This window comes from Cyprinodon tularosa, unplaced genomic scaffold (genome assembly GCF_016077235.1).
Source record: "Cyprinodon tularosa strain WSP-4 unplaced genomic scaffold, ASM1607723v1 ctg250, whole genome shotgun sequence".
Classification (NCBI taxonomy): domain Eukaryota; kingdom Metazoa; phylum Chordata; class Actinopteri; order Cyprinodontiformes; family Cyprinodontidae; genus Cyprinodon; species Cyprinodon tularosa.
In genome coordinates this window covers 1470763-1542851 of record NW_024038929.1, presented here as the reverse complement: position 1 = coordinate 1542851, position 72089 = coordinate 1470763, and the positions used below count along the sequence as shown (strand labels likewise).

Here is a 72089-nt window from a genome sequence, read left to right as displayed (position 1 = left end):
AATCATTATAAGCAATGCAGACACTCACATCAGCAAAGATACAGGTCCAGGGAGGCTGTGCGACACTGCAGAATATTTGCAGCAGTAAATCTGTGTCAAGTACCAAGGAATACAAAAGCCAGACAGAAGGGAAAGAGTTCTGTTGAATTTCAGAATAAAATGAACCTGACAACTTGTACAGACTTGACCAGTGTCAACAAAATGACAAAACAGAAACAATAGGAAACCGAGGGAATATTTGAGGATCTAAAAGGATGTTTATGCACACAGATAACACGTTTTTACTCTCAAAGTTGAACACACATCTGGCTCTCCTCTGTTGCTGCCAACTAATTTAGTTAGAGAGAAACCAAAAACATAAACCATAGAATGAAGGAAAGATATCCTGAAAATACAAAAAAGTAAAAAAAAAACAAAAAAGGGTTCTGGGGCAACCTTAGAGATAAGATCCAGATATCTGGATATCTTGAAGCAGACCTGCCGTTGCCGCTCTGCATTGAAAAGATCTAAAGGTTTGATTTTCTGCTAAAGATCTTTTCTTATCTCAGCCCCTGGAGTTTTTCCAGAGATCAACTAGGACCATGTATGCTAAATAAGAGCAAAGGGTAGGAAAATCTGCAAGATTTACATCCTTACATTCAACCCCTTTAAGTCAGACATACACTGTATGATTATTTTTGTGCCATTTTCAGGCCGATTCTCCTGTCGTGAGACAATGTTTCGATCAGGCCGACTTTCAGCCTGATAGTGCGATGTGCGTCGTGTGATGTACAGGGGGCAACAAGGGGCAATCCGTCTCTCACGACCACCTCTAGATCAGGAATCATGAGGTCGCGAGAAAATCGAACCTGTTTGAAATTCAGTCGATCATTGTAAGGAGGCTGTGGGCAAATCGCTCAGAGCGCAAACAAGGACTCTTCTTCTTCCTCTCAGATGAAAACACAGAAGCATGGTTGGGGTGCAAGTGAAATGGAGTCATTTCTGTAAAATTGACAGGCCGTTGTAACCACGTTTGCTCAGCCATGTCTTTGTCCAAATACGTTGTTGCCTTTTCTCAAAACTGCACCAATTGGCAATGCAGCGCGTTTCACTCTAGTGAGCTTCATATTTAACAGAGGGCATTGGTACGTCTGTCTTTTTCCTCTTCTATTCCTTTGGCTTCCAGATAGACGAGTCCGAGTAACGAATCTCACTGCTGAGCTGAGTCTAACGTGGTTTTTAGATGTGCAGTGTGAGCAGGTAGATCGCATCAGAGCGTTGAGCTGCACAGTGTGAGAACTGTGAACTTACACTGAGAAAACCCTGTGGTTTTGTCATACAGTGTGAGAGGTAGCTGTGTCCAACGAAACAAATTGCACAGTGTATGCCCAGCTTTAGAGGTGAGGGTGATCAGCCTACAGCACCACAATGTGACCAGAGAAGAATGGTCCATCTCCTCACAAGATCCTCCAGGTTTGCCTGCTTTGAATTTATGAACAAATGCCCAAACTTTTTTGGACAATAAGTAAGGCTTCTCCAATCGAAGCATTCACAAATGTAAAAAAAGAGAGTTTACAATTAAAATGGAGACTCAAGCTGGTTCTGTGAACACACTGAGGATTCTGCCTCTTTGGAAATGCTCTCTAAAGTTTAGGTTTAATGTTGGAGTGTCAGGGTTTGGTTGTAGTTTTAGGACCCAAATGCAGAGGCTGACAAGCAGAGGTTCTTGCAGTTTTTAATATATCAACACAGGTAACAGAGGCAGGAATCCAAAATCCGACTTAAAATATAAAACTTAACCAGAACCATGGAGACATCAGGGGAAAAAAGTATGTGGAGTCAAGGAAATGCAAGGAGAGACGAAGTAAGACGAGGAACCAGCACTGAGGAACTGCACAAGGAGAGTATTTATGGTAGACTGAACAAAGAGAGGACTAACGAGCAGATTGGGAGCAGGTCTGAAGAGAGCAGTCTAGGAAGGAGCTAGGGAAAAGGACACCAACACAAGAAGGCAACAAATGAAAACCTAAGAACTCAAACATATTCAGAAAAAATACAACAAAATAGGATTTAAATTAATAAAACTAGAAAACATGGAGCAAAGTAAAACATAACAGAACCAAGACCGTGACACTGAGGGTGATTGATGGATGAAGGGTGGGGGTGAATGTGGAAATTATATTTGAGCTGAAACCTTAGGAGTTGCTCAGATGACAAGCAAAGGAAGAGGTCCCCTCCCATGACATCAGTCTGTTCAGTGAATTTTTGGTGAATCAGACACGTCTTTTTATTTCCCACATGGACCATTAAAATAAAGCTTTTTATTTATTAATATTTTTTCTTAAAAATAAGCAAAGCAACAGAAACTTCTTCTAAATAATCAGCTGCGGACCAATTAAAGCACTTTCAACCCAGCTGACACACGCAACATGGAGCAGTTTCTTCCTCTGTTATGTCTTCTCCTTCTTGCAGAATGAGACTAAATGATAACAGAGTTTTTTTCCTGCACAGTTCTCATCGTCTTTTTCTCTGTTTCATGTAAGTGATGAAAAGTTCTAGAAATATCTGCATCTATAAAAGAATACAGGACGCAGCATAAAAATACAGCTTCTATTCCAGGGCTTTATATTAACTTTAAGGAAGCAAGCCAGCAGTAAAAACCAACATTTGATGGTCTTTTTTTAACAGCTACGCTTCAGCGTAGCTATTTCTTTGAAGATAGAGGCTTCATTTACTAAAGTAAAGAAAAAAATAGGCTTAGAATACAAATGCATAGCAGTACCCTGCAAAAGTAAGTAATATTTCCTTAAAGACAAGACCATTTAAAATTGATCTGAACGGATAAGCGAAATAACCTACTAATGGAATAAGATCTCTGCACCTAAAATAAGAAAGAAACAAACATCTACATTATCTTATTTTTCAAGTGCAGTATGTATAAATATCTTCTTTTAGGGAAAAACAATCAATTAAATACAGTAGATGCGTTTTTATCTGTTTTTTTTTTTAAATGTTTTTGTGTGTTTGAAGTATCGCATTAGAAAAGCTTGATGGAAAGGATAAAATTGAATCATCTAACAAAAATGTATAGAATTTTTTTTTAACTCGCTTCAGGTGGTTTTTCATAGAACAGTAAAACGCAATAAAAACTAAATGCACTAAAGAGGAGATGGAAACACATTTAATTTATATTAAATTATGGCAAATATTTATTTCATATGATCTATCAGGGGTTTCTCCTGCCTTTATCCTGATTCCATCATAAAATGCAAGCAACCAACCTGATTTAGAAACATATCTAAGTTGCTTTTTTCAGCCTTTAAAGTTTCCTCAAAATTTGCATGGGACTTGGATAGAAACATTAGATAGAAAAGCTATTTTCCCATAATTTTACTTAAATACAATGATTCTGGCTGTTATTCAGCCTTACAATGTCATCTCCTGATCTTCTCCCTGCTACAGCAATTTGGATCATTGTTGCCACCTGCCTTTCCCTGCCTGCACCTTAATCACGCCCCATGCACTCCACCTGTGCATGAACTGCTCTCTTACAGTGCCAGATTATCGAAAGCCTTAGTGTCAATTTGGAACATTGTTTCAGTCACCATTCATCCTGTCTTCACCTTAATCATGCCTTTGAAGAATTTAAAACAATCTTGCTTTCAAGGTTTTATAACTGACCTCTTAACCTTGGTTCTATATGTTCTCTGAATTTTGGATATTTTTTGGATGTTTATTGATTCATGTTTTATCGTCATGTTGTTCATATGTAATTTTTTTTACTTTGTAACACTAGATTTGCTAGTAAAAGTATATTGCTTATTTCATTCTTTGCAGTGCAACTGCTTAACACCTCAGTTGTATTGAGTCGTACGCAATGAGAGCAGAGCAGTGTGTTGGTTTCACTGCTGACCGCTTTATGGCCCCTCCCACATGGTTTCCATAGCGATACTATGTAAATCCCCCACCCTCACTGCGGACATTGTGTTCAGCCATTAAATATATTGTTCTTATCATTATTGTCATTCTGATTGTGCCTCATTTGAGTCTAACATCACACATTTGTTTCAGGTCTGTGTTGGAGTGGAGCTCAGATGCTACAGCGACAGAAAGGTTTGTTAGCCTGTCAATCATGTCAAAAATACTGCACAGGCATTGTTGATGTTTTTGCTGATGGCCTCGGAGGAAAGATTCTCTTGCATTTTCAATCGTAAGTTGAACCTGTATGGTCTGTATAAGCACCACTTGCATTTTAATTTAATTCAGGTTGTATTTTTTTAGCGCCAATTCACAACACATGTCATCTCAAGGCACTTTACAGTTCAACAGATCATTCAGTCAAATTGATTCAAAGTTTTCTATTTAAGGAAAACCAGTTGATTGCATCGACTCATTGACTTGTGTCATGATTTTATGCAAAGATCTGACCCACATGAAGAAAACCAAACAGAGAGACCAGGGAAAGGTTTAACATGTTTATTTAGAACTGAGGACTAGAGGTGGATTCAGTTTTGCTCTAAACACTGGCAAACCAGGACTGAAAAGTGAAGGGGAAGTTCCTGTGGTTAGTTCAGGCTCAGAGGGAAATTTGAGCTTCAATTTGCAAAAGGGAATTGAGGCAACAGGACTCACGTTTCCAGAAAAGGTATTCTCTGGATCCAGTAGGTGTGGGTTGATGCAGTAATTGACTTGCTCGTTGGAGGGCGTACAGGGTTTACCCAGGTTGAGGTGTTTCCTTGAGGAACGGAGGAGCTGACTGCCACTTAGATTTCCTATGGAACTTGAATGGTTTCTTGTGGAGATGAATCCCCTGCTTAGTGTGAAGCTCAAACAATCCTTTGGGGAAAAGTAGATCCAAACCTCCAGTTTGAATCCCCAGCTCAATTTGAAGCTCAGACGATCGTTCCAGGGGGAGAAGGTCCAAAACACCCACTTTGCAGGATGACTGCAAAGGTTAAGACTCAGGTTGACAAAAACGCAGTCTTACTCAGCAAAACTCAGCTTGGCTAGAGTACCCAAAACTGGCCAACACTCTGGCGTTGAGGTAGTGGCAGTCAGCAGCTTAAGAGTCCTCAGGTAATGAGACAACCATCCGCAGGTGTGTGAGAGGGCCAACGAGAACCAGGCGCCACCTGGTGGTGGAGGGAAAACACACAAAAACACAACCCACACAAACTGGATTCCTAACAACTTGAAGGCAATCCCCTTTTTTTGATACTCCTTTTTCACTTCTCCACGGCGACCATGTTTCTGTCAGAAAGAACCCTTACTATAATTTTAGCACTTAAATCAATTATTTTATTTCAGAATGAAAATAACCTACTAGATAATCGAATAAATATGGTTCACTGTTTCAGTTGCACATTCTTAAAGATATTTTTTTTCTTATAATGCCTCTTGAAATTATGTCTTCAAAAATACCAGAAAATAAATAAATAAATGTCGGCAGTTGTCACCCACCTTTGGTTTATACTACAAACTACCAACCAAACTCAACCAGCTTCCTTACATGAATCAGCTCAACAGTCTTTTTATGAACGGCAACTAGGCTCCTTCCAACATCAGCGATTTATCCCAGTGGCTCATGTGTTTTACCATTGCTGTCTGGGTAACTAGCCTTAATGAACCAGACAGAAACTGTCTGTAAAAATGTCACAAGCAGACTAATTAGTCCAAAACCCATTAGAGGACATTTCAAACCAGCGAAGATGAAGAAAGAAAAGTCACAGAATGTGTTTCAGCATCTATGGCTGGAACATACGGTTGTAATAAAGTCTGATGCTATAAGAGGCGGAAAGCTGGGTGTCAACATTACTTTTTTTCTGAGGTTTTCGTTTCCCCTGGAGGAGATGATCGGCCTCTGCTGCTCACCATAAGCTTCAACTGAACAAAGAGGATTCCGATGTGGATCAGGGTTCAGCCTGGAAGCAGAGCCTCCCATCTGTAACTTCAGAAATTATGGATACGCTTCAGAAATGTCCTGCTTTAAGGGAGAATGGAAACATTCAGCTTCAGACGAGGAAATCAGCGCTTCAAAGACTCTGCCCTCCCCAACCCCCAACTTAATAAGGAATCACTCATTTTAGCTCATGTCTGTAAGTGATTTCTGCAGTTAGTTGGATGAACAAGTATGTCTTTAATCAGACCATAGTGACATTTTGCCAGAACTCAAAACACACAAAAATTAAATTAAGATCAAACAAATTTGTTAATATCTGGTCCTTCAATTCAGGAACACACTCAAAAAAATTTGCACAGTACCTGAATTTAAAGGCAGATAAATTTTGCTAATGGTTGCTGCTTGTGAGAGCAAATATGTTGGACTCTCATCTAGGTCTCAAACATCTATTCCCAGACCTGTATTGGCAAAAGAAGACACCCAAAAACATGCAGATAAATTTGCAGATTATCTGCTAAACTGTTAAATAAAATGTTATACCATGTAAAAAAAAAAAATAACCCAAAGGGCAGCATATAAAATGAATTGCCTAAAATAAAACTCTGCAGCACTCCACAAATAAGTTAATTTGTACATGAACATGTGGCATATAGTCTTCAAAAAAAAGGGCAACTTGTGCTGAAACAGTCTTTAAATTGGTCTGTTGGTTTATTTTATGTCTAATGGGGGCGACTGCCTTCACATTTTTGTGAAAGTGGACAAACGGCACATGGGTCGGTGGGATTAAGTCGGAAAACGGAATTACCTTAAGGTTAAGATTAGGATTCATTCGGTGATACCAACCTACTGAGCCTACTGCAGGTAGGTGGTACAATCTGAAGCCATTCTATGGGACAGAAAACCGCTAACAACGTCCATATAATGATGTGATAACATCCAAACCCGCTTATAGAAATGCGAATAGCCCGTTTCTGGACTAATGGCAGGTTAAACTGAGTGCAGATCTGGTAGACAGCATCCCCAGTTCTCACCACCAAGGCTAAGTACTTCTAAAGCCGGGCATACAGTGAATGATTTTTCTCAATCGTTGCACACAGCTACAGCTCACACTGTACAACAAATCCACAGGGTTTCAGTGTGAGTTCAAAGCTCAGTATGTATGATCTCACACTGTGCGACACGACGATCTGATGTGATCTACCTGCTCACTCTGAACGTCTATAAACCATGTCTGACTCAGCTCCACAGTGAGATGGCGCTACTCGGACTTGTCTATCCGGAAGCACAACGAGTAGAAGAGGAATATGAAGCTCACTAGAGTGAAACATGCTGTCTTGGCAGTTTGTGCAATTTAAAGGCGACAACGTGTTTGGAAAAAGACATGGCTGAGCAACTGTGGCTACTATGGTCTGTCAATTTAACAGAAAGAACTCCATTTCACTCGCGCTCCCTCCATGCTTCTGTGTTTTCGTCTGACGAGAAGAAGAAGAATCCTTGTTTGCCCTCTTAGCGATTTGCCCACGACCACCTTACGACGGCGGACTGAATTTCAAACATGTTTGATTTTAGGGTGGTGGTCGTTAGAGGCTGATCGACCCTCGTTACCCACTGTTCACGACGCACAATCAGGCTGAAAGTCGGCCAAATCAAAAAATTCTTGCACGACCTGAGAATCAGCCCGAAAAGGGCAAAAAAATCCTAGAGTGCATTGCCCAGCTTTATTCTGTTAGTTATTCAAATAAAGGTTGGTTCCTTTGTATTAAGCTTGTTTTACTTGTGTTAGATTTTTAAATATGAGGATTTTATTTTTCCTGGATCACTGTTGGTCTTTTACCTTGATTAGTCTTCTTGTATCTTAGTCTTCTTCGTATTTTAGTTCACCTCCCTTGGTGTTAACTAGTACTCTCACCTTAGCTTGCATACTTTCCTTCTGCCACAGCTGTTCCACATTTCCTATTATCAGCTCATATAATTGTTGAGCAATTATATATCATCTAAGCATTTAAGCTTCTGATTATTTAATGTATCATTGCTGGATTCTGCTACTCTTGTGATTTCCAGACTGTATAATTTCTCTTCAAGGCAACTCAGGTCAAGAGTTGATCTTTAAGAAACGCATAAACTTTAAATGTGGTGATTAAAATTCCAGCACTGCTTTCTTTTTGAAATTTTATTTCCTCAAGCAAAATAAATCAAACAAATGTATTTTTATATTTAAACTTTTTTTTTTCCTACAGTTCCTTCCATATTTGTTTCCTCCTTTTTCAAAAAAGAAAAACTTGGAATTTTTAATTGCTTTCCTACTGTTCTGTTTATCCAGGTTTCATCCAATATTGTTGTTCTTTGCGTATTTAAATGTTAGGAACAACAACATAATTTCAAAAAGGCTCCAAACCCTCCTCAGGACTCCTCATGACTTCTCTGTTCTAAAGTCTTTGCCTCATAGAGACTGGCTATATTTACCGCCCCTCCGATCCCCTTTTAAACCATCAAACTAATCCCAAAGGAGCCTATTTTGACTTCTCTCAGTCTTTAAAACTTCAAGCCTTGTCAGGTGAAAACTGTAATTACACTTGGACATCAGCAAAGCTTTTTTTAAAACCTAAAATCAGTGAATGGTGAACTATCAGAGGGTTAGGGTTGCTTTAAACTACATGCAAGAACATAAACTGAGATAAAAATATGTTAACATTTTATCCAAGAACATCTCTACAGCAAAGGTTTAGATGAGGGCATATCTCTTTCTCCATATCTAGGAAGACCAAGCAGCTTATTCATAGATCCTTTAAATAATGATTTGTTGAAGTAGTTGTGTGTGCGTCTGTATACTGTATATATACATATATATATGGAATGAGCTGTAGGAAAAATTATTTATATATAAAAATAAACGTGTTACATTTGTTTTGCTTGAGCAAATAAAATTTGATAAGAAAGCAGAGCTCGGAGCTCTTCTGCTTGGCTCTGTGTTTCCTGGAAGGGTCACCTGTGGAGCTGGTTGACAGTTACTTTTGTATATCCGATTCTTTCTGTATGTCTGCTTCTGTCTCCGTGAACCCCAGTTGCCCTTGGCTGGAGGTTTCTTCTTGTTAAAGGAGTTTTTTTTGTCTCCTCTGTTGCTGCAAGTACGCCTGGTGTGACGGAAATCTGTCAAGTCAATAAGTCAATACAATCAGTTGGTTTTCCTTAGATAGAAAATTTGTCTGGCTGTTTGATCTGGTTGAAATTTCTCTATAAAGTGCTTTGAGATGGTTTGTGTTCTGAATTAGTGCTATGTAAATGTAAATTTATTATTTTTTAATGTGATCTATGCAACTAATCTGTTGAGAATCTACAAAAATATTGTCTTATTGGGTTTGGATTTGTGACCCAGCCGTCCTGTTGAACTCGTATTCAACAAGAGAAAAAAGGGGGAAACTGTCGGGAAGTGCTCTGTCTTTATTATGTGGTGAACGGAGGGTTGGACCAGCCATCGGTACCTCTGGGACTTTGAATAACCAGCCACTCCAGAAACCTCTGGCAACACATGAAAGGAACTCAAAAAGTGGAAGTCCTGCAGAACTTCTCACACGATTGTCACGTGACCTGCAGATGTTTGGTGCTTTTAGCATTTACTGTAGGCACACATCATGTTTCAGGAAAACAAAAGTCCGCACAAGCTTTTGATTTTCCTCCCTCTGTTTTCAGGAACTCAAAATGTGCATCTCATTTCGGAGTTTTCAGTAAGTTGAACCAACAGACTCTCCAGTTCATAACATTTCTGCTTTAATCCAAACAAACCAAAGGATCACCGGGCAGACACACCTCTCCCTGCAGGAAGGAGCGAACCCGAAGCGTGAGACGGAGAAGAGTTTCAAAGATGTGGTTTGGCTCGCTTTTACGGCCTCCTCTGATTGTGGACTTCCTCCCGCTGGGTGGGGTCCTATCAAATCAAGGTTTAGCTGAGAGAGACGCAGCTTTAGAGAAACCTATGAGATTGTAATGTCAGCTTTTAAACCATGCAAATTTAATAAAAGCAAACTAAAGTTGAGAATGACTGTATTGCATTGCATTCATCTTGAAAAAAGTACTTTTTGTCATAAGGTTTTAAGTTTCGGATATATAAATGTTTACACTTTGTATTAAAAGCCTATGAGTAAGAATCACTGAGATTAGAAAAATTAGGTCAACTAAATAAGTTTCTTCTCAGTCCACAAAAATAAGCCCTTCATTCAAATTCTTAATTTCTTAGCCTTTTACCGAAACCAAACTATAAAATTGAGACCAAAAGAAGCCTAATCATAAACTATTTTGTTTATAATTCCAACAAAAATCTGAAAAGTGCAGCATGTATTAAGGCAAGCTAGATTTCATGCTCCTTCTCTTTATGAAGCAGTAGCCTATTCCCTTCTCGTCCGTGCGCTCTTGTCAACTTTTGTCACTTTGAGGGTGAACCCTAACCTGACTCCGCCAGATGGATTTGCTCCGCAAACCTTCCGTAGAAGTAATTTTGGGAAGGGGCAAAAATACTGGTTAGCTGATTGGCCTATGTTGGTGATAGACGGGCCAAATAAACCAATCAGATCAACGAAGCATATGACGTACTAACAGAACGACGACGAAAACACAACCACAAGCCAGGCTACTGTTGCCGAAACCAGTCGGGAGAAGAGCAAAAACATCTTTTCCTCAGAGAAAAGCCTCCAGAGCAGTGTTTTGCTCTTCTTTCAGTGAAGAAATACTCTGTAATTCCAATAAAAGTTGCTCGATAGCCACGCTAACGCTAGTTTCATCGGCTGAAGCAGCCATGTTCTTTAGACGGAACTGTCGCGCTTCTCGTTGCGTCACACCTCAACCCGCCTCAAAGCCAACGCTGATTGGACGTTCGTTTGGTGAACGGCTCCAAATTTTCTTTAACGGAGAGTCTCCAGACTGATCTGCGAGTGAAACCTTGAAAGCTCGCGAGATCAGGATGGTCTCACGAGGCTAGGTGAACCCAGCCTGAGACATTAAACTGTCTGTGATTGGCTACTTTTCAAGAAATCCTGCCGCTTAAGACAGTGCTTTTTATTGTGGGTTGTGCCTAGGGTCATTCAATATTTTACTACAATGGGCAAAGTTTCAAAGAACAACTGCAACACACAGTGTTGACAATTTGGCACTTTTGTCGCTAAATTGACCTACATGTGCAGGTCATGTGCATGTGCAGAAAAATATATCTATTGGTACGAGCACGTAGGACGGCCTTACGAAAACATATCACCAGAATGACAATTAGAAGGACCACTTATTTAGATTATCTATCCAGAAATAAAAAATCGTCCGCTATACCAATAAGGGTGATATGTAGAGCTCCCCCTACAGGTTCGGTGGGGACATTTCAGTAGATATCAGAGACTTATAGCTGGCGTGCATTTCCAGTAAAAACAAAAACAAAAAAACCTAGTGGGAGTGGCTTATAGTGAGGTGCAGTCTATAGTCTGGAAAACATGGTAATTTAAAATCAATTCATAGTACTGATGAAGCAAACAGAGCTCTGGTATCCGAAAAATACAGGGATTCTTAGATATCCAATTTCTGGTAATGGAATCGGATCGGAAGAGAAAAACTGTGGATCGTTGCATCGCCTAGTGTCTGATCCATAAGAGCTTTGCTGATAAGAGATCACATATCGATGTCTGTTGCACTGATTTGTTCTCAAAGTTGCTTTGATTATTATCCATTTTTTATCAGGCAATTAGATTTCCAATTCATTTTTAGATGGTTTCTCTTGTCGTCAGAACTGCTTTACCAAAAAAAAAAACCTAATAAGTAAAACGAAAATGAACCAGATGTAACTTTTTTTGTCTGGATTAGTTGTTCAACAAAAGTTCTAATGTCCCTTCCTTTGTGCCAGTCGGTCAAAGAGCTGTCAGAAACAGCTCCGTTTGAGCCTCCTAATCTCTAAACATCGCAGCTGTTACGCTGGAAGCACATGGACGTGGCGAGAGCTCAGCTCATTATGTTTAATTGTGGAGAATTTCAGCAATGTGCAGTCGGCTGGACTCTGCGGTGTATGCGGTGCAAAGAGAAACGTCATGAAGCCTTTTAACTTAATTCATTTCCCTCATCTATGGACTCTTTCTTCAATATATGTCTTTTCTTGCACAAACACAGCAGCCTCATTTCATGCATAGGCTCATGTTTTAGAAACACTCTCTTCTGACTCTGCACCCATCTTTGTTCAGTCAGCGTTTTTTGGGGACGCTGACTTTATAGAGCAGAGGTCAAAGGCTAACTCTGGAGAGCTTTAAAGGAGCTTAATGTCCCTTGGTCTAAAGGAAGAGTGGAGAGAGACAGAACCCGAGCTGCTTGAGGGCCAGCGTGAAGTTTCCAGTTGGTCAGGAAATGTAAAGCCGCCTCCTGCTGGTTTTCATGCCTACCTCTAAAGGAAAGTTTCATGGAGATGCTGATCTCATTTTCCAGCAGGACTTGGTACCAGTCCGCACTGCCACTAGTGCAGGTATCTGTTCATTCAGTCAGATTGATTCAACGTTTTCTATCTAAGGAAAAGCAGTTGATTGCATCGACTCATTGACTCAAATACAATCCCTCACACTAAGCATGCTTGTAGCGACAGTGGAGAGGAAAAACTCCCTTCTAACAGGAAGAAACCTCCAGCAGAACCAGGCTCAGTGTGAGCGGCCATCTGCTGAGGCCCACTGGGGTTCAAGGAGACAAAAGCAGACATAGAAAAGGCAACTGTAAAAGGCGGCCCCGTCCAGGAAACACACAGCCAGGCAGACGAGCTCCGAGCCAGCTCCCATGTCAGTGGATGAAGAGAGCACATCCAGTTAGTGTCATGATGGATCTCTGTGCTTAAACCTGCACGCAGAACACCAAACGAAGCAGGGTAAAAGTTAAACAGTTTATTAATGAATGGCACACACTGAGTAAACAAAGCACTGGTTCTGGTACTGGTCCGGGACTTGGTTTCACAGAGAATTCTGGAGAGGTTCAGACTGATCAGTGGGGAGAAGGAACCGGTTGGGTCCAGAGACTGTGGTTCCAGCAGAGAATTCAGCAGCAGCAGGGTTTAGCTTCAGGCTAACGAGGTTCAGACCTTGAGTTGTTCTTCTAGTCCTCCCTTGAGAACTTGTTGTAGAATTCAGACTGAGAATTTTCAGGTTTGGCTTTGCTGGGCAGGCAGGCAGGTTCCCAAGCATGAGCTCCTCCAGAGCTACAGACTTCAGTCGGGTTTTCCTGTGAGCAGAGAAGACAGAGACTGGTTAGGATCAGAGTTACTCTACAGAGCAGACAGAGATTCTAAGAGCAGGTTGTGGCTCAGGTTCTGCTAACCAAAACTGGTCAACACTCCGGTGCTGAAGACAGGTCTGGCTGCTGCTTATGTAGGAGGTCTCCTGATGGGCTGATGATCCTCAGGTGTGCAGTAGGCTCCAGCTAAGGAGACCCACAGCGCTCTCTGCTGGAGACAGGTGGCAGATCTCCAGATCCCAACAGTACCCCAGATCCCAACAGACAAAAAACATAAAAACAGGAAGGGATCCTTGGCGCCCTCTGGAGGGCAAGCCTCTGGATCTCAACAGTTAGTCACAGTCAGAAAAACAGGACTACACTGAAAAACAGGCTGATCTCCAACATCTATAAACAAAGGTGTTGATGGCAGCAGCACAGCTGATATTTCTCTCCAGGATGGAGTCACAGCCAAACAGGAACAGACCAGATGAAGCTACTATGAGAAAAAGCAGAGAGAGCAGAACGTTAGAGATTGAAGTAACAGATTCTGCAGAGTGGGAGAATAGAGATAGAATGAAGCAGAATGATGAAATAGGGGTCCCTATGTCCTCCAGCAGTCTAAGCCTATAGCAGCATAACTATAGAGATAGATCAGGATAACCTGAGCCACTCTAACTAGAAGCTTTATCAAAAAGGAAAGTTTTAAGCCTAGCCTTAAAAGTGGACAGGGTGTCTGCCTCACGGACTAAAACTGGAAGTTGGTTCCACAGGAGAGGAGCCTGAGAACTAAAAGATCTGCCTCCCATTCTACTTTTAGAAATTCTAGGAACCACTAGTAAACCTGCAGATTGAGAGCAAAGTGCTCTGTTAGGAACATAGTGCTCGTTCAGGAGCGCTGTAATGCAAAGGATGTGTTTCTATTAAACTAAGAGTGAATACAAACATCCAGTGGATGCAAAACACATTTGTGTGGAGTTAAAGAATATTACTTCTCTGTCAATTCATTTTGAGGAACGGTGGATGAGTCATTTCCAATCAAACTGTCCATCCTTTGTTCTCCTCCTGTAGCTCCAGAGCTGGTCTCAGCCAGCTATCTCCTCTGCCTGTCTCTGGTGCTCCCTGCTCGGCCTCTCGCTCTGACCTCCTGCTTGCCTCCCTATAGCGCCTCCTCGCCTTACCTCTGTTGTCAGGATAATCCGTTACCACAGACAGGACAGACAGAATTACTGCAGAGAGAGACCATAACCCAGCCGTAACTCCTGGACTCCCCAAACCACGTTAGATACTCAGCTGCTAAAATCCAGGTCTGCAATCTTGATTTAAACAGATAGGCAAGCGGATAAAGCTCCTCCTATTTGATGATTTGGTCATCGATACATGTATATATATATATATCTCACTCTTATATATATATATATATATATATATATATATATATATATATATATATATAAATCTCTGGAACCAAAAACATCTCAATGACCAGAAATAAACGCATGCATTATACATCTTCAGTGTGAGAAATCATTCTAAATGTGCTTTACTTTATAAATTGATTTGATTAAACTAACTGTTCCATAATGAATGATTTCTTTTATTGCCATTGGATATCTGCTGGTGTGGGGACTTCACCCCTGCAGGCTACCTCCTGTTTATTGATAAACCAACCCGGCAGCATGGCCCTGGGTGGAATGACAACCATGTGAGGCACAGAAAGTGACGCACGCAGACCCTGCAGGAGCCCGCGTAATGAGGCTAAAGACGCTGACACGGAGCAGCTGTCAAACTTCATATCAAGTCTCCATTTTTCCAGCTTCAGTCTGGCTTCCTCTGAACCCGAGACGCAGGGGAGCAAACGCCCTCAAAGCATCGCGTGTCCCATAAATGTGTTAGCGATCCGAGCGCCCGAGGGGTGGTGAGCTCCCAGAAGTCACAACGTGTGTTGCAGGGTCTCCTCTGACGCAAGGAAAGCTTTTAGTTGTAGTGTCTGGTGTCACTTCGATGCATAGCAACGCAAATGCTGCCTATAAATACGCTTCCCGATCCAGGCTATTTTAAACCCAATAGGGTCAAACAGAAGAGGCCAACTTCCTTTCAGTATTGGAGACAAAATAAAGTTACTGGGTTTACATGGAATGATGGACTTTCCAGTTAGTTACAATCAGTTAATGGTTTACAAAATTTTACTTACATGCTTATTTAATGTAGTTTTCCCAAAAAAACAACTATTTACTGGACTTTATTTCCAAGATTAAAGATGTTTCGCTTCCCATCCAGGAAGCTTTTTCAATTCAAAAATGTAATTAAAAAAAATATATTTGTATTTGTAAATATTTGTAAATAAATATTTGTACATAAAGTTTTCCTTTAAAAAATGTTTACATTTTTCATGGCATAGATTCAATAAGGATTCATAATCACCCTGCAGAGATTTGGGTCCATGTTAAAAAATAAATAATATCACCTGTTTTTTTTTTGTTTGTTTTTTTTTGAGATGCAGATATTTTTTACTTTTCTCTTATTTTAATTGTGAGCTTTAAAGTATTAGTTTTCTTTATACCTTTTAAGGTTATATTTTCTACTTGGAGTTTTTCTTTGTAACCATGAATCCCTCTGTAAAATCATTGTCCCCTATGTTGAGATAAACAGACGAAAGGAAGCAGCGGGTGGATGGACCCTCCTCTTTTTTTAATGGAGATGCGTTGGTTTTTGGAGCAAACATACCTTCAGGACAAGACGGTTCACAGATAATTCCACATTTTTTCTCCTAATGTTGACCTGAAACTCAAACATCACTGGTAAGTCTTTAAATTGACATGAGAAAAATGAGTAAAACTATAAAATTTTCACCAACACTGGAAAAAATTGAAATCTAGATAAGTTATTTTTTCCTAAAATAAGAGCATTTGCTCTTGGATTGAGGAGGTAAAATATATATTTTGCCAATGGAACAAGACAATTTACATTTAAAATGAGAAAGCAGTATTTTTACTCTTGAAATAACATAATTAGATAATATGCACTTGAAGTAAGACAATTCAATTGTGTTTTCTTATTTTAAGTGTAAATTGTCTTGTTCCATTGGCAAGATGTCTCTTTTGTTTCCTCAATCCAAGAAAAATTGCACTTATTTTAAGGAAAAATTAATTATCTAGATTTACATTTTTTTCCAGTGAGCTCCGCAGTGAGATGGCGCTACTCAGACTCATTTATCCAGAAGCCAAACGAGTAGAAGAGGAATATGAAGCTCACTAGAGTGAAACGCACTGCCTTGGCAATTTGTGCAATTTTGTGCCCTAAAAAGAAAAGGCGACGACGTATAGCAAACGTGGCTACTACGGTCTGTCAGTTTTACTGCACTGGAAAAACGATCTACAAAAAAGTAGAATTTTCTTAAATTAAGTTTCATTATTTTATCATTTGAGTAAGTAAATGAGGTAGTTTGCCAATGGAATGAGTATTTTTACTCTTAAAATAAGATAGATAAAATGCACTTGAAATAAGACAATGAAGTTGTGTTTTCCTTCTTTAAGAGTAAATTGTCTTGTTCCATTGGCAAAATGTCACTTTTAATTCCTCAATCCAAGAACAAATGCATTTATTTTAAGAAAAAATGTCTTATCTAGATTTGGATTTTTTAAAGTGTGAAAGAACTCCATTTCACTCGCACCCCCGCCATGCGTCTTTGTTTTCGTCTGAGAGGAAGAAGAATAATCTTCGTTTGTGCATGCGCTCTGAGCGATTTGCCCACGACCACCTTATGACGGCTGACTGAATTTCAAACATGCTTGATTTTCTCCCGACCTTACGATTCCTGATCGGGAGGCGGACATGAGAGGCTAATCCCCCCTTGATACCCCAGTACACTACACCAGGCATCCCCGACCTCGGTCCTCGAGGCCCGCTGTTTTGCAGGTTTTAGAAGGTTCCTTGCTCCAGCACATCTGATTTTAATTGAAAGCTGTTTAACAGGCTTTTGATCTACTGCAATCATTATAATCAGCTGTGCTAAAGCAGGGAAACCTCTAAAACCAGAAGGACAGCGGGCCTCGAGGACCGAGGTTGGGGATGCCTGCACTACACGACGAATGATCAGGCTCAAAGTCGACCCGATTGAAAAATTCTCACCTGATTGGAAAGAAAATCGAACCTGTATGCCCAGCTTACTCAATGTGCCTCACTGAGAACGGAGAACACAGTCTTTAAATCAGCTCAGTGACTAAAGACTTTAAGGCAACCCATAAACTATTTCATAACTTGGAGCAACTAGTCACATTTCCTCTAAGCAGGTTATTCATTACATGAAGTTGTTAGTTTCCCCTGGAGAACAATCAACGCTTCATCAGATTCATCATTAATCACCCAGGCTTCATTAAAACCAGCAGCTGGTCCTGAAATCTGCACCATGTTGGAGGATCTGTGGCTTTATTGAAAATCATCTCGTTATACATGCAATAATGATTTATTCCTCTTACATAATGAACCACAAGAATCGATTTTTATATTTAAATGTTTCCAAAGTAAAGTAAGATACGTTTCTTAACAAATAAATGTTTCATATCAAAAATTATGTGAAGGTTTAAAGTGCTTCAGAAGTAAAAATACATGAAAGGTTAAATAGTCCCAATATGCGCGCTGCTCCGGCATGTCATATACGTTTCCATTTACGCCCTCAATCCTGGGCTTTTCTTTTCCTCAATCCTTCCTGTCCCAATCAAAGCTGCCACATGCGGCCGCGGATTAATGGAGGACTTCCTCTCCACCGCTGAGCCCAGTGGTAATTCATTTTAATTGTGATACATTCCTCCTGGCTGTGTTCCCGGCCATCCAGATGCTCGTCGTCTGTTTGACAAATAAACCTCTGACTCTGTCTTCAAAGCCTTCAGTTCCTGGCCTGCTGTCGGAGCGTTTTTACAGATCAGAAATGCGGTGATGTCTAATTACATTCCTGGGAGTCCCCCTTTATGCGGATTCAGGAGATCAGGTTCATGTAAAAATGCTCCTCTGGTTGGTGACCAGGACAGTCTGACTCTCGCGTCGCCTCTCCTTCTTCCTCTCCAGTCTCACCTTCCAGCACACGGCGCTGGACGCCAGCAGAACCAGTCCGGCTGAAAGGAGCACCAGGCCGAAGTAAGAGATGGTGGATCCGTGTGAGTTGAAGCTGTACGCCACTGCGGTGACCACGATGCCGGCGATGAGGACCACCACGCCGAACGGGATGGTGCAGCGGTAGCAGGACAGTTCCGTGCCCCCCGTGGCTGCGGTGAGCTGGACCTCATTGACCAGGGGGATGTTTACTGTCGTCATGGCAATGGGCGGGCGCTCAGCGGCTTTGGGCTTCCCCGAGGACGCTGGCGTTTTCATCGTGTCCTTGTTGAGTTCCTCTGGCATGGCAGGGTGAGGATCCAGCTGCTCTGCGTTAACCAGCTACAGATGGCTCCCTTTTGTTGCCCTCTTTCCCACGTCAGGGTCTCCCAGTCTGAGGAGGAACAAACCGAACAGTAAACAAATCAGCGGGAAAAAAAAGTCAAAAGGTCAACTGCAGTTGCTCAACGCAACAGAGAAGACGGCCGTGCAGATGTTTCTGGTTTGATTTCCACATCATGTTTCACAATTCACCAGCATTCACCGCATGCTGCTTCAATAAACCAATGTAACCTCTTTGCACAATCCAGACCGCCTCTTAACCCAGTCAGGGGAGAATGACGCAGGTCCACTCAGCCCCTCATGAGCTGAGACATTCCCTGGAGAGCGCAGGATACGGAGCGCTCGCTGAAACGCTAGAAGCTTTGAAAATACAAGCAGTTTCACAACCGTCCCCCCCCCCCCCCTTCCTCCTGTCGGCATGTTTTTGTGATTCAGATGCCGAGGGACAAACATCGGAGGGAGAAACTGGCTTTGGGACAGCTGGATGCTGCAGGAGGTCATCTTTCTGATCCAGAACAGAATCACTGCTTTTAGAAAGGTACTTCCTAGCTGGCTCTTGTTTGGATTCTTGGTTCTGGACTTTAGCATCAGGATTAAAACTTAAGCTCTCATTGACGTTCCTGACCCATAGATTTGGGAGTTCAACATTCCAACATGTGAGCTGATCTGCTGAAATGGAGGGAATAAAGCATTGAATGTAAATAAATGTTTATTTTTTTGTCATCTAAACATCTGTTTGTAAGCAGCTGGTCGAGGATGTGGAAGCAGCACTGAGTGTGTTTCTCTATATTCTCTGAGAGTTCAGCGGTGCTACGACCCCAAATTTTAACCACTGCACACCACAGATCTTCACAGGTCTCTGGTGTGGCCCAAGTCTCTAAAGACTCAAAGGAAATTCTCTCCTCAAATGAAAAACATCTAGTATAACATCATTTTAGAGAACTGTCAATGAAAAGGTGTGAATTTGTCAATATAAATCAATAAACTGGAATAAATTGTATATCTGCAGTTGTTCCTTGCAGTTAATTCATACATACATGTGACATCAGATTTTAATCTCCAAGAATACAAGTTTAGAAGTTTAAAAACGGTATAACCACAGGTGCGAATGTACAGTGATGGGAGTAACGGCGTTGAAAGTAACGGCGTTACTAACTCCGCTACCTTTTTTTAGTAACGAGTAATCAAAATGATTACTCTTACTGTAACTATAACGCAGTTACCATTGCCGACACCCCGTTACTGCACGTTACTCAGGTCGCACAATCAACCTTTTTTCATGATAGGACTCGTGCTCGCCTTGTCATGAGAGAGGGGAGGATGGAGAGTGAGGAGGACTCCAGCAGCAAAACAGCGTTTTCAAGATGGAAATACCGGTGTTACGTCGAGCTGCGTTTCCCCATCAGATACTGTTTCCCCTGCATCTCCGCAATAGTTACTTTTACTACTAACTAGTTACTTTTATTGTGGAGTAACTCAGTTACTAACTCAGTTACTTTTTGGGAGAAGTAACTAGTAACTATAACTAATTACTTTTTCAAAGTAACGTGCCCAACACTGCGAATGTATGAGTATAAATCTACAACCCCTTTGTGAAGCTGTTAGACTCCTTACCAGTAGGTGTCAGTAATGAACCTGAAAGTTGTTAGAACAGTAGGGAGTAAGAAGATGTCACTACCGGACCCGTCCCAGAAGCACAATCCGTCATGCGCACGCGCGAGCAGAATAATAAGATCCGGGTCGCCGAAAACAATGCAATAACGGTACTGAAAATACTTATTTATACACTTTAAATAATGCTATATACTACGCCCCCGCTTGAAAAAGACAAAAGAATTAAAAACTAAGAAAAACAAAGTATTGCCTACCCGAAAGTTATCCTGTTCTTGCATTCGCAGGACAGATCAGGATTATGGGACGGATCGGGTAGTGACATCATAAATCAGACCTTTTGTCTTTGTTAGGATTTTGCTTGATCCAATTTATTATAATTGTAGCCCCTCCCTTTTCATGGGGTTATCAGTAAGAACTCTATCCAGGGTTGAAAAGGAGCTCTGGACTATTGTGCTGAATTTGAACAGACTTCAGCTTTAACTATGCAACAGAGACGTGATGCACGCGGGTCAAATTAGGACTACATTCTTCTAATAAAGAACTTTAAAAAACAGGCTACAAAAATGTAGTAAATTGATGACATTATAAACATTTGTAGGAGGTTATGTTACCGTAAATCACACAGAGTAGACAAGAATAAATAATTTAGTTACATTCCATGAGATGAGCTGTGCCTATATGTCCTGTATGATGAGGTATTGTGGGCATCTATTAGGCTTGAGATGATGTGAAGCAAATGCTTTACGAAGAGTCTGCACGGCCATATTACATTATTTTGTACTTCCACGCCACTCCGCATGTACAGCAATGTCTGCACGGAGCGCCTAGGATAATTTGTAACTACGAAGGATGGACCTGCGTGGAAAAAATGGCCAGGGAGCTCCAAAAATGTAAACGTCTGCAGACATCCCGTGATTTAGCTTATAAATATCAACAATATCAACGCGTTGCGGAAAAGCTCCAGAATAGAAATGAATATGGCTCTTAAACGGCATGAAGAGGCTTTGATAAAGTTGTAAACAGCCGTGTTTTCTACTTCCTGGTGTTGTCAGCTTGCTGTTTTTGCTGAGTCAGATCCAGGGGAAGTATAAATCCTGCAGACGCTGTGACGTGCGGCTCGTTGCTATGTCTGTGCGTCAAGCATAATGATCCCTTTAAAGGGGCCTGATGCAGCTGTAAAAATGAAACTTTTGATTTAATCGGTTACTTCACAAAGAGCACTTTGCTTTGGTACTTGCTACCTTTACGCCCACTTATTAGGTTTAGCCAATTTAAAGACCAGATTTAATGACATGATGAGCCTTTTGGCTCTTGAGGGCCAGATAAATGACTGTTATGGATCAGATTTGGCACTAGGGGCTTTGCTTTAACACATGATGCAAATAGAGGAAGATAAGGAAATGTCAGCTTCCCCAAATATCGGCAGCACATATTAGGGATCGGTTAGACTGATATCAGAGTAATTGGTAACACCATCCGCCTTACAAAAACAATATCAGTCAATCTCTGAGCTGGTCAGTTAAACCCAAGTTGCAATCTCTAGTGCAGAACTGGTACCAGCATCTGGACAGTCCCAAATATGGTTCGAACGCATCTAAAAAAAAAACAAAAAACTAAGCTTCTTTGGACGTTTGAGAAAGTTTACCATTTGTTTAGCAGACTGGACTAAATCCATGTTTGGACACAATGAAGAACCGACCCTCTGCTATTAATGCCCCAATTTGTCAACCGGTTGGAAATACTCTGCTAAAATTAGGCTCTGCTGATGGAAAATCATAAATAATTCTTGTTATTATTCTGGATTATTAGGAAAAGGCTTTGCTTATCAAGCATAAACATCAACGTGTGGAGTTTACTAAACGGTAACTAGAACATCAACAGGTAAAGCAGTGTGATGCTGCGGGCCTCTTAAGAGGGCTGTGGTTTGCAAACTTTTTGACATCTCCCCCTGACAGAAACCAGAAATAAGTCTCATCGCTGGATCTTTGAAGGGTTATAGCTCCAAATATGAGCAAAATCCAAACAGAAACAGGAAAGCAGAAACAAAACCTTACTGTGAAAAAAGATGTTTGAGAGATTTTGACTCATAAAATGTTTGGTTTCTACAAATAAAGAAATGTAAAATCTGCAACACATTTTAATTATCTATATAAAGAATACAAAGTTTTAAAAAGTTCCAAATGGAGGGAGCTGCATGGTTTGAGTCATTCTCCACTATCTGTCCACAATAAGCATTAAAAACTAAATTATTAAAAGCTTGTTTAACATATTTTTTGCTTACACGCTCCTTTTAATTGTATATATTAAATAACAGCTGTTTAGATTTTCTCAGCAAGTTAAGTTATTGAATTATTTTAGGTTTTCTTATTAAAAAAAAGTACTGTTGTTAAATACCTGGAAAGTTGATTAAAAACAAATATGCACAAAATAATGGAAATCAGAGAAATGTTATTTAGATTAAAGCAAATAAACATTTTAAATCAGATTAAAGTTTTATCTTGTATGAGCAGCATTTTAATCTCAAAATCAATTCAATGTATTTATAAATATCCACAGATGTTATAAAATCCTCTTTTAAAAAGTAATTTTCTCCAGATATGTGAAAATAAACAGATTCTGCTACAATAAAATCATATAAAATAAAATAAAAGGTTGCTGGAAGTGGATTGAACTCATCCCGAGTTTAACCAACTGCTCATTATTAAAGGATAAGGAAAATAAAAACACAGAGAAATGATGAAGAATTATTACCTCATGAGTTTTTTTCCAACCCGTTGCACTAAAAGATGTTTTTAAGTAAATTAAATCGGATCTGCAGAGTTGTGGTTCGGTCCGGGCTGTGATAAAGCCAGCGGCTGCACTGCCATCCTCACTGCAGAGGGCCCAGTCTAGTATAGGGGTCTGCATTAAGCCCACAGCTGTAGGGGGCAGGCAAACTTCCTGTTTGGGTTTTTCAAAATAAAATAAATCAAAGGCGTTTTGGGTCAAATTTTGTCATTTTCATTTTCCTCAATTTAAGGAGTTTAAAAACACTAAAATTACCTGTTTTAAGTCATTTGGGAGAAGTGGTGTCAAAAGTACACACAGTTGTTACTTAAGTAGAAGTATAGATACTGCAGTTTAAAAACAATCTGGTAAAAGTTGAAGTATCAACTTGACCTCTTTACTCAAGTAAAAGTGAAAAAGTATGTGCTCCAAAAACTACTTAAAGTATTAAAGTAAAAAGTAACCTTTAAAAAAAACAAACAAAACAGATGCCACTATATGAACTGAAAGCTAAATTTTTCAGCTATTTAGAAAAATTCTTTGAGATAGGGCCAAGGATGAGGGAGGTCTTGTTGGTCTCCGTCTCCCGATACGCTCTCGCCTGTGTCCGACCTTTCAGACATTTCAACATCTTTATCTGAATCCCACATTGTAGCATGGCATAGACAATTCACGTTAGCAGTTTGAAGAACACCTGCTTGCTTCTGATGATTTCCTTTAGCTAACCAATGAGTGTTTGCGTTCTATGACTCATCCAATCACACTAGTTTTCACTAGATGTGGATGGAGCCAATGATCTGCATTGGATGGAGCACATGAACTGAAATAAATACTTATGTTATTTAACTGACTAAGATAGAAACTCTGCAAAATCAGCATGAATGTAACAACTTATTGAGGTTGTTGGGAAGAGTGGTGGTTATAGTCTTCCAGCTGCTGGAAGGAAGGATCTGTGATAATGCTCCCTGGTGCATTTAAGGTGCAGCAGTCTGTCACTGAAGCTTGCTTTTCATCTGAGGGAAAATCCTAACAAACCGTTAGAGGACTGTTCAGGCAAACCCCAAACTCTGCTCTCAGGAGGTGAGTAAATGAACCTGCATGTAAGTAGTGAGCCTGTTTGATTCATTTTGGGTCCAATTTCCACATGCCTGCAAGTTTAAAAGTTAAATTAAACAGTAGTTGCATGTACTGTAGGTATATACAGCAGGAGATGTGCAAACATCGTACTGTTCTAGAAGGGACAGAACGTGTCTCCGAGAGTTGAAGAAGTTTTAGAATAGAATAGAAAATGTTTTTTATTGTCCCACAATGGGGAAAATTTGGTGTTTACAGCAGCAAAAAGAGTGTAGAAAAAAATGGTGACACAAATATGGACCCTAGAAAAGTGTATAAGAATTACATAATAGTGAAGAGTTTAAAAAATAAACAAACAAATATTGTACAAAATGTACAACCACTAAACAAATACTAAAGAGTTTATTTCTATATCACCAATTCACATCAAATGCATTAAAGAAAATATTGCACAGTAAAAAAAAGCTGATTTTTTTCTATCTCTCTGTCTTTTGTGTTTTTTAGTCTGTCTTTTGGGCGGTTTTACTATTTTCTTCCTTCCACCAAACTTTCCATCATTATGTTTGGACGCAGTACGCTGTGATCCTTTGGTATAGATCTTTTACATTTTTTGTAGAAATCGTGTACTTTGCTACAATATTCTAAACATTTTTATTAGGGGTTTTTATTGGCTGTCAGCCATAATCTCAGGATGAGCCGAGAGTGGAGGCGTTTTATTTTGGTATTTCCAGGCGGAAGTTGCGTGTTTGTTTTGCTGTTTTTTTTTTTCCTTCTGGCTGACAGCTCAGCTGACCGGCCGCTGTCAGAAGAGCTGAGCCGTCATGTCGCTGCAGTTCACAGATGAGGAGTTTCAGAGCGCCTGGAAGGAGCTGGACGCTCCGCAGCTGGACGGAGGCTGGGAGCTCTTCACCGAGACCATGGGGGTCCAGATCCACCGGCTCTACGATAAGGTAGGAGAACCTGAGGATGGATGCATGGAGGGAAGGAGGGGGGTTAACGCACATCCTCATCCCTGTCCTCCTGGATCAGCATCAGATTTCCATAGATGCTTTTATTTCTAACCAACTCTTCAGCAGTGACGTCCTACCGGCCAGAGGTGGAAAAACCCGGAAACTGGAGAACCATGAGCTGCTGGTAGACATCCACTAACCGGTTCTGTAGGTTTCCTGCAGCAACAGAATTTGTTCTGACTCATTTCCACTGGATAAGCAGGCTTTGGGACAAAATTACCATTATGGAACATTTTTAGAATTCCCACTTCTTTCACAAAAAGTTTTTTTTTCCTTTAACAACATATTTGCTTTGGAAGAGGATTAGGGCCACTGAAAAAAAGAGTTAACTGATTTTTAAATTTTATTTCAGTTTAACATGGGGATTCTGATCTCAGAATTCTGACTTTAATCTCAGAATTTTGTCTTTTTTCTCAGAATTCTGACTTTAATCTCAGAATTCTGACTTTAATCTCAGAATTCTGACTTTTTTTCTCAGAATTCTGACTTTAATCTCAGAATTCTGACTTTAATCTCAGAATTCTGACTTTTTTTCTCAGAATTCTGACTTTAATCTCAGAATTCTGACTTTAATCTCAGAATTTTGTCTTTTTTCTCAGAATTCTGACTTTAATCTCAGAATTCTGACTTTAATCTCAGAATTCTGACTTTTTTTCTCAGAATTCTGACTTTAATCTCAGAATTCTGACTTTAATCTCAGAATTCTGACTTTAATCTCAGAATTCTGACTTTTTTTCTCAGAATTCTGACTTTAATCTCAGAATTCTGACTTTTTTTATTGTCAGAATTCAGTCAGAATTCTGAGATTAAAGTCAGAATTCTGAGAAAAAAAGTCAGAATTCTGAGATTAAAGTCAGAATTCTGAGATTAAAGTCAGAATTCTGAGAAAAAAAGTCAGAATTCTGAGATTAAAGTCAGAATTCTGACTTTTTTCTCAGAATTCTGACTTTTTTCCCGTACTAAACTGAAATAAAATGTAAAAATAAGTTAACTTTTTTTTTTTTCCCACTGGCCCTAATCCTCTTCCGTAATTTTCTCATTAATTTCAAACAAACAAAACATTGTGCATAGTATTTTTGTCATTTTAGAGAACCACAGTATTATCTGGGTTTTTTTTTTAGGTAAAAAAAAAAAGGATGGTTAATCTTCAAAAGGATGTTCATATTTTTCAACTTTATTTAAAAAGAAAAAAAAGAAGTACCTTCATTGTCACTCTGGAAAAAAAAAGCCTGCCTTTTTTAATAAAAAAAAAAAAAAAAAAATTGATGCTGTATAATTTTTTGCAATCGTTATTAACGAGGGATCCTGTGTTAGAGGCAGCTCCAGAATAACATGTTGCAGAAATTTAATTTCTGAATTGTTTGGGATTGAATGTTTGCTCCTCAGCTATTCAGATGATCGGAAAAAAACAGAAATCTAAATCTGGAGAAGAATGTCTATCTTGCGACAGGGGCGAGGTGGCTGTAAGCGAGACCCAGGGGCGTTCCTGAATGGCTGACGGTCTGTTCCACGCCCAAAAGGCTGTTGGTTAAATTACACTGCAATTAATTTAAAAATATAGAATTCAAATCAGAAGTAGTCACTGTATAGCCATTTCATTAGGCCAATGCTACTTATTCGTCCGATTCAATAAAAACATCTTATTTGTCAGTATATCTATTGTCTGGCAGTTGGATGAGCCAGTTCCATAAACTAAGCACCTCAAACTGCCTGTTTAGCAGTGCATTTATAAATGCCTAAAAAAAATATGACTGCTTTATTTTGAATGGCGTGTATAGGTCTGTATAAGTAATTAATCTGCTTAATCAATTTAAATTAAACCCACACTGACTGACCAGAAAAAGGCAAACATTTGTTTATTTCAGTAAAAAACACATCAGCAGAGTCAGCGTTCAAATTTAAGACAGTTTTAAAATAAACATGCACTGTGTCTTTAAAGTGTCTGCTTTAAAGACACGTGGTTCCGGATACCCTGATCTATCTCTATAGTTATGCTGCTATAATTCAATTCAATTCAATTCAGTTTATTTATATAGCGCCAAATTCACAACACATGTCATCTCAAGGCACTTTACAGTTCAACCAGATCATACAGTCAAATTGATACAAAGTTTTCTATCTAAGGAAAACCAGTTGATTGCATTGACTCATTGACTCAAATACAATCCCCCACACTAAGCATGCTTGTAGCGACAGTGGAGAGGAAAAACTCCCTTTTAACAGGAAGAAACCTCCAGCAGAACCAGGCTCAGTGTGAGCGGCCATCTGCCGAGGCCGACTGGGGTTCAAGGAGACAGAAGCAGAGATACAAAAAGCAGCTGTAAAAGGCGGCCCCGTCCAGGAAACACACAGCCAGGCAGACGAGCTCCAAGGCAGCTCCCATGCCAGAGGACGAAGAGAGCACATCCACTCAGTCACGGTCAGAGAAACAGGACCACACTGGAAAACAGGCCGATCTCCAACATCTATTAACAAGGGTGTTGATAGAAGCAGCACAGCTGATGTTTTTTTCCAGGATGACGTCACAGCCAAACAGGAACAGACGAGGCAAAGCTACTCTGAGGAAAAGCAGAGAGAGCAGAAGGTTAGAGATTGAACTAACAGATTCTGCAGAATAGGAGAACAGAGAGAGAATGAAGCAGAATGATGAAATGGGGGTCCCTATGTCCTCCAAAAGTCTAAGCCTATAGCAACATAACTATAGAGATAGCTCAGGATAACCTGAGCCACCCTAACTATAAGCTTTATCAAAAAGGAAAGTTTTAAGCCTAGCCTTAAAAGTAGACAGGGTGTCTGCCTCACGGACTAAAACTGGTAGTTGGTTCCACAGGAGAGGAGCCTGATAACTAAAAGATCTGCCTCCCATTCTACTTTTAGAAATTCTAGGAACGATTAGTAAACCTGCAGATTGAGAGCGAAGTGCTCTGTTAGGAACATAAGGAACAATCAGATCTCTGATATAAGATGGAGCTTGGCCATTTAAGGCTTTATATGTGAGAAGGAGGATTTTAAATTCTATTCTTGATTTAACAGGAAGCCAATGAAGAGAAGCCAGGATAGGAGAGATATGATCTCTCTTTTTCATTTTCATTAGAACTCTGGCTGCAGCATTTTGGATCAGCTGAAGGCTTTTAACTACAGTTTGTGGACTTCCTGATAGTAAAGAATTACAATAGTCCAGCCTTGAAGTAACAAATGCATGGACTAGTTTCTCAGCATCACCCCTGGACAGGATATTTCTAATTTTTGCAATGTTCCTCAGATGAAAGAAGGAAATTCTAGAAACCTCTTTGATATGGGATTTAAATGACAGGTCCTGATCAAAAACAACACCAAGATTTTTTACTTTATTATCTGAAATCAGTTTAATCCCATCCAAATGAAGTGACTGGCTAATCAGTTTCTTTTTCAGAGACTCTGGTCCAAAGACTATAACTTCTGTTTTATCTGCATTCAGAAGCAGAAAGTTAAGAGTCATCCAGGTTTTTATGTCTTCAAGACATGCCTGTAATCTATGTAATGGGTTAGCTTCATCTGGATTTATAGACAGATATAGCTGGGTATCATCAGCATAACAGTGGAAATTAATCCCATGCTGTCTAATAATTCTACCAATTGGGAGCATGTATAAAGTAAAGAGAATTGGTCCTAGCACTGATCCCTGTGGTACTCCACAGGTAACCTTTGAGCATGTTGAAGATCTATCATTAACATGAACAAACTGAATTCGATCAGATAGATAAGATTTAAACCAGTCTAGTGCTGTTCCTTTAATTCCAACAAAATATTCAAGTCTTTCTAAAAGAATATTATGGTCAACTGTATCAAATGCAGCACTAAGATCCAACAGGACGAGCACAGATACAAGTCCATTATCTGAGGCCATGAGAATATCATTAGTGACTTTCACCAGAGCTGTTTCAGTGCTATGATGAGCTAAACTAAGGCTTAGGCTGCTGGAGGACAGAGGGACAACTTTTCATCATTCTACTTAATTCTACTTAATTCTATCTCTCTCGTACAATTCTGCATTATTTGTTGATTTAACCCCTAACTTTATGTTATTTCTTTCTATTACCTCAAAACAACAACTTGTAAGTTGAGTAACTCACCTACGATGATTGTGCGAGTGGTGCTTTCCTTATGGTTTTTATTTTGTATTTGAGTTCTAACACTGACATCTATTATGTTTATAATCCTTCCTGTTAATTCCATAAGTAGGCCCTCGATAGTCAAGCCGAAGAGTCGATGCACGATGGAGCAGATGGAGCTTCAGTGTGCAGGACTAGATTTATTTTTGTATACACTCTGTGTTTACAAAATGACACTAAAGTCTGTCTAAGTCTAGGTCTAAGTCTAGGATTAGATTGGAAATAGGTCTGTTCATAGAATAATATTACTGTCATTTATAATTACATAGACATGTTGTTTTAGAAAAACAGATTGGTTTTAAACTGCTAATACAGTGTTTATACATAAAATCATGGTTGTATATGATGAAATAAATGACAATAAAAGTAGTCTTAGTCTAAATAAAAACCTCTCTAAACTATCTGCCAGGCTGAATTAGAACCTCCAGCCTCCTCCTGACCTTTAGCAGTCATTCTGCAAAAACAATCTGCTAAGAATCTCCAGTTGTTTTATTATGACAATAAATGTTTCTGTATAATCTTTGGCCAGATTTAGTAATACACTGTTATGTTAGGTCCAAAGAGTACGGAAGAGGATTAGGGCCACTAAAAAAAAAAAAAAAAAAATTGTTAACTGATTTTTAAATTTTATTTCAGTTTAACATCTCAGAATTCTGACTGTAATCTCAGAATACTGATTTTTTCTCAGAATTCTGACAGCTAACAAACATGTTAGCATCAATCCATAGCCATGTCTGTTTTAGAGACTAGCTCTCTTGTTTTAATGACCTTCTGCTCCTCCATTAATGGGAAGACCCCTCGGGCACGTAAAAAGTTGACTAATTCCTTCATTTTCCACCAATGTGTCACTGGCCACCTCAAACAGCTCACATCTTTGTCAGTGAAGCTGAGTGCTCCACATCTCTTCCTTCATGGAGCCCATCTACATTAAGATCAAAAATTTAAATTTAAAGTCAGAATTCTGAGAAAAAAGTCAGAATTCTGAGATTAAAGTCAGAATTCTGAGATTAAAGTCAGAATTCTGAGAAAAAAGTCAGAATTCTGAGATTAAAGTCAGAATTCTGAGGAAAAAGTCAGAATTCTGAGATTAAAGTCAGAATTCTGAGATTAAAGTCAGAATTCTGAGAAAAAAGTCAGAATTCTGAAATTAAAGTCAGAATTCTGAGATTAAAGTCAGAATTCTGAGAAAAAAGTCAGAATTCTGAGATTAAAGTCAGAATTCTGAGAAAAAAGTCAGAATTCTGAAATTAAAGTCAGAATTCTGAGATTAAAGTCAGAATTCTGAGAAAAAAGTCAGAATTCTGAGATTAAAGTCAGAATTCTGAGATTAAAGTCAGAATTCTGAGAAAAAAAGTCAGAATTCTGAGATTAAAGTCAGAATTCTGACTTTTTTCTCAGAATTCTGACTTTTTTCCCGTACAAAACTGAAATAAAATGTAAAAATAAGTTAACTTTTTTTTTTCCCACTGGCCCTAATCCTCTTCCGTAATTTTCTCATTAATTTCAAACAAACAAAACATTGTGCATAGTATTTTTGTCATTTTAGAGAACCACAGTATTATCTGGGTTTTTTTTTTAGGTAAAAAAAAAAGGATGGTTAATCTTCAAAAGGATGTTCATATTTTTCAACTTTATTTAAAAAGAAAAAAAAGAAGTACCTTCATTGTCACTCTGGAAAAAAAAAGCCTGCCTTTTTTAATAAAAAAAAAAATAAAAAAATTGATGCTGTATAATTTTTTGCAATCGTTATTAACGAGGGATCCTGTGTTAGAGGCAGCTCCAGAATAACATGTTGCAGAAATTTAATTTCTGAATTGTTTGGGATTGAATGTTTGCTCCTCAGCTATTCAGATGATCGGAAAAAAACAGAAATCTAAATCTGGAGAAGAATGTCTCCTTGCGACAGGGGCGAGGTGGCTGTAAGCGAGACCCAGGGGCGTTCCTGAATGGCTGACGGTCTGTTCCACGCCCAAAAGGCTGTTGGTTAAATTACACTGCAATTAATTTAAAAATATAGAATTCAAATCAGAAGTAGTCACTGTATAGCCATTTCATTAGGCCAATGCTACTTATTCGTCCGATTCAATAAAAACATCTTATTTGTCAGTATATCTATTGTCTGGCAGTTGGATGAGCCAGTTCCATAAACTAAGCACCTCAAACTGCCTGTTTAGCAGTGCATTTATAAATGCCTAAAAAAAATATGACTGCTTTATTTTGAATGGCGTGTATAGGTCTGTATAAGTAATTAATCTGCTTAATCAATTTAAATTAAACCCACACTGACTGACCAGAAAAAGGCAAACATTTGTTTATTTCAGTAAAAAACACATCAGCAGAGTCAGCGTTCAAATTTAAGACAGTTTTAAAATAAACATGCACTGTGTCTTTAAAGTGTCTGCTTTAAAGACACGTGGTTCCGGATACCCTGATCTATCTCTATAGTTATGCTGCTATAATTCAATTCAATTCAATTCAGTTTATTTATATAGCGCCAAATTCACAACACATGTCATCTCAAGGCACTTTACAGTTCAACCAGATCATACAGTCAAATTGATACAAAGTTTTCTATCTAAGGAAAACCAGTTGATTGCATTGACTCATTGACTCAAATACAATCCCCCACACTAAGCATGCTTGTAGCGACAGTGGAGAGGAAAAACTCCCTTTTAACAGGAAGAAACCTCCAGCAGAACCAGGCTCAGTGTGAGCGGCCATCTGCCGAGGCCGACTGGGGTTCAAGGAGACAGAAGCAGAGATACAAAAAGCAGCTGTAAAAGGCGGCCCCGTCCAGGAAACACACAGCCAGGCAGACGAGCTCCAAGGCAGCTCCCATGTCAGAGGACGAAGAGAGCACATCCACTCAGTCATGGTCAGAGAAACAGGACCACACTGGAAAACAGGCCGATCTCCAACATCTATAAACAAGGGTGTTGATGGAAGCAGCACAGCTGATGTTTCTTTCCAGGATGACGTCACAGCCAAACAGGAACAGACGAGGCAAAGCTACTCTGAGGAAAAGCAGAGAGAGCAGAAGGTTAGAGATTGAACTAACAGATTCTGCAGAATAGGAGAACAGAGAGAGAATGAAGCAGAATGATGAAATGGGGGTCCCTATGTCCTCCAGCAGTCTAAGCCTATAGCAGCATAACTATAGAGATAGCTCAGGATAACCTGAGCCACCCTAACTATAAGCTTTATCAAAAAGGAAAGTTTTAAGCCTAGCCTTAAAAGTAGACAGGGTGTCTGCCTCACGGACTAAAACTGGTAGTTGGTTCCACAGGAGAGGAGCCTGAGAACTAAAAGATCTGCCTCCCATTCTACTTTTAGAAATTCTAGGAACCACTAGTAAACCTGCAGATTGAGAGCGAAGTGCTCTGTTAGGAACATAAGGAACAATCAGATCTCTGATATCAGATGGAGCTTGGCCATTTAAGGCTTTATATGTGAGAAGGAGGATTTTAAATTCTATTCTTGATTTAACAGGAAGCCAATGAAGAGAAGCCAGGATAGGAGAGATATGATCTCTCTTTTTCATTTTCATCAGAACTCTGGCTGCAGCATTTTGGATCAGCTGAAGGCTTTTAACTACAGTTTGTGGACTTCCTGATAGTAAAGAATTACAATAGTCCAGCCTTGAAGTAACAAATGCATGGACTAGTTTCTCAGCATCACCCCTGGACAGGATATTTCTAATTTTTGCAATGTTCCTCAGATGAAAGAAGGAAATTCTAGAAACCTCTTTGATATGGGATTTAAATGACAGGTCCTGATCAAAAACAACACCAAGATTTTTTACTTTATTATCTGAAATCAGTTTAATCCCATCCAAATGAAGTGACTGGCTAATCAGTTTCTTTTTCAGAGACTCTGGTCCAAAGACTATAACTTCTGTTTTATCTGCATTCAGAAGCAGAAAGTTAAGAGTCATCCAGGTTTTTATGTCTTCAAGACATGCCTGTAATCTATGTAATGGGTTAGCTTCATCTGGATTTATAGACAGATATAGCTGGGTATCATCAGCATAACAGTGGAAATTAATCCCATGCTGTCTAATAATTCTACCAATTGGGAGCATGTATAAAGTAAAGAGAATTGGTCCTAGCACTGATCCCTGTGGTACTCCACAGGTAACCTTTGAGCGTGTTGAAGATCTATCATTAACATGAACAAACTGAATTCGATCAGATAGATAAGATTTAAACCAGTCTAGTGCTGTTCCTTTAATTCCAACAAAATATTCAAGTCTTTCTAAAAGAATATTATGGTCAACTGTATCAAATGCAGCACTAAGATCCAACAGGACGAGCACAGATACAAGTCCATTATCTGAGGCCATGAGAATATCATTAGTGACTTTCACCAGAGCTGTTTCAGTGCTATGATGAGCTAAACTAAGGCTTAGGCTGCTGGAGGACAGAGGGACAACTTTTCATCATTCTACTTAATTCTACTTAATTCTATCTCTCTCGTACAATTCTGCATTATTTGTTGATTTAACCCCTAACTTTATGTTATTTCTTTCTATTACCTCAAAACAACAACTTGTAAGTTGAGTAACTCACCTACGATGATTGTGCGAGTGGTGCTTTCCTTATGGTTTTTATTTTGTATTTGAGTTCTAACACTGACATCTATTATGTTTATAATCCTTCCTGTTAATTCCATAAGTAGGCCCTCGATAGTCAAGCCGAAGAGTCGATGCACGATGGAGCAGATGGAGCTTCAGTGTGCAGGACTAGATTTATTTTTGTATACACTCTGTGTTTACAAAATGACACTAAAGTCTGTCTAAGTCTAGGTCTAAGTCTAGGATTAGATTGGAAATAGGTCTGTTCATAGAATAATATTACTGTCATTTATAATTACATAGACATGTTGTTTTAGAAAAACAGATTGGTTTTAAACTGCTAATACAGTGTTTATACATAAAATCATGGTTGTATATGATGAAATAAATGACAATAAAAGTAGTCTTAGTCTAAATAAAAACCTCTCTAAACTATCTGCCAGGCTGAATTAGAACCTCCAGCCTCCTCCTGACCTTTAGCAGTCATTCTGCAAAAACAATCTGCTAAGAATCTCCAGTTGTTTTATTATGACAATAAATGTTTCTGTATAATCTTTGGCCAGATTTAGTAATACACTGTTATGTTAGGTCCAAAGAGTACGGAAGAGGATTAGGGCCACTAAAAAAAAAAAAAAAAAATTGTTAACTGATTTTTAAATTTTATTTCAGTTTAACATCTCAGAATTCTGACTGTAATCTCAGAATACTGATTTTTTTTCAGAATTCTGACAGCTAACAAACATGTTAGCATCAATCCATAGCCATGTCTGTTTTAGAGACTAGCTCTCTTGTTTTAATGACCTTCTGCTCCTCCATTAATGGGAAGACCCCTCGGGCACGTAAAAAGTTGACTAATTCCTTCATTTTCCACCAATGTGTCACTGGCCACCTCAAACAGCTCACATCTTTGTCAGTGAAGCTGAGTGCTCCACATCTCTTCCTTCATGGAGCCCATCTACATTAAGATCAAAAATTTAAATTTAAAGTCAGAATTCTGAGAAAAAAGTCAGAATTCTGAGATTAAAGTCAGAATTCTGAGATTAAAGTCAGAATTCTGAGAAAAAAGTCAGAATTCTGAGATTAAAGTCAGAATTCTGAGAAAAAAGTCAGAATTCTGAGATTAAAGTCAGAATTCTGAGAAAAAAGTCAGAATTCTGAGATTAAAGTCAGAATTCTGAGAAAAAAGTCAGAATTCTGAGATTAAAGTCAGAATTCTGAGAAAAAAAGTCAGAATTCTGAAATTAAAGTCAGAATTCTGAGATTAAAGTCAGAATTCTGAGAAAAAAGTCAGAATTCTGAGATTAAAGTCAGAATTCTGAGAAAAAAGTCAGAATTCTGAGATTAAAGTCAGAATTCTGAGAAAAAAGTCAGAATTCTGAGATTAAAGTCAGAATTCTGAGAAAAAAGTCAGAATTCTGAGATTAAAGTCAGAATTCTGAGATTAAAGTCAGAATTCTGAGAAAAAAGTCAGAATTCTGAGATTAAAGTCAGAATTCTGAGATTAAAGTCAGAATTCTGAGAAAAAAGTCAGAATTCTGAGATTAAAGTCAGAATTCTGAGATTAAAGTCAGAATTCTGAGAATAAAGTCAGAATTCTGAGATTAAAGTCAGAATTCTGAGAAAAAAGTCAGAATTCTGAGATTAAAGTCAGAATTCTGAGAAAAAAGTCAGAATTCTGAGATTAAAGTCAGAATTCTGAGAAAAAAGTCAGAATTCTGAGATTAAAGTCAGAATTCTGAGATTAAAGTCAGAATTCTGAGAAAAAAGTCAGAATTCTGAGATTAAAGTCAGAATTCTGAGATTAAAGTCAGAATTCTGAGAAAAAAGTCAGAATTCTGAGATTAAAGTCAGAATTCTGAGAAAAAAGTCAGAATTCTGAGAAAAAAGTCAGAATTCTGAGATTAAAGTCAGAATTCTGAGAAAAAAGTCAGAATTCTGAGATTAAAGTCAGAATTCTGAGAAAAAAGTCAGAATTCTGAGATTAAAGTCAGAATTCTCCCATGTTAAACTGAAATAAAATTTTAAAATCAGTTAACTTTTTTTTTTCCAGTGGCCCTAATCCTCTTCCGTAAAAGAGTCACTGGCAGGTTTTGAAAATAATTTATCTGTTTTCTCGGATTTTGTTATCTAAATTTTTTATTGTTTTAATTTCCTTAGTTTTTTTTTGTATGTTTTATTTCTGTTTTCCTTTTAGATAAAGTTTTACGAATGTCATTCCTTCAAATTGCATTTCTAAATCAATTCTCTTCACCTCTGGGACAGTAAGAAGCAAAGGTGCATTTCTATTGGTCTGCTTGCACATTAGCAACATTTTAATTGGTCAATGTGTGCGTCAAGAGAGAGTGTTTATATTGAGCCTAAGGTGAAGAGAATGTGAAATTCACTAACAAAAGAATGAAATTCGCAAATATCTAAACCTCAAAAATAAAATAAAAAATCTGGAAAAAAATATTTTAAATAAAGACATAAAAAATGTAAATTAGTAAAGACAAATAAAAAATGTAAAATCTGTTTTTATTTTCCGAAAAAATAAATGTAAACTGAATTTTAATAAAAAAAAAAAATACTGTTCTTTGTTTTTTGGATGTTCTTGCTTTCAAAATAAAAGAACAAAATTCACTCCATAAATCTAAAGCAAAGAATCACAATATGTGAAGTATATAAATGATTCAACCCGACAAGATGTTGATGTTTGCTTCTCTCCTATTCCAAAAATTATGATTGTAACAAGAAATCTGTTTGTCTACAGTTTTTCTCAGCACTTTGAATGGTCCTGTACTAAGTGGTGCAATATAAACAAACATGCCTTGTCTTACCTAATGTATGATTTGTTAAGCTCACTCATTAAAAATGATACCATAATGTACAGGCACACACAAAATGTTCAACATGCACATGGAGAGAGTAGTTTACGTGTTTGTGTTTTAATTGATACCTTTTGTATGAGTATTTTTCATCTGTTGTCGTCTGAACCTTTGGCAGAATTCTCATCTCATAGCAGTTGTTCACAGTTATGGGTGTGGCATTTGGAAGACAGAACTTTAATGCTTTTGTTTGCAGGAAACTGGACTTTATGAGTACAAAGTCTTCGGTGGGCTCGGCAGCTGCAACCCAGAGCTCTGCGCAGACGTCTACATGGACTTGATGTATCGGAAACATTGGGACGGATATGTTAAAGGTATAAGAACCAAAACCCCAGTGAGGGGAATTCTAACACCTGTTGGAACACATACTGTATGCTATTAAAAAAAATTATAAATCATAATATCTCAGCCAGTTTCAGCATTTTTCCTATATTTGTGTCTTCTTTCAAACATGCATGTCTGCAGTAACATTCAGGTAACATGTAGCTTCAGCCTGTAGTGTCAGCCTCTGAAGGAATGGTCCAGTTTTGATGTCATTTGGTTGATCTGCAGATACAGGCTTACAGGTGCAAACGTGCTGCAAACACATGAATGATGCACGCTATTTAACCCTTTAAAGCCTGATCCAAGAATAAAACAAAACAGAAAATTCCTTTTTTTTGGTTTGAAGTCCTTATTTGGCCTTTTAACAAAATATGTAAAAAGAAAAAACAGAAATATATTTTTGATAGTAATAATTTATTAATATGCGATAAGTCAAGATTATTTTTTGTGTAGTCTTCTGCCCTCTGCTATCAGGAATATCTGATTGTGTACAATAGGATTTTGAGCAAAATTTTTACCATTAAATTATACAAAAGGTGTCAGACGCAAAACATTTTAGAAACCGTATGTATCAAATACGATACATTTGGCATTATAGGGTTAAGAAAAAAAAATACAATCCAAACTTGCAACAAAATGTAACAGATTTGCAGCTTTTAGTTGTTTGCTTTAATTTTGTGCATGTCGGCCACCGTTGGTTTGATTTTCCAAGGAGCTGATTAGGTTAAAATGATTCAAATGTGCTGCAGAAGCTGCAGGATTGGATAGTCTCTCTATATGTAAACTGAAGCTGGATGTGAATGAAAGCACAAGCTCATCCTGACTGAAGGCCGTGTTTTAACGTCCATTAATCTTTAGCCCTTTCTAAGGCGGAACCTGAAGGGAATACACATCTTTACGCCTCAACAGAAGCCATAGCCGACACAACTTATCGGGACCAAAAGAAGGGTCCTGATTTTACACTTAGGTCCTCACTTTATAAGTAAAATTAAAAAGAAAAACACATCCTACACAAATGCCAGTATAAGTACACATGTTTCATGAAACATGCTGCAAAAAGATTCATCCAAACTTGACCATTCCTTCCTAGTTTTCCCTCAGGGCTTCAGAGTTTATCATATCTTAGACTTTTAATGCTGCTTGTTTAGTTTTCTACCTTTTTCTGCAGGACCTTTAGAATATGGAGTTTTATTTTGCTCTTTGTTTCCCCTTTTTAGGTTGAAGCTTAGTTGGATATGCTGCTTGTCTGGTTTTATGTTTACATAACCGGCTGTTAAAGGCTGATTATCCTCCCGCAGCAGTGTCTCACAGGTTTTTTAGATGTATGCCCAATATTGAAGCATGGTCTGCGCTATTATATACCACGCAACAACGCAAGAGGGACAATCACATATTAGCTGTGGGTCTAGATATGGCCGAGGCGGTGAGGGCAAGTTTGTGCAACAATGGAGGGACATGAGGGCCAAAAACAGCAGGGATCTGTGCACCTCGCTCTTCTAGTGGGTCCAACTTCACGAGTCGTTTTCAACAATGAAGGTCATACAAACAAAACCAGCCGGTAAGGTACCAAACAGGAAATATGCATAGTGTAGAGCGGATGGAGATTTGACCAATCAGAGGCCTCCTGTCTGCAGCACTGTCTGCGGTCACCTACAATTTTGGAGAGGTGCACCAGGGGGAAGGGGCGGGGGCACATTTGCGTTCACTGCGACACAGACGACCTGGTTTCGAGGTATAAATCAGCCTAAAGTTGGGAGTGGCAGCCTCATGGTAAAGGCATAGAGCTGGGAATCCTGAGGTTCTGAGTTCGAGCCCCACTCCCACAGACTGCCACTCTGGGTCTCTGAACAATACCCTTAACCCCACACTTCTCCCTGGGCGCCCAATGATGGCAGCCCACTGCTCCCAAGGATGATTGGTTAAATGCAGAGGTAATTTCTTACTGGGGAGTGGTGGACTAATGGTTAGGGAATAGAGCGTCGAATCCTGAGGTTGTGAGTTCAAAACTGACTCCCACAGACTGCCACTCTGGAGCCAAAATGCATTCCTTAGGGGATGGGTTAAATGCAGAGAGTAAATTTTGTTGTGATAGTATAATGACACTGGAATATAGAGCAACACTGTCGCTCTAGGGGCTCTAGATCTTTAAATTCCAGCTTTAGCTCCCTTTTAACACTGTACACAACATTTTCGAGCCTCCCTACACGTTTTGGAGTCTGCTAGACCATTTTGAACCAGCAGACTGAGTCTAGCTCCCAAAAATCAAATCCAAAATATCTTGTATGCAAAACTAAATTCTGTGTCCGACTCCCGGTTCTCCCTGGAAGAGGCGGCGCTTAGGAGGCATCCGATCAGATGCCAGAACTTTACTTAGCTCCTAACTTTGGAGGTGGTCCCAGGTCCTCCAGTTTCTCCTATTAGCAAGTATTTAATATGCATGTTTACAAGAGCATTTAGAGATGTGTTGGTTTGAATGTTTTTGAAAACGTCGACAATTAAAATCTAAAACCAAATAAAACTGGCCCAGTAATGAAGTAAGTTGCAGCTTTTGGAGAGTTATACCTTTTAAAGTAATTAATGCAGCGTCAGTGATAGTGCTGGCAGTGTTAGTGTGCTCCCTTAAGGCTATCAGAGCTGTGAAATTATCTTGTAAATTAGTACATTTGTTATATTTTAATAAGTGGAGTTCAGTTTTATTGAATTTCTCTTTACATGTGTTTATTCAGAGCTCTATGAGAAGGACTTTGGTGGACAAACGGCGATCTACTGGGAAGTGAAGTACCCGTTTCCTCTGTCAAACAGAGATGTATCCTTTGGCTCTGTTACAATCCTTTTTTTTCTCATGGCTGTTCAACAGTTCGGTTCAAATAAATACGTATTTTTTCTTAAAACAATGGATTTTTTTTCTTGAATTGAGGAGGTACACTGTAAAAAATGGAAATCTAGATAAGTCATTTTTTTCCTAAAATAAGTGCATTATTTCTTGAATTGAGGAGGTAATTTAGACACTTTGCCAACAGAACAAGACAATTTACATTTAAAATAAGAAAAATACAATTTAATCGTCTTATATCAACTTTATATTATCAGAACCTTATTTTAAGTGTAAAAATCCTAATTCTATTAGCAAATCGTCTTATTTACCTACTCAAATTAAGGGGAAATAAACTTAATTTAAGATATTTTGACTTAATTCTAGATCGTTTTTGCAGTGTAAGTGACACATTTTGCCGATGGAACAAGACAATTTACATTTAAAATAAGAAAACTATTATTTTGTCTTATTTTCAGTGCATACTATCTAATTATCTTATTTTGGGAGTAATATACTCATTCCATTGGCAAATCATCTCATTTACCTACTCAAATTAAAGGTAAATACATTTATTTTAAGAATTTTTAAAACTAATTTCTAGATTGTTTTTGCAGTGCATTGGAAAAACTGTCTAATAATAAGTAAAAATCCCTTAAATGAAGTGTATTTACCCTTAATTTAAGCAGGTAAATGAGATAGTATGCCAATGGAATGAGTTTATATTCTTAAAATAAGATAATTAAATAACATACACTTGAAATAAGACAATGCAATTGTGTTTTCTTATTTTAATTGTAAATTGTCTTGTTCCATTGGCAAAATGTCTCTTTTACCTCCTCAATCCAAGAACAAATGCACTTATTTTAAGAAAAAACGACTTATCTAGATTGCGATTTTGTTCCAGTGTGTTATTCGAGGTGATTATATTCCCTAACTACTTAAATTTCAGTATGTGTATGTAAGGGAGCGAAGAGACCTGGACATCGATGGGAGAAAGATCTGGGTGATTCTGGCCAGAAGCTCACCACAGACGGCCTGTGCAGAGAAGAAAGGTGTGCTGAGAGTCAACGACTACAAGCAGAGCGTCGCCCTGGAGAGCGATGGAGCCAGTGGCACTAAAGGTGACCTATTGGGAATCATGGAAAACCTGAATCTGGATTAATGATTTGAATTATTTTTCCTTTATTCATTACTTTAATAATGATTAATTAAATATAAAAAATGCAATATTTTACAAGACAAAAAAAAAAAAAAAAAAGCTTTCTGGTGATCCTTAAAGCTCTGTTATCCTCTATTTTTGTCAGTATTATAAAGAACATCCCCTCTTGCCACACCTATGTTAATCAATTTTATACATTTACATGAAATTCTTAACACAGGCTCCTCCATATTAATGGAGAAAAACTCAGTGTTCTCATTTATCAAACTCATCTAATCATAAACAGGGCCTAAAACTTGCATACACCGACTTCCACACAAAAGTTGTGATTTATGAGGACAATAAAACATGCTGTTTTAAAATATTCGGCCCCTCATTCAGACTCTGACCCAACCGTACAGGTACTCCTATTTTTGGAGAGAGAAGAGAAACTGGTGACACAAATGGTGACTGAGGGGAAACTGAGGTCAGATTGCATCATAATTTCTAGCTGACATTTAATTTCACTTCCTATGAATCCAAACTGCAGGGATCTTTGCTGTTTAAGCTGCCACAAAATGCCTAACCTGACTCCGCCAGATGGGTTTGCTCCGCATATCCATCTGGAAACCTTCCGTTGAAGTGATTTTGGGAAGGGGCGAAAATACTGGTTAGCTGATTGGCCTATGTTGGTGATAGACGGGCCAAATAAACCAATCAGATCAACGAAGCATATGACGTACTAACAGCCAGGCTACTCTTGCCAAAACCAGTCGGGAGAAGAGCAAAAACATCTTTTCCTCTGAGAAAAGCCTCCACACTGGAAAAAAATCTCAATCAAGATAAGTCATTTTTTCTTAAAATAAGTGCATTTGTTCTTGGATTGAGGAGGTAAAAGATACATTTTGCCAATGGATCAAGAGAATTTACACTTAAAATAAGAAAATACAATTGCATTGTCTCATTTCAAGTGCATTTTTATCTAATTATCTTATTTTAAGTATCAAAATACTCATTCCATTGGCAAATCATCTCATTTACCTGCTCAAATTAAGAATAAATACACTTAAATTAAGGAAATTTTACTTACTTCTAGATTGTTTTTCCACTCCAGAGCAGTGTTTTGCTCTTCTTTCAGTGAAGAAATACTCTGTAATTCCGATAAAACTTCCTCGATAGCCACGCTAACGCTAGTTTCATCGGCTGAAGCCGCCATGCTCTTTAGACTGAACTGTCGCGCTTCTCGTTGCGTCACACCTCAACCCGCCTCAAAGCCAACGCTGATTGGACGTTCGTTTGGTGAACGGCTCCACATTTTCTTCAACGGAGAGTCTCCAGACTGATCTGCGAGTGAACCCTTGAAAGCTCGTGAGATCAGGATGGTCTCACGAGGCTACAAAATCCCATCTTAAACAGAAGTCAATTGTGCACATATTTAAATGTTTCCTCTCTCCTATGGAAGCAATTGTGTCCCAATTATCTATTTAAAATAGATTAATAGAAATGCTTTTCCATTTCTTGACTTAAAAAAATGAGATAAAAAAAATAGCATTTTAATTTTCTTCTTCAATCTGCCTGCAGTTGGATTGAACTACATTTCTGTTTCTAGTGGTTGGGTAAAAGATGAGGTGATGAATCTAATTGTGGCGAAACAATGGCTGTTTCTCAATATGTGTACTTGTGCGTTCTCGTGTGCTCGTGAAACGTCATCAGCCTCAGCCCAAGTACTGTTCCAATTCACAAGAGCACAAGACCGTGAACGGACAAATGTTGTTCTCACCCCTCCCTCTTTACCCAGCATGCATCAGAGCAGACTTGTCTGTTCTTAAGACTGACAGCTGGCCGCTGGCTCTCATGGCGAGTTTTTTTGTTTTATTTGGCAAAATGTTAATTATTATTCCCCCACTAAATGAAAAAAGTCAGAATTTATTAATATCTAGAGATTATTAATAACAGGAGATAAATTGCAGCTCCAGACGAGCCGAGCGTGTGGTGATGTCATCAGTACGCTTCTGTTCCAATTGACTCATATTTATGCTGCGTGCTCCCGTTCTCAACAAGTCCAGACTTTCCTGTGATCTTCTCAAGAACAAACTTGGCGAGGACACGAGTCCGTACTCGCGTTCTTGTGAATTGAGAAGCGGCCAATATCATAACCCGATGTTGAAAATAAGAAGCCTTTACATTTAATTTTGTACAGTATTCCTGCAGTCTGGAATAATATAACGCCATCTTTATCTGGAATTTTGTTGTGTTTTTTTTTTTTTTTTTAGATTACGTGCTACTTACCATCAAAGAACAATGAAAGTAAAACAAAAAATCCAAATTAGAGTTATTTACATATCTAAAGCTGAAAAAAATAGCTGTGGAAGTAGATCAGGATCCCATTACTGGGCAAAATGTGGTACAGAAAACTGATATAACAGAAAGGACGTAAAAAAAACTTTTTTATTTACCTGTTATATATTGTAGTTTGGTACGAGTTTACTTGCTTTTTAGAAAAAGTGTTTTGGTCTTTTTTCAATGAATTGCAATGCATGGCGACCTGCACAAATGATCTGCTGGTAAAGATTATGATGCAACTACGGAGCAGTTACTTCTGCAAATCATTGTTTTTGTTGTTGTTTTTTTTTTTTTATTTAATCCATGGCGAACTGATATTAAATAGGCCAAACATGAGGTGGAGTCTTGAGACACGACTGTGATCTATAAAGGAAAATTGCCTGGTTTTGTGCGTGAGCAAATCAATTCAATTCAGTTTATTTCTATAGCTCCAATTCACATCATGTCATCTCAGGTCACTTTCCAGATCAACCAGATCATCCAGTCAGATTGATTCAAAATTTTCTATCTAAGGAAAACCAGCTGATTGCATCGACTCATTGACTCTTCAGCAATCCCTCACACTGAGCATGCTTGTAGCGACAGTGGAGAGGAAAAACTCCCTTTTAACAAGAAGAAACCTCCAGCAGAACCAGGCTCAGTGTGAGCGGCCATCTGCTGAGGCCCACTGGGGTTCAAGGAGACAGAAGCAGACATAGAAAAAGAAGCATAGATACAAAAGGCAGCTGTCAACCAGCTCCACAGGCGGCCCGTCCAGGAAACACACAGCCAGGCAGACGAGCTCCGAGCCAGCTCCCATGTCAGAGGATGAAGAGAGCACATCCAGTTAGAGAAACAGGACTACACTGAAAAACAGGCCGATCTCGAACATCTATAAATGAGCATGGTTTTAATAATAAGGATTTTTTCTGGCATACTCCATTCTCTGGTATTTGACATACGTACTCTTTTACTATGGACTCCACACAGTGTTTTATAAATGATACCCGGGTGATGTAAAATTGAAGACCAGCTCAGAAACTAGATTCACTTTTTAAAAATGAATGCTACATCTGTTTAGTTATTTGATGTGATTCTTAAGTTTCCTCTAATGTCTTCCTTTGCCTCTAAAAAAGTGCCATAAATTCCCTTTTGCCCCCATCAACTTGCTGTGTTTTTTTAAAATCTTTAGTTAATTTTGATCTCAAACTCAAGTTTTTAATACTTTGGTCAGTAACTTACTGATCTTTTGATTTCTTCTTTTATTATTTTTTTATGTATTTTTTGTAGTTTGTGTTCTGAACCCTTTTTTTAATGATTAATCTCATGTTTCAGTGTTCATGAACTACTTCGACAACCCTGGTGGAATGATTCCTACCTGGCTGGTGAACTGGGCAGCTAAGGTGAGAACAGTTCGATCTGATATCGTATGAACAAAGTCCTCTGATGGGAATGTTTGCAAACTATGGAGTCATAAAAGATCCAAGCAGAAAGAATCAACACAATCATAAAGACACTTGCTGGAATACTTGATAACCACGGCCTTATTAACTCCACCAAGGAGGCAATGCTTATTTTGGTGTTGGTTTGTACTTTTGTCTTTTTTCAAAATAACTATAAAAGTTATTGCCAAGTTCAGAACAGTAGGATCCAGTATTCAAGCCGGACAAACAGATTTTTCAAAATGTTTATTAAAAACAGGACTAAAGAGAGCAGAATGGGTGTCTAAGGCCAGAGGGTCTGCAGGAGAAGACAGCTGATTATTGACGGCGTCTTTCTGGAAGTGAATGATACTGTAACGATCATGTGAATTACTAACCAGGTCTTATAGTTAAGTCCACGCCTAGACGGTGAGGTTGGTTCCAGCTGGTCAGCTGCCAATGTGACGCAGCGGTTTCGGCACAGAGAGTCCCAGACGCTGATGTATGGGTGGTCGGAGGACTGGCAGGAGATAAGAGCTGAACAGATGAAGGTTGGCAGGATATTCTAGAGCAGCTGTCCCCAACCTTTTTTGCATTTTCCACTATATGTCAGACAATATTTTCACGGACCGCCCGGGTGGTGAGGGGGGATACGATCCAGTAAAATGATACGACTGGCATAAAATCAAATACAGACAGCATAAAAATAAAACAACAAGCCGGTCCCATCTAGGCTTAATCTTAGACAATGACACATGAAGTGTCCTCCTGATGTCCAGTCTGCTCTGTAGCTTTGTTTTGGTCGCTGTAACCGCAGAAAATCCCGCTTCACAAAGATAGGATGTTATAGATAGGATGCGTCTTGAACTGAATTAACCTGTGTCAAGAGGCACAGATGCACCGACTGATGTAATTGGGAGAGAATACCGCAATTTGTTTATATTTTTCAAAATAAAACATCACCCAGACTCTGATCGTCGATAAAATATATATATATATATATATATATATATATATATATATATATATATATATATATATATATATATATATAATATATATATATATATATATACTTTTTTCTGTGCGGTCCAGTACCAAAATGACCCACGGACCGGTACCGGTCCGCGGCCCGGTGGTTTGGGACCGCTGATCTAGAAACCAAAACCGTCAGAGCCAGGAGATCAGAGGTCCAAAGAGATGCCGAGTTTAATCCGGACAGAGTCGGCTAACAGATCCAGGTTCGATAAACTGAGATCCAGCAGGAGTCAGCAGACGGGTCAGGCAAACAGATCAGATGGGGACAGGCAGGCTCAGAGGTGGAGAGGCAGAACAGGTCAGGAACAGACAATCAGAGATACAGGAATGCCAGAAAACGTCTGGAACTGATGACTTATCTGAAAGATTCTGTGAAGGTTTTAACTTAAGATAGAAGTCTCAATAGCTAATAGCTAATATGGAAATGTTACCTAATAATGGTTGATTTTCCTGATTAAAAGTCGGCAGAAAGAAGATTTTTCTGTAACTCTTTCTGTTAGATGCTTTAAAGTCACCCTTAAAAAAGCCACCCTTCTTGACCCTTTAGCACAATGACACCCAGTCTGGGTGTGACCTGTACTTGTGCACAGCTGTGTAACTTTTTCTTAAATGAAAAAATACCAAAAAGTTATATTATTTGTTTTTGATGAATCAAATGATTGATATGAACCAAATAACAAGCAAATTAAACCAAATATTTGATTTTCTTTCACTTATTTCTAAAATAGCAGGTTCTGTAAAACAAACAAAAATTTTTGTATGAAAATGTAGAAAGAAAAAATAAACCGTTTATTGAGATTGACTTCTTGACTTCCGTACTGGTCATTTGGTAAAGTATGACACCATTTAAACAATAGATGGCGCTTGTTATACCTCGGGTCTCATTAAAGGTGATGGCAGTTATCTTTTTGTACTGTTTGCCAGTCGGCTAACCAATTAAAACCTTTAACTAGTCCACAAGGAAAGCAGCAACCTCTGCGTAGCATCTTAAGTCGGCACCAGTCTCTAAAGTTTGACTGATGTTCATCCTTGTTTTGCTCAAATGTTTTTACAGTTTGGACCTGTCAGAAAGTATAAAACTATAGTTTTAGTCAAATAATTTTGCACCACTTTAGACATCATGAAGGTGTATTAGTATTATTATTATAGTTTGGGATAAATTAATAATTTTAATAAAAAAGTAAAAAAAACTCCTTCCTAATGATAGACATGAGCAGGGATGCAGAATTCAGACCCTTTGGTTTCCCATAGATCTGATCCCATAGTTTCCCACCATATTGATGTCAAGTTTAAAACTGATTAATCCAACGTTAATCTGTTCAAACGTTTACGCTTCCAGCTTTATTCTGCTCTCCATCATTAATCAGAAATTTTTCCCACACCCTAAATCTCTCCTGCTGCATGTTTGGATATTCTGTGTTTACTGCTGACCTGGGGTGAAGGGGCCTCTGGGAGCTCTCTGTCCTTCCCTCTGCTCCATTATTCTCCTCATGTTGTTCACTGATGTGTTGCTTTTGTTGCTCCTCCTAGGTGGGTCCATTTGGCTCATCTCCCTGACTAATGTGCGTCTTTCTTTGTTTTGTTTTCTTCCCTTCCAGAGCGGCGTCCCAGGCTTCATTAAGGATTTGCAGACGGCCTGTAGCAATTACAAAACGTACTGCGAGAGGAAATGAGTGCAGCTGAGTGGGGACGGCGGCCCAATCTGGAGAGATTTAATGAGTTTACTTGCAGCTTTGGGTTCTTTGGGTTCTGGGTGACTTCGGCCGGTCGTCCCGTTTTATTGGTCGGGCAAAAGGTGAATCGATTGTATCCTGATGTGCTGTGTTTACCGTGTGAACAATCACGCACTCCTCTCTCTTTGGCATGCAGGAACCTTCAGATGATTTTTCATTTTAATCCATGTAGACTTGAAGATGTGACTCATTCCGTTTGGCTGGATTTGCTGAGGCAATCTCCCCTCTGCCTGTTGACCTTTTGTGTTGAGATTGAATGTCTTTTAACCTCGACTCCGTTGGGATCTTTTGCTGTTTCAAATCACTGGGATTTGATTATTTCTGCAAGGAGGTGAATTTTCTAAAAACTTTCACAGGTGCAGAACTTTTGCAGTGCAGCTCATGGCTTCTTTATGATCTGAGATATTGGATTGTTTTAAGGTGAACACCTGTACCTCAGTGTCATTTTCTTCTGCAGCTGTATTCATAAAAATAAATTCAGTTTTAATTATTTAATGCTTCTCGTTTACTCTTTCATAAAAAGGTAACATACTGGTTCATTAGACTAGAGAAAGGTTTCCTTTACAAGTTAAGATCCAAATGATGTTCTCCTTAGTTAGAAGGATAAAAGGAAAAAACAATTAAATAAAAAAAGATAAAAAAAATAAATAAATAAATAAGAGATGCTGGTCTTCCAGGTCATAACCTGGATGACTGAGAGAGTTTAGAGAAAAGATGTCAGAAAAAGCTTCGAACTCAACGCTATTTCTGAGATTTTGAATTGAAAAAGCTTCCTGGATAGGAAGCGAAACATCCTCAAACTTTTACTTTTTTGGAAATGAAGAGATGTTTAGTTTTTACTTTTAATTTCAACAATAATATCCACATTTGGAGTGAGATTGTTTTCACAATCATATTTTGATCTCTGAGGTGTATCTGAACCAAATTTCCTCCAAACACTAATTTAAAATCATTGAAATTAGAATCTGCGCTGGAAAAAAAATCGAAATCTAGATAAGTTGTTTTTTCTTAAAATAAGTTTATTTGTTCTTGGATTTAGTAGGTAAAAGCGAGATTTTGCCAATGGAACAAGACAATTTACACTTACAATAAGAAAACACAATTGCATTGTCTTATTTCAAGTGCATTTTATCTAAATTTGTTATTTTAAAAGCAAAAATACTCATTCCATTGGAAAACTATCTCATTTACCTACTCAAATTAAGCTTAAATACACTTAATTTAAGACATTTCTAATTATTTTTATATCCTTTTTCCAGTGTGAGGTGTTGTACAGCATGGCCAAAATTATTTTATTTAATTTATGTTTATTTATTTATTTCACAGAGAGAGTGTACATTAATAAGCATTCCTGCAAATGCACCAGAATTAGCCAAAAGGTTGTTTTTCATCTGTTGTCCCTGGACAGATCTTAAAATTGATTACCTAAAAACACATCAGTAAGAATTTTACATTGAAAATACAAATATAAAAAATAAATAAAGACATCTTTTAAAAACTTGTTTAAAAATACAGAATAAATTTTTGCTGAACTGCAGATTTGGGGTTAATAAAATAGAATAAAACATTCAAATAAAAATAATTAAACTCTCTCTCTCTCTCTATCTATAGATATATATATATATCTATAGATAGATAGATAGATAGATAGATAGATAGATAGATAGATAGATAGATTGGTTGTTGAAATAATCAACTCACTCATAGAAGTAATGAGATCAAAACTGTTTAAAAAAGAAACATTAAAATAAAAAACTCATTTATGCTCCATTCCAGAACTTCAGGGACAGTTTTAGATCCACCAGGTTTATATTCTCTTTGCAGGTTCTATAAGGCACTTTTTGCCATCTGGTAATCAATGAGTTAAATGAGAAAAAAGCAAACAGATGAAATGATTAGTAAAATTTATCTATTGCAGATCTAATGTCGATCCAGAAGAGAGAAGGTCAGTTTCCTCCATATTCAATGAGACGGTGGGTAGAAACCTGACCTTAGACTTTAGAGCTGAGGTTCTCTTTCCTGGTGATTTAAATAAATGTTAAACTGTAAACTGTATATCTAAAACAAAAATAAAGATAATTAGTTAAAGTTTAGTAGTTTTATTTTGAATAAAGTCTCACTTGCATTTCCAAACCATTTAGTTGTCTGACTGTTACTGTTTTCCAATAATAACACATATACCTCTGCTAGGCGTATGAGACAAAAAATATTATCTTTATTTATTTTAAAAAATAAAGATTCCAAATGTTAGAGCTGGGGTCAGAGTCTGACTTTAGGAAAAACAAATGCTTTCGGGTTTTAAACGAAACATATTTTACTAAACATAAAAAATGAAAAGTTTGGAGTGTTTGAGCTCTAAGCAGCAGCTGCTGCTTCTCCTTATCTCTGGTGTTATTCCGCCCCCTGCTGGTCAAATAAAAAAATGAAAATTTCCGCATAACTACAATTTTATTCAAGCTTGTTAAATTATATCTGGATAAATTGATCAGTTTCCCTGATGCTTGACTAGCAGCCTAACACATTAAAGATTTTAGTAAATAACTTTTCATTTTTAAGTCTTTTCAGGATTTGTAGCAATCTGTAGTCTGACCAAAAAAAAAAAAAAGGTTTTTGTCTTGCATCATATTTCTGGATAATATCACAGATTTACTTATTTTACTCATCAAATATTTATTGACTTATGAAGACAAAATGTGCACAAAATTTTCTGAAAATCTTTATACATGTTTAGGTTTACTTGATCATATATATATATATATATATATATATATATATATATATATATATATATATATATATATATATATATATATATATATATATATATATATATATATATATATCACAACGCCTTACATTTAAAATGTAACACTTATACATTTCTGTGATCAGTAGGACCATTTCAGACCTACAGTTAAGCATGGTGGAAAACACTAAACATTCAGAAACCCAGTCTGCTGTGGGGTCCTTATTAAACATCAATGTCATCTTTTAACTTCTGGAATCAAACCTTTAGTTGGTGTGGAAACCCAAACTATATTCTACTTTAGGTTTTTAAATGTTTGCAGCTGGAATCAATTTCCCTCCATTAATGATTCCAAGGAACTGCTGAAGCCTTCAGGTTTGGGATATGAAGCATACAGGTGCTGGTCATAAAATTAGAATATCATGAAAAAGTAGATTGATTTCAGTAATTCCATTTAAAAAGTGAAACTTGTATATTATATTCATACATTACATACAAACTCATATATTTCAGATGTTTATTTTGTTTAATTGTGATGATTACAAATGACAACAAATGAAAATCTCAAATTCATCATATCAGAAAATTAGAATATTACTGAAGACCAATAAAAACAAAGGATTTATAGAAATGTTGGCCAACTGAAAAGTATGAACATGAAAAGTATGAGCATGTACAGCACTCAGTATTTAGTTGGGCCTCCTTTGGCCTGTATTACTGCAGCAATGCGGCGTGGCATGGAGTCGATCAGTCTGTGGCACTGCTCAGGTGTTATGATAGCCCAGGTTGCTCTAATAGGGGCTTTTAGCTCTTCTGAATTGTTGGGTCTGGTGTATTGCATCTTCTTCTTCACAATACCCCATAGATTTTCTATGGGGTTAAGGTCAGGAGAGTTTGCTGGCCAATTAAGAACAGGGATACCATGGTCCTTCAACCAGGTACTGGTAGCTTTGGCACTGTGTGCAGGTGCCAAGTCCTGTTGGAAAATGAAATCTGCATCTCCAAAAAGTTGGTCAGCTGCAGGAAGCATGAAGTGCTCTAAAACTTCCTGGTATGTGGCTGCGTTGACCCTGGACCTCAGAAAACACAATGGACCAACACCAGCAGATGACATGGCACCCCAAACCATCACTGACTGTGGAAACTTTACACTGGACTTCAAGCAACGTGGATGAAGTGCCTCTCTTCTTTTCCTCCAGACTCTGGGACCTTGATTTCCAAAGGAAATGCAAAATTTACTTTCATCAGAGAACATGACTTTGGACCATTCACCAGCAGTCCAGTCCTGTTTCTCTTTAGCCCAGGCAAGACGCTTCTGACGCTGTCTGTGGTTCAAGAGTGGCTTGACACAAGGAATGCGACAGCAGAAACCCATGTCTTTCATACGTCTGTGTGTGGTGGTTCTTGAAGCACTCACTCCAGCTGCAGTCCACTCTTTGTGAATCTCCCCCACATTTTTGAATGGGTTTTGTTTCACAATCCTCTCCAGGGTGCGGTTATCTCTCTTGCTTGTACACTTTTTTCGACCACATCTTTTCCTTCCCTTCGCCTCTCTATTAATGTGCTTGGACACTGAGCTCTGTGAACAGCCAGCCTCTTTAGCGATGACCTTTTGTGTCTTGCCCTCCTTGTGCAAGGTGTCGATGGTCGTCTTTTGGACAACTGTCAAGTCAGCAGTCTTCCCCATGATTGTGTAGCCTATAGAACTAGACTGAAAGACCATTTAAAGGCTTTTGCAGGTGGTTTGAGTTAATTAGCTGATTAGAGTGTGGCACCAGGGGCCATCAATTTTGAACCTTTTCACAATATTCTAATTTTCTGATATGATGAATTTGAGATTTTCATTTGTTGTCATTTGTAATCATCAAAATTAAACAAAATAAACATCTGAAATATATGAGTTTGTATGTAATGTATGAATATAATATACAAGTTTCACTTTTTAAATGGAATTACTGAAATCAATCTACTTTTTCATGATATTCTAATTTTATGACCAGCACCTGTAAGTTTGTTAAAACAGCCTTTGATTTAGATTCTGTGTCATAAAAGAGGAAATCCTCGATAGTGCTGTTCTAATGGAAACTCTGGCGGCACCTAGTGGTTCTACCATGGTATTGCAGCACTTGGTTTTTGAGAGAAGAGTGTTTTTCACATGTCTATAAGCTTTTCTCCCAAACTGAGGATTCTCTTCTTGCAGGCTCCTGGTTATTTATCTGGACTGTTCAGCTGATCACAAGGTGCATAAATAAATAAATAATAATAAAAAGATCCTTAAGGAAGAACTGATTAAAAAAGCTCAGATAAAAGGAAATTCATCTTTTACATTTCAACATGACAAAGCTTCAGAATTTTACTGATCACTTTAGAACCAGAGGACTTTTAAGGTCAGCAACTGCAAATCAAACCTCAGCCCACATCATCAGCCCTCCACTGTCATGCTTTACAACATGGTTCTTTACTTATTAATAGTTTGTATCAATCAACTTATGATTATTTGATAAGGGGCCATAAAAAAAAACAAAACACTGACTTTTCTCTTGTATGAAGAGGAGCCATTAACATAAGGGCTTAAACATTTTTACAATATGCCAAATTACAAATAGTAGGTCCTACATAATTGTATTTGAACAATTCAATGTCATTATTAAACACTGACCGAATAAAATATACAAATGTTTTTTGACTCATTACTGAACGAGATGTCTTTAGAAAATACAACGAAATAGGAACATTTCAGGTTACCAAATAAAATTATGCATAAAGCAAACACTTGTGATTTCCAATGTAGAGATGTAAAACTATAATTAATTGACAGGTGATGTCACTCTGACATACTGTCAGACTGTTTTCCACTTTGATTCAATGAAGTAGACTATAAGTGGGATGTAGCTTTCTGTTTTCAGCATTTATAATAATAGCAGCGACTTCAGACTGGGGGTTAAAAGGGTGCGATTTGATAGATAATTAAAAAATGTTCATATGAAGTCTTTACATCTAAAACAGATCCACATAATGTTCATTCCTCATCCTTGTCGTTAATAAACAGTGTCAATTATCCCAGACTGAACTCTGGATCCATTCATGTTTCTGCTTTTTAATTACTTCTAAAGGAAAAAAACTATTTGATAAAAAAATATGTCTTTTGAATCTACTTAAGCCTATTTAGTTCCTTTAAAACAACTGTTTCATGTTAGCAGGGTAGGACATAAAAAAAGTATGATAAAGTAACTAAATATGCTTAAGCAGATTCAAAAGACCCATTCTTTTTAGTGTTAAGAATGCACAGCAGCACCTTCTAGTGGATGGTGATAGCATTACAACACCAGAAACAATTCCTTTCCCTCTTTCCTCCTTCCTCTAAAATTAGCAGTTTAAATTGGGTTTCTAACAGTAGGCATTTTGCTCTATTCCCAGTAGCAAAAAAAGCTCGGTCTAACCCCTCATGGCATCTGTCCCGCCCACCGCTGCTTGTCAGGTGACACCATTATGCTGGGTTAGCGCTGATGATGTCACCAGTGCAACAGAAACCAGGAAAGTAAACAAGGAGAACAACATAGAAGGAAGCCAGGGTGTAGTGAGAGTGCTTTATTGTTTTGCTCTGTTATCTATCCCAATCCCTCCCAACAGAGCTGCTTCATGTTTTTTGAATGTAAACAGAGTTGTTTCTGCTTCTTAAATCAAAAGCAACTAGCGCGGTGTGTTGACATTCGTACTTTACATTGAATTTTATCACTTAAATTAGCGAGTCAAACTCTGGTGTTCCCATGGCATGCCGATCAGAACTGAGGCCATTTTAACGCGGGTCGCTTGCCGAGTCGTTTGGCCCGGGTAGACACGCGTCTGTTAGCTGTTCCCACTGCCACTTAAAGCGGATTTTTCTTTTTTTGACCAGCGGTAAAAGCGTATAAGTGGACCTTCTCAAATATGGAAACATTTTTAATCTACAAAAAAGCAATCAACACTTAATCTCCAACTATTTGTTTTTCCTCAAATATATATCAGATACACTATTATATTCAATATATTCAATGCAATATATATTAAATGTCCATTTTGTCAGGTTTCTGTTTCTGTTATGTTTTTCTTTTGAGTATCCAGTTTTGCTTTGCTCCTTGTTTTCTAGTTTTAGTGGGTTAATTCTTAGTTTATTCAGTTATTTGGTTGTCCTACTGTCCTATTCTGGGTTCTGTTATGTTTTCTCCATGTTTTACAGTCCTAGTAATTTAATTATTATTTTGTGATTTCCAGTCTTTCAGATTTCTGTTTGTTGCTCTCTACTGCCCTCTTGTGTTCTCCTTTTTCCCTAGCTGTTTCCCTCTCTTGTTCTGTGCACACCTGCTCCCAGTTTCCTCATTAGCCCTCTCTTTGTCTCAGTCTCCTTTAAAAGCCCTCTCTCGTCAGTTCCTCTTTGCCGGGTCCTCATCATAAACCGTCTAACCTCGTCAATCTTCCTCCAACTCGTCTCTCTGAGCCTCCCTCATGATTACAGTAATTCCTCTGATGTCTCTATTGTTTCTGGTTCGTTTTTTACTTATTTTCATGTTTTGAATTTTTTGATTTTTTGGACTCCTGGTTTCCTGTTTGTTTTTGGAATTTGATTACATCTGTTTACCTCTATTTACAGAAACTCATTAATAAATCTACTATAAATTCACCTCTGCCTTCCTGCCTCTGCTTTTGGGTTCACTATCCACAAACAAATCCTGACACATTTACTGTCTGAACGCCATACTAAATGAAATTTAATTTTATATACACTCTGTGTATTCAAAATGACAATAAAAGTTTTAAGTGTATTACATATCCTTCTATTCTACTCTTTGAAACATGTTAAATCTGTATAAAATGCATATTTTTACATGTTAAACTAACTCCAGATCATTTAGAAGAATCTCATGCAGGGCAAAGATGGCTTCCTGGTTTTTACCTGCCTGGATCAGGTGTGTCTGTGACGCAGACACCCATCAGGTACTTAGATCTCTCTCTATCTGGAGCTTCTCCGGATAAAAACATTCAGTCCCGGAGACCTTCAGCTGCCACCTTCACTAATATGTTTCTTGGCTGCTCCCTGTGTGTCAGAGCGAGGTCCCTTTTTGATTGGAAATATAGGGAGCTAATTATCTTTCCAAAGTGATCCTGGATTGCAGCCCCCCCCACCTCCCTAAACGTCAGCTCAGATTTCCCAGGTGCCTCGCTGTCTGCCAGAGCTAACAAAATAATAGGAGCTAATTTTTCAGAGTTGTCTTGTTTTCTGTTTCAACAGATGACCATTAGAGATATTGGTCACCTCAGGGAATTCCTGATCGTCATTAGGTCTGCTTGCACTTTCATGGCCTCATAAAAGGTGCATCTATTCACGGTTGAGCAAACCGAGACATCAGGGTGTCAGGAGGCCATGCGGACCCAGACTGTTGGTTCTGAACCAATCACAAAAGCTGTCATCTGAGATAATGCGTTTCCATGCGGCTGAGGAGTTCTGGGGGACATGTTGGTGTTTCTGGGTAAAGCTTGTAAAATGAACAACCTTCAGCTCTGCTGCTCGCTGGATTTCAGTTATAAAATATAAAAATGAGGCAATAGAGGGACGGTTTTTATTAATGACCCTGGGCTTCACAAAGTGTCGGCCCTATCCAGCTCCATCGCTGGCTGTAAAAGTTTAAAATAATATTTACAGACCGCCCGTGGATAAGTGCCGATTTGAATAAAGTTATTTTTACAAGCGAAATACCACAAATCAGATATATGAGCTGATAATGTTCACCTCCAGGCCCAGTCTCATAACACGCTCTCCTCGCCGTCTACTCCTGCTTTTCTTCTGCCAATTTTTCTGTTGCGTAAATCACATTTTTGGGGTCAACTCCACCTCGGCGAATGATATTTCATCTAACTGTGCCGCGCTTATGCACTTACTCGCATGACTGCTTTCCTATACGCTGCAAAAAATGTAAATCTTAAGTCATTTTTTCTTAAAATAAGTGCATTTTGTCTTGGATTCAGGAGGTAAGTGAGACACTTTGCCAATTGAACAAGACAATTTACTTTTAAATTAAGAAAAAACAATTGCAATGTCTTATTTCAAGTGTATTTTTTATCTAATTATCTTATTTTAAGGGTAAAAATACTTATTCCATTGGCTAATCCTCTTACTTACCTACTCAAATTAAGGGTAAATACACTTAATTTAAGTAATCTTTACTTATTTCGAGAGGAGAAGCGGAGGCTTCAGGCAGATACGATCTATACGTTCAGTTAGAAAACTACATGAGACGACTGGAAATCAAATCCAGAACCGGATTGGACTTAATCTGTGTTTGTTTTAAAAACAGAAAATAATCCTCATTCCTGCAGTTTTGCATTTTAAAGGCAACCTCAGCATTCTTTAGAACCAATGTTGGATGTTAGTATGTCAGATAGTGGATCTTCTTTTTCCGAGTGGATCTCCTAAATAAGTGGTCCTCCTACTTGTCAATCTTTCTGGTGATATGTTTACGTAAGGCCGTCCTACGTGCTCGTCCTCAATTAGCTGTCTTTTTGTGGGCATGCACACTTTTCTGTGGTGAGCTACGGTTTCAGACACTCATTGAAGCTCACCTTTCTCACCGCAGTTTTTTGAAAATGGCCGAGGGTCGTAAAAGAGTGTTTACGAAGTTTATGAGAAGAGAGAAGCAAGACCAGAGCGTTTTTGGGAGATTATTTCATGCAATGGCGTAAACTGAAACATTACATTGCAAAAATGGTCAAGAAATGAGTAAAAAATGTCTTATATCAAGTGTATTTACCCTTCATTTTAGTAGGTAAATGGAACAAGTATTTTTACTCTTAAAATAAGATTATTAGATAATATGCACTTGAAATAAGACAATGCGGTTGCGTTTTCTTATTTTAAATGTAAATTGTCTTGTTCCATTGGCAAAGTGACTCACTTACCTCCTCAATTCAAGAACATATGCACTTAGTTTAAGAAAAAATGACTTATTTAGATTTACATTTTTTGCAGTGTAGGGGGGAAATTTTGTAAGATTCTAAGGGCCCTTGATAGAGGTGGGGCCCAAAAGAAGAAGAAATTATATGTCCCAATAGATATTTCAATATAAAAAGAAAATCCACCAGTAAAATTAAAAATTTTCAGCAGTAAACAGTGAAACAAAGCGGTGAGAAAATGATCATCCAAGTTTTTTATCCACCAGTTCCTGCCATTTAAAGTTATTGCCTAATTTTCCTTTGTAGAAATTTTACAATTAAAATTACACTGAAAATGTAAATTCAATTCAATTTCAATTCAGTTTATTTATATAGCGCCAAATTCACAACACATGTCATCTCAAGGCACTTTACAGTTCAACCAGATCATACAGTCAAATTGATTCAAAGTTTTCTATGTAGGGAAAACCAGCTGATTGCATTGACTCATTGACTCTTCAGCAATCCCCCACACTAAGCATGCTTGTAGCGAAAGTGGAGAGGAAAAACTCCCTTTGAACAGGAAGAAACCTCCAGCAGAACCAGGCTCAGTGTGAGCGGCCATCTGCTGAGGCCCACTGGGGTTCAAGGAGACAGAAGCAGAGATACAGAAAGCAGCTGTAAAAGGTGGCCCCGTCCAGGAAACACGCAGCCAGGCAGACGAGCTCCAAGGCAGCTCCCATGCCAGAGGACGAAGAGAGCACATCCACTCAGTCACGGTCAGAGAAACAGGACCACACTGGAAAACAAGCCGATTTCCAGCACTTCCTATCAAATGATAGTCCCCCGTCCACCTTGGCAGCAGTTTTTTTTGGAGGGGACACAATATCAATGTCCTTCATGGGGCCTCAAATTCCTGGCAGCGCCCCTGCACTGAAAGCTCAGGTGGGGTTTTCCACTGATGCCTCGGTTGTAAACTTTGTACTCAACAGGTAACGTTTGGCTATTTGGAGAAATCCACCTCTGATTGCAATAGTTATCTACCTCTATATTGTAACTTTCCCAGGAAGATCAGTTAAACAGTAAAATGCATTTTCCTTTTACTTTTCCTTTAGTAAACATATGATAAAGTTTCTTTATCTACTCCATCCATTCTGGGTAACTTCACTTAATGAAAACAAACTTGTTTTAAATAAATATTGAACATTGAGAGAAACAATTTCTTCTTTTCAAGGTTTATTAGTTAAATGTTATTTTTCCTATGTTGAGTCTGCCTTGTTATTAGGTTCAGTTAAAATATACTGTAATTATACCTATTTAATCACACTTTAACTGTTTATTCTGTAAGTTTTTAAAATCAAAAATGTATTTTAAAGAGTCTATATCCCACCTAAATGTTTATTGTGTAATTACGGTAATGTATATTATATGTTTATTAGTTATCTTGTTCTCTGAAACATGTATCACTTTTTTCAATTTTACATAATTTTGTTAAATACTACATCAGTTTTATGATCATGTGTAGTCAGTTGACCTCAGTAGCCTTTTGGCATAATATTTTTTTACTCTCCCTTGAGTAATTCTTTTAAAGTAAAACACTTTAACTTCTAATTCAGTAAAAATATGATAAAGTAGTACTCCTCCTTACTTAAGTAAATTTTTTGGGTACTCTACCAACCTCTGAATATGACTTTTAATCTCATATATCTTACTTTAAGTCATATAACTAGGACATTAACAGTCAAAATTATGACTTAAACTCTTATAATTGTGTTTACAAAAGTAAACATGAATACTTTTAATCTCATATTTAAATTCAAATGTTGTTTTTTTTACCTCCGTGGCGGAAATGGGCTTCCATATGTCAGTCTGACGTTGGGTCTAGCAGTGATATTGTGGTATCAGATAAATGAGCAGGAACTAACGCAGAGTAATGAGCCGTATAACTACATTCAGAAAGCATAAAGCTGTGATTTATTTCCAAAGGGATCAGATTTCAGCCATACTTGAGCTGTTTGCCAAAAGCTTTATCCTGTTAGAAGCTGCAGACTGCAGAGCCGTTCAGACACCTTGGAACAGTAACTGCTTCTTTCCTCTGTTAAAGTGAAGGTTCCTTATATCATGTTACTGTCTATTCATCATGACATGTGTGCATTGTAAGGATCAACTGATACAGCTTATTTAAAGGCTAACGCTGGTGGCTATTGATTTGACAATAGTTTCTGAAGTCAGAATTTAACTTTAAACTAGAACTCGACCTACACAAGATTTTTAAAGGTTGATATAAATTATTTACCGATAATTTCTATGGAGCATCGATGCTGACTACATGCTGTTATTAACCTTAAAAAATAATTTAAAGGAAAAGTCCGGTCACATTCAGAATACAATCTTCCGAAAGTATTTTAAGTATAAATTTTTTACATACTGTTCAATAAATATAAGTGTTTTTAATTCAGAGTAATTTTCATTTGAATGAGCTTTACTGGAGGCATCCATGTTTGTCAAAGAACACTACTGCCACCTACTGGTTTGTGACGACACCAGGCTGGGACAGTTCATCTGTGATAGTGGGCATTTTCCCGGTGGGCCGGTCCTAATTTCAGCGTGCGAGGGTCGGCCCTCCTTAAATCATACCGGCCCCAACACTTCCTCTCCGGCCGAAGCTCCTACCTGTGACAGTAAATAACAAGGAGCTCAAGAAGTAATCCAATGTTAACTACCTAAATGATGCATGCAGTATATGTAGCCCCGGTAACGGTTGGCATATGGTGTCATTTTCTATTTCTTCAAATTGTAAAATCCTTACAACAAACTAAATTATAATAAAACTAAAATGCTTTCTTTAAACTAAACTACGATGTTCCTTATATCTGGATTTATGTTACAATATTTTGCAAAAATATGCTGCATGATGGGGTTTTGCATCTAAAGGCTAACGTTTCCCGTCTTACAAGTATTGTTGCCTGGTTTGGATGTTTCCAAATCTGGTAGTTTAGGATGGCCGTCTATGGGTGAAAAATGTTTTTCTTTAGATTTATGGCCCAAGAGATCAATAGCCTTTGGTTCAATTTGGGTTAGATTTCGTATATCCAGGTGGTTTATGAACATTTTTTGGGCTGGAAAACGTGAGTTAGTGACACCTGGCAACCCTGGTGATGTGGTGAGTGTAGACGTTACGCAGCAGCGGTCACTATGGCGTCCGTGTTAATAACCCAACCAGTAAAACTACATTATAGAAGTCTTGGTGATCGTTGTCGTGCGATGCTTGAAGATAGATTGGTTAATCCACAATGTGTATTTTTATTGTGTTTCACATTTGAGACGCACGTGTTTGACTGTGCTTCTATGATTTGTTTTAAGTCTTCTATTCAATCAATCAATCTTTATTTCAGACACAAAAGAGGTCCATAGTAAAAACAAAAGAAAACAAAAGAAAAAAAAACAAAAAGAAGCATGACAGTCACTGAGCCACAAATAAGTGATGACGCCAATGTTTCCACAATCTTGAGAAAAATCTCACTGTACTAAAAACAGGGTTTACTAAAATTGCTATTATATTATTGTATGACACGGATAATCTACACATACATTTGTACATGAGATTCCTGAGCGCAGCTGCACATGTGGGAACAGCGTTATGTGCAAACATGTGGCTAGCACTGCTCCATCTAGGCACTTTAAGTAGGAGCCTCAGGCCATCATTGTATGCCACATAAAGTTTGTGCAGGCTACTTTTTTTATATCTTCGCCATAGATGGGCTGTGTAAAATGAAGTGCAAAAAACTTTAAAAAGAGCTACTTTCACAGAGGATGAACACATACCAAACTTTCTGATCAAAGTATTAGCCTGTGCATACATCATGCAATACTGCCTACAAATGTCACGATCATCAGATAGGTCATCAGTTATGTAATGTCCCAGATATTTAATTTCATTGCATATATTGAGGACAATGCCAGATAAAGAGAAGTCAGGGGTTATCAGATGCTTATCTGCTCTACTTCTAACAATCATGACATTGCTTTTCTTAGCGTTATATTTGACATCAAAATCACATCCATATTGGGAACAGACCCTTAGTAATTGTTGAAGGCCCGCACTATATGGGCATAAGATTACCAAATCATCCGCATACATTATGTGATTGATTATGCGGTCACCAACTACACAGCCTGTTTTACAACAATTCAGGCGCTTTGATAGTTCATCCATGTAGATGTTAAAGAGGTAAGGGGACAATATACTTCCCTGCCTTACTCCATTACCAACATTAAACGAGTCAGACAATGAGTTACCCCATTTGACATACATTAGTTGATGACCATACCAATAGACCATTATTCTAATTAGATATTTGGGTACACCTCTGCTTTCTAACTTACAGAACATTTTTTGATGATTCACGCGATCAAATGCTTTAGAAGCATCAATAAAACACATAAATACTGTGGTGTTGTGCAAATTATACAAATCTAAAATCTCCTGTAGCACAAAAATACACATGTCTGTACCATGTTTGGGTTTAAAACCGAATTGATTATCAGAGGTCAAAAGAAACTCTTCCAGCCTATTTAGAAGGACTCTTTCAAAAACTTTCGACAAACTACTAGCTAAAGCTATGGGTCGGTAATTCTCCAAGGAGCTAATCTTACCCGCTTTGTCTTTAATAGTGGGTACGAGAATGACAGATAACATTGATTTAGGTAGCAAACCATGTACTAGACAGCCAGTGAAACACATAGAGAGTAATGCACAGAGTTTTTTACTTGCATTTTTCAAATGCTCAGTGGAAATGTTATCCATCCCACAGGCCTTATTGTCTTTCAGTGTCATAATTGTATGATATATTTCTTGTGGGGATACAGTCACATTCTCATTACTGTGAATGCTTCCTATGTCAGAAATGTCACTTTTGACACAATTAAATAGCGCTATGTAGTGCTCTTTCCATAACTGAGTGATTTCTTTTACACCAGTAACACCATCAATAGTAGATGGAAGTGACGTTTTACAGTTATTTACTTTCTTTATTTCTTTCCAAAAGTCCTTAACATTATTATTTCCTAACTTTCTAGCGAGAGAGTCAGACCTCATAGTATTTTCACGTCTCCTTATGAATCTTAAAAAATGTTTAAAATTAGCATTTGCTTGTTTTTTGTATTCAAACAAGGGACCATGTCTCTGTTTACCTGCATCGGCCCATGCTTTAAGAGCCCTTCTGGCCTCTGCATGATGTTCTTTTACATAGTCGTTCCAACCCGGCTTGGTGCTATGCAAGATGGTTTTATGCAGTGGCTTGCTTGAGATAAGGAGGGATTTCACAACATTCTCATACAGAGTACATAACTCAATACCATGTTGAGGGTCTTTACAATTCATATCACGGCATGAGATTGCTCCCTTTGGTAAGTATGTATTGCTGAACATGTCATTAGTTCGATAGCAATAATCTGATAGATCTTTTTCAGTCAAGTTATCCCATGCTATTTTTCCTGTACTTATATTATAGTCTACAGGCAAAACAGAAGGTATACAATTCATGTTTACACATAAGGAGAATGGTATATGGTCAGTGGTGGCGAGGTCATAGTTGACACGAATTCCCAGAATGGAATCATGAGCATCGGCTGTACAAATACAATGATCTAACCAGGAAGTTGTATGCCATGATTCACTAATATAGGTGTAACTGTCGTTAGGCAAAAGTGCCTTACTAGAAAGAATTAAGGCATTACTGTGACAGAATTGCATTAAATGCGTAGCAAATGTAGAGTGTTTATCTGTAACATCTGCATTTAACTCCCCCACAATAAAAAAACAAGTAGATAAATTATCTTGCATAAAAGACATAATAAAAGACAGTCTATTAAGAAATTCGTCTTCGTTTTGAGGACATTCATAAGCTGTGTATATGTTTAAAACAATAAAATGTTTGTCTCCACAAGTAAATTTCAGCCCTATGGCCCAATCCACACCCAGTCTAATCACATCAACCAGTTGATCATATTTTTTGTGCCATAATATTGCAACACCACCGGCTATCCTTCCCCGAATTATTCTGGTGCTAAGGTCGGTAGTGGATTCACCAGCGCCGTAAAAGTCTTTGTGTATGCAATTCAACTTCTCCAGGTCCTGTTTAGCTAAGAATGTCTCCTGCACACACAGTATATCACAGGTCTCCAGTAATTTGTCCACCACAAGGCGGCGCGCTCTGTCTGTTTCACTGTGTCCAACACGCAGACCTCGCGCATTATATGACACAATATTAATACCAGTCATTTATTTATCAGGATCTGCGTGGCCGTTGCTCATTTAAGGTGCTACAGATGCAGATACGTTGTCTTGCTGCAGTATACCAGTCTCTGACATATGAGCCAAACGGATGCTGTTATTTTTTGGTCTGCGCGCCTCAAAGTAGCGACGCACATACACACCCGATGGCCAGAGTTTAGGATCGTATACTTCTGCAACTTCCGAGCACTCTGCAGTTATATGAAACGAGCTAAATCGGTTACGCATCGAGTCTATCTTCCTGCATGTCACCGATTGGCCCAGTTTCTCAGTTAGATAGGCTCTCAGAGTGTCAGCATCAAGGTCGGGAGAGAATTTCGTAGCAAAGACACTTACCAGCTTGGTTCTAACCACTGGGATGTTAGTCGCTGTGCCAGTGCCAATAATTCCTCCTTTGCTCCGCTCCCGCTTTTGACGGTTTTGTGTTCCGTGTTCCAATGACACTGCTCCCTTCAAGGGTTTCTGGGGCTTCTGCTTCCCTTTCCTCAAAACAGTACTCCAAGCCGGAGACAGGACTTGTTGATTGGAGGCGTCTTCTGGTTGCTGCTGTTTAGCGTCTTTCCCACGTAGCTCTTCCAATTCCGCCTCAGCCTGCGTCGATCCATGCACGGGTTCATTAGCCCGACTGGATTCATGAGGTGGTTCAATATTCGTCAGCCGGCGCTCCAGATCCACCGTCGCTCGTCCAAGATTTTCACTCACAGTAGCCTGAGCTTCCATAGCTCCTCTTAGTACAGAGACTTCCTGGCTTAGACGCTCCATTCTACCAAGCAGGGCCGAGGCATCAATGTTGCCGAAACCAACAGGTGGAAGGTCGTCCAGGTAGTGCGAAACAAAACGGGGAATATTCTCACCACGCTCGTTTAACAACTTCAAACAATCCTTTACATTATTTACGTCTTTCTGCGCGCCCTTATGTTTGATGTTATGCTGCTTTGATGGGCACAGTTCATACAGGAGTCGTTTGGATTCTTCAATCCAGTCAGATGAAAAATTGTTTGTAGCCAACAAAACAATGTCATCATGCGGCAGTGTTTTTATCTTAACAGAGATAAAATGTAAAAACTCATCTTCCACAATCACTTTACCGCAGGTAGTGTTATAGACATCAGGTTTTGTCCGAGAAAAGGCATTGTCAAAACGATACGCTCCTGCTGTTGCTGCTGCCGCCGCCGCTGCCATCGTGTTTGAATGAAATAGTTATTATTTGCATAAGTGAGCCGGTGCAGATGAAAAAATGCCAGGGCAGAAAATGGTTCCCAGTCTGAGCCTGGACGTCACGGTGCGGTATCGGCTGTTGATCAAGTCCCAGTGCTGTATCTGGTGTTTGTCACAACGCGCTATTATCCAAGTCATCTTGAAAACATTCTTCTTCCAAATGTTGGCTACATATTACGGGTTTTTTCTCTGGCCAGAAGTTCGATGGCAAATCCTCCCTCTTCAAGTTGGCGATCCAACGACCAACCCGTCCGTGGAGGATCAGGAATCGGAAAGGTTTTTTTTTCACTTTTACTCGATGTATTCTAACATCCAACTGCCATGCACTTTTTTCACTATAGCTCTGGTGAATTTCAATGGTGAAGTCCTCTGGAAATCTTCAATAATTGTTGTTGATTGCAGATGTGTCTAGCACCGTTTCTCAATATGCGTTCTTGAGCGTTCTCGTGTACTCGTGTACTCGTGACACGTCATCAGCCTCAGCCCGAGTACCGTTCCAATTCTCGAGAACGCCAGATCGAGAACGCAATAAATCCCCAGATGTTGTTCTCGCCCCGCCCTCTTTATCGAGCATGCATCAGAGCAGACTTGTGCGTTCTTCAGACTGACCGCTTCCCCAGAATGCCCCGCTGCTTGATTCCAGACGGCGCTCACAGTGGTAAGTTAAACATTCCCTTTTCTGCTGCTGTTGTTCTTCAAAAGTACGTTTTGAAATCGTTTGAGGCGGTAACATTATACATTGAAGCCTCCCTGTGTGGTCTGTTTACAGAGTTAGTGCGAAAAAAAAAAAAAAAAGTCAGACGTTGAGCGGACCAGAGTGACCAGCAGACCTCCGAGGGTAACCGCAATTTTTAACCGTAATTTATTTAAATGTTTTTTAAGCTTTAGAAATTAAAAATATTGTTTTCAAAATGTTTTGTGTAGGGAATAAATAGTTTTGACTGTTAAAGAAATGCTAAAGGATGTTGCATGTGATGATGTCATGAGTACGCTTCTGTTCCAATACACATACGTGCTTGCGTGCTCGCGTTCTCGTCAAGTCCGATCTTCCTGCATTCTCGCCAAGAACGGACTTGACGAGAACGCGAGTACGTTGAGAAACAGCCTAGTAGTTCCCATCGGAAAATGGCGCTAGGCTTACCGCACCGTGATGTCACTGCCGGAAGATGACAGGAGTGAGGTGTTACTATATTTGGACAAAAATGGCCGCTCCCAGACTCAGTGATTGCGACAAAAACATTGTTTTATTTTTTTACTGATAATTCATTAAATCACTGCGAACATATTAGTTTTAGGTATAAATAATAACCCATTGATTATTTATTGCTGAGCGGATCTTTCCTTTGATAAATCTCACTTGGGTTAAAAATTAGACAGCTTTAAGGAGGCAGAGTACAAACATTCAGCACCTCTCAACTTCTTTTATTTTTATATAAAGGATTATTTTTATTTTTACTCAAGTATGGCTTTTTAATTGCTGTATTATTTAAAAATCCCACTCTAATACTTCTTTTTTTTTAAGCTTTAAAACCTGTTGAAGTGATACTTTCACTGTTTTTTCTGTAATTGGATGAAGATGAAAATGCTCCATTTCCTTGATTTGTTAACACTGAACTCTTCTCAGATTGAAACGTTGCTGCTTGTCCCAACAGGTGTGGATGAGATTGCGTAACGCAGACACTCTGATGCCAGCTGATTGTTGTCCCGGCTGTTCATTGACAATAATTGTTGTTGGAGACCACAGAGCATTACCTCCTCCTCGCTGCAGCTCTTCTTCTCTGGGCCAGTGTAAACTCCTCAGACCACAGAGTGTGACTGCTGGTGTTTACCTCTCCCTGCCTGCACAGACCAGCAGCAGACAGCGGGTCCTCCTTTTCTTCTGTGGTTTCTGGCAGACAGCAGCAGATTCCTGCATGTCTATCAGTTCAATTAGCCCACTAGACCCACAGTCGGCCTCTCAGATTGGAAAATAGCAGCAGAAAATGACTAGGAATAACACAACGAACTAAACAGTGGCTTTTCCTTTTTCTCATAAGCCTTCTTCTCATTCTTCTCTCACATTTAGTCATTACCTCTAACCACCTACATGCTGATGTGATAAAAGTATCACTTAAATAGCAGAAGATGCAACAGCATCCAGAAAATAAGGGTGTTAGTCAGAAATGTGTGCAATGCAGAGACATGTTTACTGCGGAATGATAAGTAGCGTGATTTAAGTTGGCTTTTCTTGGAGCGGCGTTTTAACTGCCAGAGTGTTTCTTTGGATCAGAGTTGTTCGTCTGACTGCTGCTCAATAATCCGAGAGCCACAGTTAAAACATGCAGTTTTTTTTTCCTTTAGCTTTAACTCATTTCAGATTTTTCTTCCCTCTGGATCCTCATCCAGTTTGGTTGGCAGGTTCAATTCTTCTGAAAATCTTTTATTTTAGATTTGATCTCTCTCTGATCAGAAAGTTTGGTCAGCAAAGATCATTATTTATAATGAAAACTAAAATATCTGCGGTGATTTAAGGAATTGAGCATTAATCAGTAATAAATAACACAATAATTTTTGTCGCCAAAACTGAGTCTGCTAACAGCCATTTTTGCCCTAATATAGTAGCCCCTCCCTCCTGCCATCTTCCAGCAGTGACGTCACGGTGCGGTAAGCCTAGCGCCATTCTCCCCGCTTTCCAAGCTAAATCAATGGGAACTACTAGACACATCTGCAATCAACAACAATTATTGAAGATTTCCAGAGGACTTCACCATTGAAATGTTAATGGGTCTAGACTCAGGGATTATTTACACTGTTTAGTGATGAAAAGGATGGAGAATGAACTTTATGTGGTTCTGTTTGTAAATATTAACACCAGATAAACCTTACCTAAGTAGCACCTATGTAACCATGCTGCATGACGGAGCAGCAAAACTTCTCTGCAAGGATGTGATGATAGAAAAGTGGAGGGCATTAAAAAAAAGACATGCTAAATGTAAAAACAGCAGATGGAGAAGGCTCTGTGAGTTAATGCTGTTCATGGAGCCAAGTTTTAACATTCCACTGAGAGCAACCAGAACCGCCTGTTTAAGCAGCACAAAGTTTTTACCCCAGTACTGATTGCTGGATTACACCTAAACCAGAAAGTTATATCACAGTTCACTTCATTAGAAAAGTGGCAAGTAGTCTGACTTCCAACAAAGAGTGGTAGGTTCAGGTCCCAAATACAGAGAGGAGGAGGCAGACAGGAGTTCTGCTGATTTAATGAAAAACAGGAGAAGTCAGGGAAAAACACACAAATAGGGAGTCAAGCAACAAGGGGAAACCAGCAAAGAGTCGCTGAGGTGGTGTATATGTAGGAGACAGAAAAAATGGGGGGCCTAATTATCTGATGGGGAGCAGGTGTGGATAGAAGTAAACAGAAGGAGATGAGGGAAAGGAGACGGACAAAAGGGGGCAGCAGAGAGCAACTCCAAAAATACAAGACTGCTTAAATATCACAAAAAAATGGAAAATGTTGAACAGAAAACACAGAATAACATAAATCAAATTGGAACTAAAAACTCAAAAAGATACGAAAAAGAAAGGAGCGACATACCCGGTCTTTAAATGATAAATTTACATCTGTTTACTGAAAATTATAAGCGTCTCACATATTTTATTAACCTTGTTATAATAAAGTGTAATAAATTATATTTTGTTTATTCAGTCATCATCTGTTATAGCTGGCAGAATAGATTATTCAAATATAATGATGCACTTTTTTATTTCTGCATAAGTCCTTCATTTTATGGAAACTTGTATACAAGAAAAAAATCAGGCGTTTAAGAAAATGAATTAATCGTTATTTGATCAATAATTTATTAATGAATAACTTGGGTTATTTAAGCAAACTTTAAATATCTGTATAGCAGAGGCGTAGCCAGAATTTTTTTTATAAGGGTTTCCAGGCAATAACCAATGTAGACTGGGGGGGGGGCTGAAAGCGGATAGGCACCACAACCTCAGTGTCAATCTACGTTGTTTCAACAGGAAAATTAACGTGCAAAACGTCAATATTTTCTAAATCAAGACAAACTATACTTTCCTACAGCCTTTGCTAACAAATAGACGCATATATTTAAACATCCCTAATTTCTAGATAATAGGTAAAGTGTATAAAACTCTCTCAGATTTGAGTTCTGGGGCCTAAATCTTTACTTACCTACTTGTACCAATAAACATTCTGCATAAAACTAATACTTACAAGCACTAACATCTACATAAATTGATTATTTGATACGTTTTTATTAAAATTGTTATTTATCTTTGATTTCACTGAAGACTCCTAGATGAATTGCAGAGACACATAATTTTCTCTTTACCTCATATAACACCAAATCTAGTTCTAAAAAAAGAGCATGATTCTGTACTTTTTAGTTTACTTTTTAGTATATTGATGTTGTGATGGCCGCATGTGCAACCACACAACAAATGGTCTGGCAATTCTTTAATTAAATCTTCTATTTTATTGTACTGTATTTCATTTTTTTTCTACTTTGATTTGGCATTGGTTAACTATTTGGGTGCACACATTTAGTTGGCTCATTTTGTCATTTCTTGCTATTTGGTTTTCTGTACATTAATATATTTTTCATTTGAGTTGCCAGTTCCTGGGAGGCTGTCATGAGTGAAGCCAGTAAAGGAAAGGAGACCTCAGCTGCAAAGTATCTCCTCATTGACATGGAGGCGTAGTTGGACTCTTCCACTTGCATTTAGAAGGGGTGTAGAAAGGGTTCAGGTTTCTGTATTTGGTTTTGTTTTCTATAGTAACACTTGGAAAATTGAATATTTAAGTCCTCTTCTTCATAGGTTGCTAATTTAGTATGAAGTTGATTAGTTTTGTCTTTTGTTGTAGTTTTGTGTAGGAAAATGTATTTTATGTTTCCCTCTTGTTTCAAAATGGTCTGATCAACCAGTATATATATATATATATATATATATATATATATATATATATATATATATTTCCTGTGTCAGGTTTGGATTATGCAGATTTTTGTCATTTGTTTTCCTTGTTGGGCCCAGTGTTGTTTGAACTTTTGAACTTTATTTTTTGCAAAATAAATTTGTAACCATTTTTTCATCAAGACTTCCCTGTGCTTCTCTGATTTTTTGGCTCGGTCCCTCACAGATGTGTAAAATTAACCACCCAAAAATTAAATGCTTTGAATTCCACTTGAGAGTATTTGTGCCACCATCTGTATTAGAGGGGGAAAAAATGGTAGTGCTCGCCACAGGGGTGGCCAATGATTGGCTAAGGCCCTGGCCCCCCATCTAGCTCCGCCCCTGGCACCAAGGAGCATCACATTATTCTAGAGGGGCACCTTCACACTAAATTAATTGCAAAGCCCAACACAAACTAAATGCAGATCATCAGATTAATACAAACATTGTCAGCTGAGATGATTCATAAGGTTAACATGCAGTAATTAAAATCACACGTGTCTAAATTTATGTGTAAAAGTGTGCTTGATTGTGGAAAGATAGTAGCTTTGGCATTGCTGGAGGCGGCGCCGATGTCAGATTCCAGACACTGTTACGCAAAGTTCTTACTGATCTGCTGGTACATGATCATGCATACCTTTTTAACTAGTTTAGTTTAGTTTGACCAGGATCACAGAGGAGTAATGGGAGAGAACATTCCTCAGTGACGCTGGCTCAACGTCTCGCTGCTGTGCTACATACCAAAATAATTGAGATCTAATTGTAGGCTTGTTTTATGTCCTCAATGGGAAATTGATTGATAGCACATACATAGAGCTAAAAATACAACAGAATCAACAACAATAGCAGGTATAAAGGAGACTCCATGTCTCTTGGTTTAAAGATCAGCCACTTTAAATGAAACAGCTGGAAATCTCTAGAAGGAGGAGGAAGTTTCCTTATCAGCTTGGTGCAACAGTCCACAAGCAGGACTTTGGTCCTCCCTTAAAGGGGAACGCCATTTTTTTGTTTTTTTTTTACATTGGGTCCTTGATTTTACGTTATTCCATCATGTTCTACTCACCCATATGAGTTTTGTGTCATTTGGAGCCGTTCTGAAGATATTCCGTTAGGTTATATCCAAGTAACGTCTTCCTATGGGCAACGACTTGAAGGCACAAACTAAACTGTTCATCATTTATTCTTTATGGTACGCCAGCATTCATAATATGTAGGCGAATCACTGTTCTCCAGACATCCACTGTTATATTTTTTATATTTATATATTTTAAAAACAAATCTGTGTGTGTATGTATGCGTGTATTCATTCATCCTGTCCGCTGAACTGCTGCTAGTTTTACTCACATGTCTCGAAGCTGTGTAGTGCTGCTACCACAGATGATCTCACTCTCCAAATGGAATTTAATGATTCAGATTAGCTAGAATGAATAGAAGGGGTAGAGCGTAGCCGCCTGTGGCCCGGGCTACCAGTCACAACTCCAGTCCGGCGCACGGATGACGTCATACACAATTCGCTTTGTTTTAAAAATATATAAATATAAATAATATAACCGTGGATGTCTGGGGGACAGTGATTCGCCTACATGTTATGAATGCTGGCGTGCCATATAGAAGTTAGTGGTGGTGAGGAAGAAGCTGTTGCAGAATCTGCTGGTACTGCATCAAATGGTGTCTTCACAGTTCTGCCTAACAAGTGGATCAGACAGCTGCAACTGATCCAGAATCCTGCTACCTGCGTCCTCACTAGAACTAAGAAAGTGGAGAACCTCAGGTGAGTGGTGGCCTAGTGGTTAGTGCATAGAGCGTATCCTGAGGTTATAAGTCTGAGCCCCACTCCCACAGACTCTGGGCCTTTAAGCAAGACCCTTAACCCGCTCCGCGGGCGGCGCACAATGGCAGCCCAGTGTTCCCTAAGTTGATGGGTTAAATGCAGATGTAAATTTCTTCAATGTGAGATCTATAAAGTAACATTTTTAGCCCAGTTCTAGTGTCCTTCCAATGATTCCATCTAGCTCAGAGAATAGACTTCTGCTAGTCTATAAACCCCCGAATGGCTCAACTCCATAATACATTACAGACTTGCTGTAAGGGGATCAACAGCCAGACCTCTCAGGTCTACTGGATTAAATCTACACTGCAGAACTAAAGCCAAACATGGAGAAGCAGCTTCAAGTTCTTATACTCCACTAATCAGGAATAAACTCTCATTCTCAGTAGAAACCTGTAAAAGAACTAAAACCCTTCGATGCTTTAAATCCAGATTGATATTCACTTGTTTAGAGCGCCTTTTGCCTGATCTACTGTATCTAAGCATTATTAACATTTTCAGTCCAATAAAAATGTTTATTTAGCTTTCATTTTTTGATTAATCTTTATCTTTTTTTATCATAATAATTAAATTTTAATTATCAAATTTTATTCCATCCATCCATGCATCTGAAGCATAGTGGCAGCCTAGTGGTTGGGGATCTTCGAGCCCCAGTCCTACAGACTTCCACTCTGGGCCCTGAACCCCACACTGGGCGCCGCACAATGGCAGCCCATGCAGGGGGATGGGTTAAATGCAGTGTTCATTTCATTGCTCTTTACTTGTTAAAGTGTA

The 72089-nt window shown here is 38.4% G+C and overlaps 2 protein-coding genes across 2 annotated transcripts; one reads left to right on the top strand and one right to left on the bottom strand.

Moving 5' to 3' along the window:
- Positions 1–17485: 17485 nt before the first annotated feature.
- tmem100a (transmembrane protein 100a) lies at positions 17486–23022 on the bottom strand. Its single transcript, XM_038288290.1, has 2 exons — positions 22886–23022; positions 17486–18572 (listed from the first exon to the last, which is right to left on the bottom strand). The coding sequence occupies exon 2, from the start codon at positions 18482–18484 to the stop codon at positions 18080–18082; it is 405 nt and encodes a 134-aa protein (XP_038144218.1). The 5' UTR covers positions 18485–18572; positions 22886–23022; the 3' UTR covers positions 17486–18079.
- Positions 23023–24730: 1708 nt separating this feature from the next.
- Positions 24731–47854, top strand: LOC119785570 (phosphatidylcholine transfer protein). The gene is made up of 6 exons (XM_038288293.1): positions 24731–24924; positions 36769–36886; positions 39623–39702; positions 40661–40832; positions 44507–44574; positions 47229–47854. Exons 1-6 carry the CDS (start codon positions 24796–24798, stop codon positions 47301–47303), a joined length of 642 nt encoding a protein of 213 aa, XP_038144221.1. The 5' UTR covers positions 24731–24795; the 3' UTR covers positions 47304–47854.
- Positions 47855–72089: the final 24235 nt, after the last annotated feature.

What these genes read in the sequence shown, in the direction of transcription:
- tmem100a (XM_038288290.1), bottom strand. Translation starts at nt 18,484, where the DNA reads ATGCCAGAGGAACTCAACAAGGACACGATGAAAACGCCAGCGTCCTCG.
- LOC119785570 (XM_038288293.1), top strand. Translation starts at nt 24,796, where the DNA reads ATGTCGCTGCAGTTCACAGATGAGGAGTTTCAGAGCGCCTGGAAGGAG. An exon ending in TCCACCGGCTCTACGATAAG is followed by an intron (nt 24,925 to 36,768) that starts GTAGGAGAACCT and finishes TTTTGTTTGCAG; the next exon opens with GAAACTGGACTTTATGAGTA. An exon ending in TTCCTCTGTCAAACAGAGAT is followed by an intron (nt 39,703 to 40,660) that starts GTATCCTTTGGC and finishes CTTAAATTTCAG; the next exon opens with TATGTGTATGTAAGGGAGCG.